This window comes from Hyalella azteca, unplaced genomic scaffold (assembly GCF_000764305.2).
Source record: "Hyalella azteca isolate HAZT.00-mixed unplaced genomic scaffold, Hazt_2.0.2 contig17497, whole genome shotgun sequence".
Taxonomy (NCBI): domain Eukaryota; kingdom Metazoa; phylum Arthropoda; class Malacostraca; order Amphipoda; family Hyalellidae; genus Hyalella; species Hyalella azteca.
Window position 1 is genome coordinate 116,184 of NW_025947279.1, and position 72,089 is coordinate 188,272.

At 37.0% G+C, this 72,089-nt stretch overlaps 2 protein-coding genes across 8 annotated transcripts in view; both read left to right on the forward strand.

The window, feature by feature from the left end:
- The window catches only part of LOC108664872 (pro-resilin), a 22,595-nt gene extending 19,153 nt beyond the window's left edge, over positions 1 to 3,442 (forward strand). For all 3 annotated transcript variants that reach the window (XM_018151563.2, XM_018151562.2, XM_018151564.2), the window contains exon 7: positions 2,317 to 3,442. In XM_018151563.2, the coding sequence (XP_018007052.1) occupies positions 2,317 to 2,333 (17 nt within the window). In that variant the 3' untranslated portion in view covers positions 2,334 to 3,442. The remainder of the gene's footprint in view (positions 1 to 2,316) is intronic.
- A 4,056-nt stretch (positions 3,443 to 7,498) lies between these two features.
- LOC108664873 (ral guanine nucleotide dissociation stimulator) lies at positions 7,499 to 56,615 on the forward strand. Of its 5 annotated transcripts, none has more exons than XM_047885301.1 (14): positions 7,499 to 7,811; positions 47,701 to 47,805; positions 48,782 to 49,056; positions 49,615 to 49,796; positions 50,171 to 50,334; positions 50,948 to 51,175; positions 51,662 to 51,772; positions 52,370 to 52,534; positions 52,781 to 52,921; positions 53,448 to 53,641; positions 53,991 to 54,126; positions 54,284 to 54,788; positions 55,141 to 55,275; positions 56,023 to 56,615. In XM_047885301.1, exons 1-14 carry the CDS (start codon positions 7,716 to 7,718, stop codon positions 56,178 to 56,180), a joined length of 2,595 nt encoding a protein of 864 aa, XP_047741257.1. In that variant the 5' UTR covers positions 7,499 to 7,715; the 3' UTR covers positions 56,181 to 56,615. The 5 variants fall into 5 exon arrangements, with proteins under 5 accessions (XP_047741257.1, XP_018007056.1, XP_018007055.1 ...); XM_018151567.2 differs by lacking the exon at positions 7,499 to 7,811 and adding an exon at positions 9,129 to 9,311; XM_018151566.2 differs by lacking the exon at positions 7,499 to 7,811 and adding an exon at positions 21,081 to 21,190.
- The last annotated feature ends 15,474 nt before the right edge of the window (positions 56,616 to 72,089 follow it).

The window sequence follows — 72,089 nt, forward strand, 5'->3', positions numbered from 1 at the left end:
CTGAGTCGGTCCAGGGTTCTGAAAGTAGTTGAAGCTCCAGATCTGTCGAACGTTCCCACTGGCCAGGCATTCCCAAATGGGGTCAATGCTATTTTGACGAGAGATATTGTTGATAAATCCCGAGCAATTCCAGAAATAGTGGTAATAAAATCAGTATCTATTCCGTCCTTCTTCGCTGAGAATAACATGCTCAATAGTTCATCAGTTACCGTGAAAGACTCCCTTCGCTTTGGGACTGACTTGGTGCATGAGGCCAGTGAACTTTTCGTTAGACGAGATGACGCCTTCAAGTCTTCGAACTCTCCAAAAGCAGCTCGGTTATTAAGTGAGGGAAATTTTGCAGATGATGTTCTCATGAGTGTTTCTTCGATATTGAAAAGTAATTTCATCGCTAAAAACTCGAGTTTTGCGGAAGAATATTTTCCCGATTCGAAAAGAAATGACTCGCTACCAGTAATAACAAATAATTCTACAATTGATGAATTGGGATATTTTTCGACAGAACCTCCTCCATTCCTTAATATAACTAGTTTATTCGAGCCCGTAAGTTTTAATTTAACTCAAAGCTGATTCATAGATGTACATTGGAATAAACCTTAGCGAGTGAATGAAATAAATTTTTATATATGTGAATGCAGTATAATCATTAAGTTCTAGTATAATAAAAAGTGTGTTATTTTATGGTCCGTGACGATCACATATTCCGACTAACTCATTTTTCTACCGTGGAACTCTGCTCTCCCCTGGACTCGAGTTTGACTCCGTGACTTAGGTAATTTGTATACGAAAGTTCCAAGCACATTAACGTAAATGTATCGCACCGACAAACTTCGTTACCTTTAATGTATTAAAGAGATTACTGAGATTTTTAACAAGAAATTGTATTTAATTTGACGCGATCTTGATTACATTTTTGCAATACCAATATCTTGAGATCTTGCAATATCAATATAATACAATAATATCTTGAACGCTTTTTGCAATACCACGCAGCCGACTGCACAGTGTATATCATTTTATCGTCACTTGCACTGAATTGTTCACATTGTATTTATGAACTGAAAATTTCTCGTGCTTTTTATGAAATGCTCACTAGCGTTTGCACTCAAAACTGTAGATTACTCATGTAAATTTTTTTCATCATCGTCATTTTCGCAATCAGAAAATCATTATTCCCGACACAATATCTATGACGAAATTTATCATGCTATATCAATTGTACAATGACTGCTTGACATGAACGTAACTACGCATAATCTTAGTTCGTCAAGATGAGTTTTCAGCAAATTTTTATGCTTCACTGTTTGATTTGGATTGAGAGTTTTCAGGATCATTTCTCCTCGCTATTTAGAACTGTACTGCGCCTCGGATAGCTCATCTAAACTGAAGCCACCTCACTGAGTTGCAACATCCACCCTGATAAGAGATAGTCTATTAATTTCACCCTGGGAGTCAATGGTACATAACGTTGGTCGCTTAGCGACCCTAGAATAACTCCATCACTATGGTTGTAATTTGATGTGCATGTAAATCTTCCTCTTCTCTTTATTTTCATTAAAGTAGATTTAGTACGGTATTGTTGTATATATGTTGAATTTTTTGCTAAGTTTAGTGAACATCTGAAACGTCGAATTCCATATGGGGAAATTCAAGTTTCAGTATAAATGATAGCGGGCCCTTGCATTGGGGTGCATATAGAAGTGCATGATTAGCATATACATAAGTATATTTGCTGTAGTGCAAAATTATGCTGGCTGGTAAGTTCTTTAGTCATTTTTCAGTAAGTAAACAACAAACTTCTCATGGTGTTGTCGGTGCTGTATATTTCGGCTGATTATCCTTGTTTGGGAATGTAAAATAGATTTTTCGATTAGGTTTTGTCAAAATTTCTCTTGATCTGCATCGATGGGTATTCCTGAAGTTCTATCAATATAATTTGATCAACCAACAAAGTTTAATCAAAAATTGCATTTGGAATATTTGTTTACAAATTTTATAACGAACTCTCCAACGACAGTATTTATTCTATTCAGAAACGGGTTAAATTTTCACAATATATTATTTTCATATGCACTTTCATCTTGTACCTTTAGAAATTCAAGCATAATCTATCCTTCATGCTTTAATTTGAAGTTCATTATTTTTTCGACCCTGAGTATATTGGCCGTATGATAAATATGAGCATTACTTCATTCACCCATAATTCGGTTCATTTTATCGGCATTTGTCTTTCAAGTTTAAACAACTTTTGGGACTAGTAGTACAAAACTCCTTGTTATTAAATTACAATTTAACGATTTTTCTTTCCTCCTACAGGCAATTATCGAACTTAAGACCCTCCCTCCGTCGACACACAAGTCGCATTTATGCGACGAGTTTGATTGTCCCAGTCGATGCAGGTTACGGGAAGTCCCTCAGCTAATGAGTGAAGCGTGAACAATTAATTGTTAATGTTGATGTTTGTATGGTATAAGTGATTCTACTGCAACCAGGTGTTTATTTTCGTTTGTGGATGTTGCAAAGTTACCATTGTTGATTGTTTTAAAAAAAGAATCATTAGGTAGAATAATTGTTGAAAGTAATTGAGCAATTTGTGAGATTCTTTTGCGGTAATTACAATGTGACGCTCGCATTCAAAATGAAAATGTTATAGACGAGATTAAGATAGTTAAAATTTTACAATATCGTCTTTTACAAATCATATCCCAATTTATATACTGCTATACTTGAATATTCATACTTGCCTACTGCGTTGAAATTTATGTTGAATTTACCGGTATACTTTTTTTATCTAGATTTTATGTTCGAATCGAGATTGGCATTTTTAATTTTGAAAATTTCAGAATAATAATTATATTAAAGGTCAATTTTCACGGTGATGAAATTTAACGATCTTCATTGATCGATGCTTATTTTCATTGATCACGGCTGACTTGTAACTTAACAAACTTACGCTCCAACTACAATAATAATATACGAATAAAATTAAGTAATGATAATATTGGCATCTATAATTCTAATTAAAAGAAAAATGAAGTGGGAAATGTCAGACGTAGGAGCTAAATGATCCTATGTTATAATGTTCTTAGAATAGTTTTCTAGGAATATTTTAACGTAACATTTGATGTTAGAGGTTGCAATGTAAATATATTACTTACCAGATCGAAGAGTTTGATGAAAAGTGTTCCATCTTTATGAGATTCTCCCTCTGTTTAGGCGTCAAAAATGTAAAAGCATTTTCCGTTTTTAAATTTCAATTTTCTGAATTTTATTATTAATTCTTTGGTAGTTGGATTTTTCAAATGATGTACTTCATATTCGTCCATGTTTTTTAAGAAGTTCAATGCAAATTTTTGTGTAATTATTCATTTTTTCCTCAATTTCCAAGCAGTCGGTATGAAATGAGCCCTATGAATCGTCAGTAAACTCGTTTTTAAATTAATTTGTGTTTTATTCGCGTGTCTCGACTGACGACTTTAATTAAACCTCTGGCAAGAAAGTCTTCTTATAAAAAACAGTACAGTGGAAGACCTCCCTCTCCTTCCAGCGTCTTCGCTAAGATGTCGTTACCAAACATCTATTATCCCTATGTAAAATTATATCATTCGTCACTTATTCTATACAATTATATCATTCGTCTCATACCAATCATTCGTCACTGAAAGTCACTTCTGAGAATAATGAGAGCATTTGATGAAAGGTAGTATAGCCTGGCACAAAATTTATGCTAATTCAGATAATTTTTTCTTTATTTATTTATTTTTTTTATGGTACAGTTATCGATATATCTCTGAGCAATATACAGTAAGTAGCGTGAAACATAATAAACATTGCAGTAGGTCTCTCTTAAATTATCGTAATAAATTTTATACAATTTAAATTATTTTGAAGAACATGAAGTGAAGAGAAAACATAATTTGTAACATCATGAAAGAACAAAGTCAACAGAGAAGTTCACAAATGAATCTATTGCAGACTTATTACTATTTTGTTCTGGCCGTGAAAATGAATTATTTAGTCATATCCGTTAGCGAGAACGAAATTTTTATAACAGTTACAGAGACTTCAATAAATATTATTGTTGAGATTTGAGAGGAAAAATTGGTTTATCTGAATTGGAGTTTTCCATCAGGATAAACTGGGTTCGCAAATACGAAATGCCTGACTTATATTTTTTGAATTAGTGGTAAATATTACGCGTATATTACGTTTCTTAAAACTTTCGGGGTTGAAAATTGGTCTATGAATGTAATAATCGCAAAGTAGATAGAGATGGTACACGACTTTCTGCGCTTTAATTGGTTTTGTAGCTGTAATTTAATTTGTATATAATTTTTTTAATTGCGGAGGACTGTTATTAGCACAAAGAGGTAGGAGGCAGCCTTGATCAAACATATTTTCAGAAATATACATGAGCTGAATAAACCTAGACATAACGACACGGGACACCAACACGTAGCGTTCCGAGACGCTCAATCCGAGACTCAATCCGAGTCTCGGATTCCGAGACGCGCAATCCGAGTCTCACACCATCAGTATCCACTATCTAGCTCGATAGACTCCAATTTATCTGTTCGACAAATAGTTCAGCTTAACTGAAATAAACATTTCTTGGGGGAAACCAAAGAATGCTTTAATAGTTATTCAGCGAATTCATTTCGATGCGAATGGAAATGGTTGAATTGTTGACCCGGAGCCTCAGTTTGATTTAGTCATGCCACAAATTTAAATTTTTTCTATTCATCAAGAATGAAAATGTATTTGCAGTGACATTAGTAAAACTATGGCTCACACGATAATCGGTATACATTCTATATTAATAATTCATAATTTTGTGGCTTCAACGTTAATTAGGCCGTAGGCCTTTCGCCGATTCTCATTATCTCAGAATGTTCACAGCTTGTTGGGGTCACAAACGCACTGCTCCAATTTTCTTTGCTTTGCCTCCTCGCCGATTCTGGCCAGAAACTGGTACACAGAGCTGGGGTCGAACCATGGGGGAGCGCAGCCGTGCACCACCAATTTTGTACACCACTAAGCCCTGAATCGAACGCCTTGGCTCTCTCCGGACCTACACCAATCAGCCGTGCACCACTCGGCTCTGTCCTCTTCTTGACCACCACCTGCCGTGCGCCACCAGGCCGCAGATCGAATATGACTTCCGGGCATCGTTAAATTACGTAATTTTACGTTCACCGCATCTAAGGTTAGGTTTCACGTAGCATAGTTCTGTTGAAAAATTTATCCTCCTTCGACAAGTGGCCGTTCGACCGATGGCTGGTTCGACACACGGCCTAGATACGGACGGCTTGAAGTGTTGAAGGCTACGTTCCGGAAGGCAGGAATCATGATGGTCCATTACATCCAGGGCAGTGGTGGTCTTCGGCAGGCGACCCGAACCATGGTTGAATAGTATAAGGTTGACCCATCAGAAGCCCATTTTTGCGGATGTAGTTCGATGTTCGCCTGTGACGTCACTGATCTCAGTGACGTCACGGGCATTAACCAATCACCGAAATGCGATCAAACCAGTCAATCAATCCGTCATGGGAATGACGGGTTTATTTACGTTTCTCGATCTACGTGACGTAACAAGAAAGCTGAACTGAAAGACGGAACTTCTCGCGGGTCAACCTTATAGGGTCGAACACGCACCTCTTTTCAAACTAATTACTCGGAACTGTAACCACTGGGCCACCCTGCCCCAACCAAATTCTCAAATGGACGGTTTAGGTTCGAGCCAATATGCTAAAGTTGAGTAGGTTAAAATTATTTAAATTGGAAAACGTAAGCCATTGTCTGCTAAATTTGTCTTCACAAATAGCCGCAGGCCAAAATCACGAACCTGAATTTTAATTAATTTAATTATACAGTCATTCCCTTCTTATTGCATTGAAATTTACCATTGAATTTTTTTTATATAATGCTCCAAGTTTCCAATTCGAGCTTGAATCCATGTAATAGTCAGCAGCAACTAATTTGCGCTCATTTTTGTGGACGATGACGGTGCTGCTGTGGAAATAAAGCTGTTTTTCAGATCACAGCATCATGATTAGAAAGAGTGCTTGCGTTAATAACAGGTTTCAAACAGTTATTTTGCTCGGAATTCTTGAGGAATGTCCATTAATTGAGGAAATTGAAGTTTCAATGTTCGACATCTTTGTCTACTGTACAAATCAGACTGATCAAAGTAAGCCAGCAGAAATCTTAAACGTGAGCCAACTTGAATGTCCAACGCAAGCTGTTCCAAACTCAGTGCGAGCCAAAATCCACTTATGATTCATGGGCTATGAATTTTGTATGGTCATAAATTTTCTCCCACTAGTCGTAAGATGCGAAAAGAGAAATCACGAAGAACCCCGTTAATGCAGAATTTGTAACATACTAGGCTCCGGACACGAATTAACCATGCGGAACCCTATTGACGTTCAGTAAAATTTTCAACATTAGTTCAGTGTTGAATTAGGCACGTGATCAGCATAGTCGGAACTCGGAAGTGTGTGTGCTATATATCCGGGAGGCACCTTCAATATTAGAAGCCTGATTTCCAATATCCAAGTTGTCAATGGAGAAAAAAAATGTCGTCATTGTTGACTCACAAACAAATTGTTTAGTGATTATTAACCGAATTCGTGTTTGTCCGCTTATATAAATGATGACCTATTGACCTATACCATCAGTGTGAAGTCAATCAGCTGAATAACCTTAAGATAAGAGCTCGTATTTGAAGTCTAGTTTAGTAATTACTTAATGATTAGTAACCCGATTATTAGGGTGATTATAATGGAAATAATAAGGGAGCCGTTGTACAACTACTACCGTCAATGACATATTGGCCGCCATGCAGATACTACACTTACTTCTCCGCCCATTACTAAAAATCGTATAATGCTAGTCACAACCAATATTTGTAGGGTTTGATAACTACATGACGACTACGAAGCTGTTTCGCTCGCGCTAGAAAGATTAGGTTCAGTTTTGTTATAAAATAGATCGTTACGATTAATTCTGTTGCTGGCCGGCGACTTGAGTGTTGTGATAAGGTTATCGGCATTGCCGGTAGTACATTCTTGGTTTGGATTAGATTTCCGGTGGAAGAGCACTGCCACATTGTTCTGGAAACATGAAAAGTGTGTTGCCGAAGTGAATAGAGTAGCATGTTGCCTTAGAAATTAGGTATCCAAGCAATATTTAACCTGTTTTCGTTCTACGCGGTAACAACTTTAAAATGTCTTCGTTTAAATGAAACGGTATCATTATGTGTATCACCTACGCGCATAAAATTTAAAACTATTTTAGGTTCTGTTATAATTATTCGAGTTATGCCCTATGTTCAAAAGAGATTTTTCGTACCTGAAAATTCACCTCAAGGCTCAAACGGCCGGGGATTAACCAAACATTCCTCATGATTTTTTTTAAAGGGCCCGCTGTAAATAAATTCTGTTGCAGCAAACTACATCAGAATAATTTTGTGTTCATTTTATTTCTTCCAGACATCGCTTCACCTGCAGTTTATTTAAAGGGTTAAATTTTTAACGAAGAATATGATTAATTTTGACATATATAAATTTGTGATGATAATATATTGAAAAGCTCGTAGTGAGTGTAGGATCTGGATGGATCAATGTGTGTCTCTTGTCTAGTAACTTCTTTGTTAATACGAATAGAAAAAAGATTCCTTGATCAATCCAGAAAAATGGTATAATTTGGTGCAGATGAGGATGTCTTTCTATAAAAGTAGCAGTAAGCTCAACAAATACGCAAGCCCGCCGTATACTAGGGATTGTGCGCCTTTCAGCCCACCCCTAAAGGTGAGTCCAAAACTTCAATGTCTTTTCATCAAAAATTTTTAAAACCCTATTCGAATCGTCGAAGCGTGCTTGAAAATTACATAGTACAGTCCTTAATATTTGTTGTTGTAATTGCACCCTTCTATTCTGATCAGACATGTTTTACGTAGCACTCATCATCTGCCGTAAATATTGCGTCGACATAATTATTCTGGAACACCACGTCTGGCTCCCACATCGCCATAGCGGGTAACCACTTCGCTCACGAGCCGCACTGCACCTGTCGCTGAAAATGAGTTGCCAGTAGTCGCAAGACCAAATTTCAGGAATCAGTTCATAAAAAAACGACAATTTTCCTATATGTAACACTTGGAGTTAGATAATTCGAGACAGAAGATAAGGTTTAGTATCTGAAATTTTAAGAATATGCGTAGAAAATTATTGAGCAAGTTTTCTTCAGTTCCGTTTTGTAATTAAATTATCTCTAATTGTTGATGACGCTCTTTAGACGAATTAAGAATGTAATATTGCCCCGATTAATTAACTCAGATTTCACAGTTGAACACAAATGAAAATTGATGTGGAATCTTATATATAGTGAAAGATTACTGTTCCTTATAGCCTAAAGGCATTTCAAAGGGAAAATGAATTATTAATGCAGTCATGAAGTCATGAACTTCGCTTGGGATAGATTAACTATATTCCGGTATTAATGGTCCATGCTCAACGAGTGTGAAGTTCTAACTGTTTGCTAAGTTGATCATTGATGCAACGCAATGCATCAATTAGTTTTCTCGACGTGTGTACAGACCTTTATAAAATCACCGCTGCTAATTTTTGAGAAACCTCATCATCGCTATAGACTCGATTCATACGGATGAAGTCTAATAGCATAAGCCATATTATTATTTGCATGCGCGGAATAATTTTTCCCTCATAATTTTGGAGTGATGAAAACGACGATGTGTTTAATACTCAAATCGCTTTCTTTCTACGAAGCTCTTTCATTTTGAACGTTTACCGCAGAACACTGGAAAACCCACCGCCAGATGTCCCCTAGCTACTACACAAGTGTAGTTTCTTCGCCAGGTGATTTTCCACTAATCCCATCCTTTAAGAGAAGAGTAACAGTGCAGTATGGAATCCTTTAAAACATTGAGATGTAAATTTAATTTCAGGTTCTCCTTACAAACACGCAGCTGTTGCGAACGCATAGCACCATAGGTTCACAGAGTGTAGGTGGAGCTTCGGTGTTGCCTGGAACGCGTTGGATGGAGTGTTCAGTGTTGCGGACTTGCGGTGGAGAACTAGTGTCACTGGAACCACAGGTCGGTGTGGTGTGTACGTTGTGGTGGTGTCGTGTTGTGATGTAGAGTGCGTTGTGAGCTGAAGTGCTTTCAAGAATTTATCTGTAGTCATTTATTGCTGCAAGATCCCAATGATATTCAAGTGAATGAGAAACTTATCAAGTATGATGGATATAAATTTTTACTTACGCCAGAGCGGAACATGAGTAAAGAGGTGAGTACGGGAGAAGTTGAAATGCATTGCACCAGCTCTGTATTCTTCCTCCTATCTCTGCCTGAGATCCTTTGAGTTTGTGGCTCCCAGGAATGCGTTTACGGGAGAATGATCATCGTTTGTAGTTTCGTTGGAGCCTTGTTCTCTGAAGAGTTAACGCTTCTCATTATCTGTTGTTCTAAGCGTTAGCTGTGGAGCTGTAGAGAGAAATCCTCACGCGGAAGTGAAAGGCAGTTTAACTTAATCTTTGGAAAGTTATTGCGGAATAAGGAAAAGAACTTTCCGATTAAAGAATTGAAATCTTGCCCAGTCATTACATTTCTAATTTGTGTCACAGAAAGTAAATTTGTTTTAAAGTTTGGAGAGGAGGCTGTCACAACAGGTTTCGTGAAGGTTAAAATTTGACCTACTCTTTCCTGAATATTTTGCGAATCCTTCGTGTCTATAGAACCTTTCATGAAATAAAATAATACAAATTTTGATTGAAAATTCCTATGTTGTTCAGGTTCATTGTCACTTTCGATGTCAAATTGCTGCCTTTACTAATGATTCAAGTCAATTCACTCCTACATTCTAACGTATCTAGATTTACAAATTACAAGTAAGCATATTTGCTGGATTTAATTTAACCGCTCATTATACATTTATTTTGTATTTTTGTGTACTTTAAATTTTGTTTCTAGATTGGTGTCTCAAATGTGTTCTAACCTTAAATCTCCTACCCCATCATTCATATCGAGACACTGCAAATTCATTGATGCATTGTCTTTTGGCCGCTGCATCTAAGACACATTGGCCAAGTTCAATTGCAATAAAACGTTGTAAAATTGATAAAAGTATATCCCGTAGAAATTGGTGTGCAAAAATCGTTTCATTGAAATCAGATGGATACGACATCTCTTCCCATCTTCGACGTCAACGTGACGTGACCATTCATGCTTCACATTCAACGTTAACATGACTTGACCATTCATGCTTCACATCCAACGTTAACGTGACGTTACCGTTCATTCTTCACATTTGACGTAAACATGACTTGACCATTCAAGCTTCGCATTCGACGTAAACATGACTTGACCATTTATGCTTCACATTCGACGTAAACATGACTTGACCATTCATGCTTCACATTCGACGTAGACATGACTTGACCATTCGTGCTTCACATCCAACGTTAACGTGACGTTACCGTTCATTCTTCATATTCGACGTCAACGTGACGTGACCGTTCATGCTTCACATTCGACGTTAACATGACGTGACCATTCATGCCTCACATTCGACGTAAACATGACGTGACAATTCGTGCTTCACATTCGACGTTACATGACGTGACCATTCATGCTTCACATTCGACGTAAACATGACATGACCATTCATGCCTCACATTCGACGTAAACATGACATGACCATTCATGCCTCACATTCGACGTTAACATGACTTGACCATTCATGCTTCACATTCGGCGTCAACATGACGTGACCATTCATTCTTCACATTCGACGTTAACATGACATGACCATTCATGCTTCACATTCGACGTAAACATGACGTGAACATTCATGCTTCACATTCGACGTTAACATGACATGACCATTCATGCTTCACATTCGACGTAAACATGACGTGAACATTCATGCTTCACATTCGACGTTAACATGACATGACCATTCATGCTTCACATTCGACGTAAACATGACGTGAACATTCATGCTTCACATTCGACGTTAACATGACATGACCANGAAAAAATATTTCACTTCATGTCGTTACATGCGCTCAAATTGACGCCAAAAAATAGGTAAACAAAATTACGCAAATATGTTGCACATGCGCTCAAATTGACGCCAAAAAATAGGTAAACAAAATTACGCAATTATGTTGCTAGGAACTAACCTTTATTATTATTATTGTCTATAATGCATTTGTTTATATAGGTAGTCTTTAATGTATTTGCCTATATAGTCTATAATGTATTTATATTTATTTGGTATTTGTCAAGGTTTGTGTATTTGTTTACGTGAAGCGTTACACAGGAAATGTAGCTATATAGGGGCTGGATCCTCGATTCTTATCGTAGCGTATATCATCATTTAATTGGTAACGTTGAAATCGTGATACTCCGAAAAATAAGGGAGGGTAAGGGACGGTCAGAGCCTGATTCCAAAATTGAAGTGTAATTTTGCTTGGGTATGTTATTTCCTGTTCTAAAATGAAAATTTGGGCTTACTTTAAATTTAAGTGACCTTAGTAGGAGCTATTTAGAGTTTCATACAAAATTCAGGTTGGAACGAGACTTCCTTTTATTAGCTTTTATTTTTTTACAATACTTTTGAAGCTATTGAGTGGATTCGGGAAGACGGGATTTGGTATGCTGGGATTAGCCAAGTTGATATTCGCTATGACATGTTATGAAATGACAGGTTTTGGTATCATGGGTTTCGGGATGTTGGACTTCGTAATAATCATACTCTCTGACTGCATTGCTCGGGCAACGCCGGTCGAACCTTCGAGTGAATGCAAATAAGTCAACAATTATATGCTTTCATGCTTTTGCTTGGAATATGGAATTTGATATTCTAGAATGTGAACTAGAATGAATTCAACTTCCAACTTTATCTCCCATGCAATGATAAACTCTCACATATATACAAAAGATTTTGGTAGAATTCTGGTAAAAATGGCTGGGAGGAGTTAGGTTAGCAGCGGATGCGTGAATCAACAAGCCCTGATCGTCGGTTGTTGTGGCGTCGTAAGCTGTCAGTTGCACTTCTAAAGGTTCTGTGTAAACACGCTGCTAATTATCTTTCCGGTCATTTCTTTATTGAACTGCGTAACGGATCATAGCTTTCATATGAAGTAGATTGTAACTACTGAACGCATATCGAAGTAAGAGCATTAATGCGCGTTAAAAGCCTCTTCAAATTGAAATTATTTTCCAAAATGAAAAGCTATGTTAGTCAAGAGGCACTAATGGATTCCGAAACTCATGAAAAGCGCTTACAAATTCCCGAATTGGTGTTCACTGACACGAGCAACGTACGATGCACGAGTGAAGTGATCAAGCTCCTGATGCATCGCTATGGAAGTCGCTTCGACATCTCAAAAGTTCATCTCGGTCGTGACCACTACAGTGCACATCACGCTATCAGTGATATCACTAGCATGCTCATAGGTTACAATGTCTGCACACTCAATTCTGGACGAAAAAAGAGTGATCCTATAACTCTGCCCGATGGAATAGATCCCGAAGAACTTGAGGGATATTTATCCATCAAAACAAGTTCACACACCCCACCGCTGCCCAAGTCTACTTGGTATGTCTTCGAAAACTTGGTGCGTAAATTGTTAAAATTTTCGTTATACTGTAGTACTGCGTTTATGTTTGTTTCAATCCAAGATTGAGTTATCAACTACAGAAATAATTTCAGTTTGCTTTTAGTTAACATGCCACGAATAGTACAGTTTTTTCAGGTTGTCAGAAGCAGCACGCTTTGGAAAACGCGATATAAAAATCCAATTTCCATGCTTTATATCAATTATGACGTACACTTCAGTATTTCATTAACATTAAGCTAATAATCAACGAAAAATATCTGCATGTACGTATATAAGGTCTTCTCCATAACCGGGCATTTTCGTTAATTTTGAATCTCTTTCAAGGAACTGATATAAAATTTATCATAGGTTCTCATTCCATTTTATTGATTTAACGTCGATTTAGGATGTAGCCATAAAAACAGAAAGGACGTCTCCGCTGAAATCCATAATGTAGAGAAAAATACTCTTTATGAATATTTAAAAAAAAGATGAAGTAAGCCTACGGTGATGTATGATTCCCGAAGTATAGCGGAATTTCTGTATTTTGTCATTTACTGTAACTTTCCTATATGACTGTTCATGCAAATAATACTGTTCAATGAAAAATAGTTATTAGCCAATCCCTAATATTTCAGTAGCTCATATTGGTATGAAATGCTTCGAGTTTCTGGTGGTCTTTCTATCTTCTCATTTTTCATATCACGATTACTAAGTTTCCTAAGTAATCACCACTTCTTCGTTTACACACTTTCACTAGGATTGACATTACCCACGGAGTCACGGAGTAATCTCCTCCAGTTTGTTCCTAATCGCGTCAGCCGCAGACATCGCGCAGTTTGAGCCAGTGACGCAGTGTCAATATGACGTCACTGAGTGAGGCAATAACATTGCTTGCATTAATTTCAGCTCACAGGAAATTGGGGACGTCGAACGAACGTCTCGTGGTTGTAGGCGAACGAGATTAATGGAGATTTTATCAAATGTTCGGATAGTTTAGTACATTTCAAACTGATATAGGGACGTCTGTTTTCTGTGATTACACTATGTTGAGTATTATCTTTACCGGCATTATTTGTCTTATTTAATATCCAATCAGGTTTGAAGGAGACATTTTGTATTGTAGAAAAATACCTAAAATTTTCGTGAACTAGTGTCTTTGTCATGAAATCAAGAAGTACGATGAAAATTACGTGCAGGTTTTGATATTAATGTTCGTTGAAAATCTCCAATTACTCGAGTTTCTACTCGAATTATAAATTTTCTACTTGAATTGCTCAAGTCACTACTCGAATTACACTTTGAATACTGCATCACAGTACTAAGTTTTTATAATTATTTTTTTATCGCCGGAATGCACCTGCATTGCGCGAAAAAGTCGCCCCTAGGCGTCACAGGCTCCATGCGTGACGCACGCTTGTTATAGTCTTTCCTGCCAGCGGTGCTCGGGCGTGCGCCCTCGTGACTCACATCACCAACAAAAACATGTTGTTTACATCGTCAAGTTCCATTGCTAAACTTTTCACTATGATTAACGTCAGATGACCTCTATTAAGGTCGTAGTTCATAAACAATTTGGAGAATTATTAAGTGTTGATTCTGAATGAGATTGACTTCAATTTTAAGCCGTGATTTAGAATTAGGTTTAATTATGATTATCGAAATTATTGACAAATCAATATCCTGCATTACTTTAGGCCATTTTTAAAACCATGCCATATTTGCTGTATGCGTTTTCTTGTGACGACTAATATTAAATGATAAAAAGATAATATCCGTTATAGACGTGTGTTGATAATCTAGCTTCCCTATGCTGAATCGTTATTTAAGCTTGGTAACAACTTCTCTCAGAAATTATTCCTTGTGGATAACATTTATCTAAGTTACGTTCTGTAGAAGACTCAACGCTCAAATTCATTCCTGTTCTAGTTACATTGTTGTTGATAGTGCGGATAGTTTGTGGCAAATCTAGTTGGTATATATGGGCCTATTTCTGCAGGCCTATTTCTTCAGTGCGGACACTTCTATTCTATATGCACTATAAGTCATCGTTTTCGCTGGGCAATGAATTGATCGTTGACGCAATTGAAAGTGCAATTGTACCGAAACAATGCAATAGCATCGCTCACTGTTTTAAGTGACGTAATCTTCTTACAAGCAATTAGCCGATCCGTACGAAGCTTACCGGTATCGAAGAAATTGCTAACTGGGACTTGTATGTATGTTTTAAATGTACTTAATTCGTAATTATTTTTATATTTATCACGATTATATTTGTAATGAGACTGATAAAGGTAAAAATGTCTTGAAATTATCGTATCTTTTTAATTTTAATTCGACCTTCTATTCTGTAAATTAAATTACGCCAGGCATTTATTCTTCGTACTACGCTGGTTAATTTGACAAAAATCTCTCTATAGCTTTATATGTTCTTAAGTAGGTATTAAGACGGCCAGCAGATATTAGTCATTTATTTCGATATAATTGTCATTTTTATATCGCATAAAAAGATGGATGCGCTTTGACCAGACGTGTCATGCAAGTAAGAACAATCGAGTTCACACGCTGTTTGCTACGAGACTGTATACCTGATATTAACTGTCTTTTGATGATTATTTTTTATCAAAATTCTTCTTTTTTCAAACAATTTCACGCTTTTAAAGTTGATTCCGCAATATTTTCAATATTTTATTGCATTCATTAAGAGAAGTTTTCAAATAATTTCATTTTCACTTTTCATAAACATTCATTTGGAAAAATGTCCCAATGATTTCAATTCTAGATGTTTCATTTTCTCTCTCTAAAAAAATGAATGTTTCCCATTAAACACTTCTGTTGAAGAAGCTCTTGCAACCCTGCCCGTTTTTCGCAGCACTGAACTCAATTTATTTGTCTAAAAAAATTTCATTCCATTCAGAAAACATTCATATCTATGTTTGATATTTTTTATAGTCAAATGGTCATAAAATGTACCTATAAAGTTTTCCAGTTTAACTGTTTATTTTACTAAATACTATCTATTTTAGGTGATATTGAGCGGTCGATGACACAATTCCTGAGGGCTCACTCATGATTAAACGAAATTATCAGTTTCGATAATAACAGAGAATGATATACAAAGTCTCGCTTCTCGAAACTTTCACTAAATAATAATAGTAACTCCCCCCACCCCACCCTTCCCCTCGACAACCCCCCCCCATCTCCCCTTACCCGCACCCCCGCTCCACATCCGATGTTGTAGCCACGCTACGCATCCTGTCCCACAGTCCGCAGTCACGCCACAGTCCCGCGACTCACTCCACCACATTTGTTACACGAGGCGTTATTGTAAAGCGTATTTAATATAACGAGGTAGCGTATTTACTTATTTATATTTGTTATTTAATATAACATATTTGCTATGTTTATTTACTATAACGCTAATCCCATTTACAAGAACTCTAGGGAAGCACGTGGTTCTTCAGTACAGAGTCAAACGAAAGCGTAAGCTTAATTTATAAAATTCTAAATCGGGATACAACTAAAACTGGAAATTTTCAGAAAGTCGGTCAGTTTAACAGTTTCAATATTTAATGAGATGGGATTTGAAATCAAATTATTTCAAAATTAATTTGATCCAAAAAAGAAAACTTCCACAATTAACATGATACTGAAGTTTACTTTATGTCTTCCTTAATTCTGGCACCAATCAACAAAGAAATCAACAAAGAAATGGCTAAAAACTAAAATCGTATGAACTAAAATTTGAGCTCCATCATCTGCTAATTACTATATTTTGTCCAATAAAGACTATGGGTTTTAATTAGCGGTAATCATTCTGATGAATTTTGCCGAGTTGTTGATTCAGGCAGTTGTTACTTTTACCTAATATTTTATCAAGTTATTTTTTCAAGTTCATTTAACTAACTGACGAACATTCTCACTGCGACTTATTTCTTATTAAAACGAACTTGCATGGGCTTCGTGGTTCAGGTGACGTTTGAAAATCGTAGGGTAACATCCCTCTAGCTCCCGCACGCAATGCCGAAACACTTCTTGGCATTTACTCTGGTGTGGAAAGCTGTCCTGCGTCACAACTTTTGGTCTTTCAGGTTCAAGATTACAATGCTTGCTATATTTTACTCCGAGTTACTTAAGTGAATTATTTGTAGTATTGACCTAACCAAACCAACCTTTCCGTTATATGCAATGGGGGAATTATTGATTTTGATCTATAGATGTATCACGGCACGTACCATATGTCGTACCATATCTACCACATGTACCATGTATAGGTCGAGTGCCTTCGAACGGGAGGTGAATAGTTTAAAAGTATTTCGCACTTAATTTCGAGTTCCAATAAAAAATGAACAGCCATAATTTGTCCGCTTTATTGATGGCACGATCTTCGTATTCACCAATTGATGTTGTAAGAACGACAAATCTTATTTTCTTCTGTTTTTCTTGCAGGTGAGTTGGACGGACGGAAAATTTTGGATGACTCGAGATTGTGAGTATGAATATGCAGTTCACTATTCAAAAAGTTTCTGTATATGTGGGAGAAAAAGTTTAACGCGCACCTAATAATTAGTTATGATACATTCCTTAATAATCAAGTTCATTTTATAATGCATTTGCGCCTTCTAAATTCGAGGTTGTCCAAATAAAAATGAATCAATCACTTAGCATAAAAATCGGAATGACGTGCTGTTGAAATCTTAAAAGGTAGCTTCGGTATGCTTCCATGAATATGTCCTAATAGACGCTTGAAGTTACAATAACGTTAATTAAAATTTATTTAAGTGAAATCAGCTCGTAATCAACATAATCTTTTACCTAATGCATGGCTGTTAAAGGAAAAGTATTGGAGCCATCAGATCCAGATATCTTTACGTCTCTTGGCTAGTATCATGACTTTCATTCTGTATTACGGGTTTGCGTCTGCTTTTCGTGTGCAAATAATTAGCAAAATATTGTTCAAGTTCGTAATGGCACATAATTTTCGAAATTTGTATTATGTGCCCCCACCCTCTAATTTATATGCTCAGTTCTTTGACGATGATATGTCTTTTGGTCGATGATATGTTGTCAATCAGCATACACGAACTGCATGATGCAAAAGTCGTGCATGTAAATTTTATAATTAATTCATTTGGGAACAATTTGGCATAATTATTGTCTGCCTATACTTTGAATTGTTATCAATGTTCGCACGATTGATTTCTTCAAAAGTTGTAAGACCGACAATGTCTAATCATGTTTGTGTACATTTTTATCTTGACAGCGAAGCAACGCCGGCCAGTGCTTGAGAAACTTTGGCTGTAAAACAGATTTTTAAATTCAATATACGTCAGAATTTGGGTTTGAGATACTTTTATAGGTGAATGGCTTGTGTATAAAATTATGTAAGGTGTAGCCTCGGAGAATTAAATTCTATGTTGTGTAGAATTTTAAAAATAATTGTCGGAATTCATTTTTATGCACGACTTGTATACTGCCCTTTATATAAGATGCTTTATAATCTGTTATATTTATTGGTTAATGGGAGCGAATACAATTTCCTACTTATTTTAGCTCGAAATTCAATTCACCATTGATAGGTCTACATTAATAGGTCTACACGTACAGGAGTACGTAGTTGAGTGTTACATAGGTTATTACTTTATCTACCAGGACAGTTCATATATGACTCGCTTCATGAGCATCGCGCTGGCTGGACTGTCAGCATATGTCGTCCAGATATGACTTGATCAAGTCATAAAATCTCGTATATGAACATATAATTTTTGCTTGCCTTTAACATAAGAAACTTTGCTTACCTTTCACAGAAACACGTGTCTGAAGAGTGCTTACAATTAATGAACCTACAAATTTCGTTGTACTTGCTCGGTGTGGCATGCTTATGTAGTTGGTGATTCTTCTGTTTATTAAAACATGATCCCTGCGAAGCATGTGCGGAGGAATGAAGCAGGAATGTCGGCACTTGAGATTTTGTGTTTACAGCTTTCATTAGAACGTTTTTTCGATTGATGTTTTTCTCATGTATTGAATTAAGATTACATTTCAGTATTATTTCACATCTGGCAATATTGCGTAATACTATATTATATAGAAGTCTAATTATAAGAGTAATTAATTATAATTTCACTGCACTTGATATCATGTTATTCTTAAAAAATGATGTCATTCGAATATAATTTTCCTTGAAATTGAGTAGTGTTGCCATACCGGTGGGCGGAACCGTTGATTGACATCTAATGTAATAGAAACGCTGCTCGATCACTTGCCTATAATATGTTACGAAATGTTCACTTTCGTGTAGTTATAACTTTTATGTTTATGACTGAATAAAAATAGCTTTCATTAACGAATCAATAGGCAACAGTCACGCAAAACAATTTATTTTAGAATCAGTAATTAATTATAATCTATTTTTTATTGTTTTAACTGTTGAAATGGTGTATATATATAATATTTATAATAAGCAAATAAGGAGACATTATTAGTTAAGTTAGTTCAGTGATTTCCGTAGCATATACCTTGGTCACTTAGTAATAAGAATTACAATGGAAATGAGATCGTAGTAAATCATATTGAAACATATTTCAACTGAGTTTATCTTTACTTGGCAGCAATATTAGATGAAAAATCCTCCTAACATCGCGTTGTTTTTTTATGTAGAAATATTGCTTATTAAGCTTGCTTGCGTGTCGAACCTGACTAATCAGTAGAATGAACATAACCATTAATTTACTATTTACTGCCTGTGCTGTCAACTTCGGGTACCTAATGCAACGTCAGAGAATGAAAGTTTGTGCTATAGTAGCTTACTGTTTTGTGCGGGAGCAATGTATCTTGATAATGATGAGCTTATATAGTGGGAAAATGGGATTATTTGGAATGAGTGTTGTTTGTGTGATGGGGCTGTGAAGGGAAGTGAGAAGCAGCTGAAAGGGGTAAAGTAAGATGTCTGAGAAAAAAAGTTATTGTAGAGATGATTCTAGGACAGGTAGGTTTGCGAGGAATGAAGAGAGTATGAGAAAACAGGTGATGAGTGGATTGTGGCTATGATTGGGAGTGCAAACAGATGTTGGGACAGCTTGTGGAGACTGTGAGTGAGGATGCGAGGATGACACAAATAGTTTTGAAGATTGGTGAAAAAACATGATTTAATTCATTAGATAAAAAAATCGAAGTCACTTTAGGTGTGTTAACTTGATTCAATTTGTCTATTCTATTATTTTATATGTAGATTTTAGTAATGTATTTTTTAAATTTAAGAAAAAAGGAGCTATTATAAGGAGGCAAGATTATCACACTTTCTCAAAATCCGCTTTTTAGTGATAATTAAAATAACACAATCATTGCCTCGCTCTACCACTGTCTTTAAAACAAACTTTTCATTTATAACTGCAAGGTTTGAGACGAATCACTTTGTAATGCCTATTAATATGCATAAAACCGCGTAAAAAATTCATCCACTTGAGTAAGAAATTTTTAACGTGCTCAATATTTCATTTAGTACAGTTGAACGAACTTTATACAGAAGGATAAGCTGCCTTCGTCAGCTATCAACATGAAAGTTTAATACAAACTAAAGCTCACTATATGTATGTATTGTGTTTTTATTCTTATTTTGTTATTGTTTTTAGCAATAAACGGAGCACTCTGCCCAACCATTGGAGAACAACAATATTGGAGCGACGTGTCATTAATTAGAGCAGAGAGGATAAATATAGACAATATCGCTGAATGATGCGAATAAGACGCGAGACAACGTCACCATCACGATGCCAGCTGTCCGGTCACAACGTCACCATCACGATGCCAGCTGTCCGGTCACAACGTCACCATCACGATGCCAGCTGTACGGTCACAACGTCACCATCATGATGCCAGCTGTCCGGTCACAAACCGCCCTGGCATCCAGTTCCTGGAAGTCACTTGGCTGGCACTGGCAGTGTGGCTCCAGTGTTGGTGCGAGTGCCATGTGTGCCGCCGCGCTCGTGATGACCAGAAGAGAAAACGTTGCTTGTGGCTTCAGTGAAACTCGGCAGGTGATGATTTTGCGGACGGACCGCAGAGCGGATAAGCCTGTGGTTGCACTTGGGTGTTTTAACGACGGATGAGCAGTGCGAACACGGATGTTGGGATGAGATAGTGTGGAAAATCTCTTTATTCAGTTGATCTATTATTGACGGAAATCCCTTACTTCTACATGAAATAATACAATACTGATTTACCTCAATTAACATAGTTCATGATTTTTCTACCATTTTTTGATCATTCATCGACTTTTTGAATGTAATCTATATACAAAATCGTTTTAAACATCATGTGTAAACTTTTGTGTTATTTGTGAAAGTGTTATTTCGGTGCACTTTAATGCATCCAATTTTCTAGCATTTTCCAGTGTATAATTTGTTTCAAAGTGTTATCTACTATCGAAGAGTCTAATCTATCTCCCTTTTATTTTTCACTATTGTGATTGTGAGAATTTCATGCTCGAGTGTCCAAGTGTGGCATTGATCGCTCGATGTGAGGCTGCAAGCATGACATCGATAACATGATTCGTGGCGAGGTGAGTGAAGCGGCGCACGCATCGTGAAGCCTACGCATGTTTTCCCTGCACGATGCTTTCCGCTTCGTGGAAACTGAAAGTTTATATGTTATTGGCACGAGGTGCATGCTCTTCAACCTACGGGACTAAAATAACGGGAGTTTTACAAATTAATTTAAAACGTGGAGATTCGTTTATTAACAATGTAAGCGGTAGAAGAAATGGATTCTCTGTTTCATATTGCCGAACTATGAATGTTTATTTCAGCTTAGTAGATACCAATTTATTAATTAAGAAATTAGTATTGCGCACTCGAATTAAAAACTAAGGCGCGTGGTATGACCGCCAACAAACCCTGTAGAATTTTCCTCTGAACGAAGATTTTAATGCTGGAAACGGGATTTTCTCTAAATATATTGTACGTTAAGAGTAAAAGGTTACAACAATTTTTTAAGGCTCTCTAGGCTTGAAAGGATTCTTCTCTAAACATTCGTCAAGGATAAGGTTAGAACAATTTTGTTTCGACGTTCTAGGCTTGAAAATCGTTGTGTGTCACTTACAACTATTAGTTGCATGAATTTATTCAAATGAGCCTGCAAATTTTTCATTTTCTTCTGAGTTATAGTTAGAAAGTAATGCTTGAAAACAATTGCTGGGGAAACTGCCTACTGTTCGTTTAATAGAGATAGATTAGTATGTACTATATTATAATTTCATCAATGCGAATGATAAGGAACTTGTTGATTAACAAGAACTATATAAAGTGAACAACGAGCTGTTTTCTGTCCTGTAAATTAAAATCAATAACTTATATTCCAGTTAACAATGCGTGAGGCTTTCTTTCTCATAAAAAACTAGTCATATATTCGGTTGAAATAAATTTGCCATCATCTCTTCTTTAATGAATCCGAAAATTTTAAAATATGGAATCTTCTTTCCTTAGTACAATCTTTTTATCAAACCATAACCAATGAGTAATTTTTCACTTTTTTAAACTATGAAATGAATTTCTAATTCCTGAAATGGGCACGTTTTTCTGAGAAATTTTGCAGAACATAATTTTTCCTTATTTCCTTTAAATTAATTCCTTCACTTCTCCTTTGTCTGATTAACGATAAGCTCCTGGTGGCATCCTCTTGTCATTTAGTGTTTAATTGAGTGGCCGACCTTCTGCTGCATCACTGCAGGTGCCCTTTGCCCTACACCCGTCGCGCCGCAATTGCGGACTTGTAAAAACAGCTCCGACTTTATAATTTTGAACTAAACTTTATAATTCTCTTAACTTCTGAATAGAACCAAAGACTGAATTTACAAAGAATTAAAAATGGAATCATGACTTTGAAGTCGATTTAACAAGCAAATATGAATTATGGAGTGTTCGGCATCTGAAAAAATCGAAGGTGGCCTTATTTATGACGGCTAAAATAATTTATTCGTCGGAAAATTTCTGGTCTAATTATTCTGGAAACTCTCTTTCATTCCTCTTGTCTGTTTGATGGGTGTTAGTGGGATTTATATTCGGGAAAGCAAGTTAAAAAATGCCGAATAAACAAACCCATCGTCCCTAGAAATTCTATTTAAAAAACGAATTCAATTGTTTAGACTCAGCCAGCTTTCTCCAGGTCTATGACTTGACACCTTTCCCTGCCGCACTAAGCGCATGACGTTCACTGAGCGTGGCATGCAGTTTGCCCCAGAGCTATAAGGTCACGAGCTCTGTGTTCGCCTAACGCACGTTACTGTTGTCGTGATAACAATGTGAACTTCACGGCGTGCACAACACCTGCGAGGTAATCTTCTCTTGCTCTTGATTGTCTCAATATCAATTATTGTTAGAATATGTTCAGTATTACTCGGATGCACGGCTTAATGGAACGCTTTGACGCGACGATGTGGTTTTGAAATTTGGAGTTAATTATTTATTCTTTGTTTTGAGTGAGGATAAGCACAATTTCTAATCATAAATTTTCATTGAATGCTTGAAATTTTTTGTGCAAGTTAGATGTAAGTCAACGTAGCATTATACGGTGCACCTCACATTGCCTGAGTTGCAATGTGTTGTGAGAAATTTTCGGTGATCTGTAATTAACGAAAGCCGTTTTGAAGCCTGATGTATGTTGAAACTTTAGTTACATCAATCAGAATATTTGTACTGTGTATTTTGTACCGGTATAATTTAAATCACAATATAATTTTTGGATGCGTAATTGGTTATATATTTGAATTTTTGTTCAACACATAGAGCGAAAACATGGATACGTATTTGTATTTGTTCGTATTTTGGCTTTCATTGTCGAACATTATTTTTTAAAATTGAGTTTATCCTCCCAATTTCTGGGTCAATTAACCAGAAATCTAGAGTAAGAATACGAAGCCTAGATTTATTTATTTAATTTATTGTATACAAACTGTACATACACTGTAGTAAAATAACGTTGTCTGCTTCAGCATTCCTCGGATTGCCAGCGTGAGCGGAATAGTCGTTGCTATTCACTGATTAATAGCAATTTGATTGCGACTTTATTGCTTGAGTTGTTATTGATGTATAATGAATTAAAATATAGCTGCGCCAGATGAGAAGTAACTGAACTTCTGCGCTCAGCTAAAACTTCAAACGAGTTATTGGCGAGAACGTATTTATGCGATTCTGCCTAAGGTAATATACCCGCAAACAAAACAAGCAAAATGTTTCGTTTGAAAATATAGAGGTTCTGTTTATAATTTCCTCCTTGCGATGGTGGCGGCTCTGGTGTTCGCGTAACTGCTCATTCTTGAGCAAGCTAGGAAGTGCGAGGCTCTCAACGCGCAACGGCGCTCACGATGGCGCAACCCTCGCCGTCTACTGGCTATGCACACCGCGGCGACTGTAGCACCAGCATAGCCATGCCTATGGTCATCGGCGTTGTAGAATAGGCTGAGTTGGCCTGTCGCCGATTCTTAAAATGCTCTTGAATTGTCTATTGGGGACCTGGGGACTGGCCTTCTCACCAGAACTATCCAAAACTGAAGTTGAAGCTAAGTGGCTGCTGAACATCCAATAATTTGTGAGGTGGAAGGCACTTCTAGTCGGAACGTATACATCCGCATCACTCTAAATAGTCTGAATTTGAACGCGTTCAGATTTGGAGCTTCAACGATGACAGCAGGAAGTCTGGTAGATCAGTGGGAAAAACGGTGGGTCACTTGAAAATATTAATCAATTATGTAATTGTTTTACATTATTAACAAGTGTTTCTCTCTAACTTGTGTTTCTTCCAGTTTCAGTATTATTTTTAATCTTAAAGTGAACGGTCTAGTAATATGTGCTGCTGGTCGATTGGTGTGCACTATTACAACAGTTCGAAGAAAGTACATCAAATAACATAAAAGATAAATTCAAAACTCGTTTAGGTACAAAAAATTAAATTACCATGTAATTTCCATCATTTTTATAACTTTCATTCACTCTTGTAAGTTTTCAAATTATCAGATGCTGGGCATCGTAGCGCGCACTTTGGTTGATTATTTAGTTCTCACATTTTCTATCTCACGGATTCTCATCTGCGAAGTCTAAGTTGCCAACGACCAGTGGCAGCTTTCTTTGGAAAGCGCACAACTAAAGCCTACGTACGAGATCCGCTACGGGTCTTAGATAAGCGTACAACCTAAGCCAGCAAGACCTGCTGCATGTTTTTGGAAGGCGTAAACAACTTAAACCGAAATCCGTTGCCTGTCTTTGTAAGGCGCATAATCTATACTATAGGACCATAAAAATGCGCCACGTGGCTTAAATTCGTAAAGCGTACAACATAAACCAACACCATCCGTTACTTGTCTTGGAAAGGGCACTACCAAAGCCAAGAAGATCCCCTCCGTGTCTTGGAAGGCGTGCAACCTAAGCCAAAAGATTGCTACGTATCTTTCTAAAGCGTGCAACCTAAGCCAAAAGATTGCTACGTATCTTTCTAAATCGTACAATCTAATTGCCAAAAAGATTGCCACGCATTTTTCTATAGCGTATAACCTAAGCCAACTAATACCCGCGATGTGTCTTCGGAGAGATAGAAACCTAAGCCAACAAGATCCGCTAAGCGTCAATCCGGTTTACTATCAAGAAGCATGTCTCTTCATCTCTCCTAGATCCCATCAAGTTATTAGAAACTTGTACCTGGAAAGATATTCCGTTTTAATGTTGAATATTTCCTTGTTGTTTAATTCAGGTTTTATTCTTGTCTCGGATCGTCATTTGCTGCTGGTAACGAGCTCGGAAAATGTCATTATTGCAAATTTTTTTTTAAATGATGGGATGAGAACTCCTTGCAAAATGTTGCTGAAAAAAGATAGAACTGATTCCCTTCAACTCGAGTTCACAGTTTTTGCAGAAATTACGAAAAGCACATCTCACATTAAAAAACCCGACTGATTGTAGCACCTAATAGGGAAATCAAATTTTATCTGTATTCTAAATTCCATTGTGCAACGTCAAGGGTTCATGCACATTCTATATAAATTACCTAACCTGATTACAGTATTATTTGGATTTTCCTTAAAGCTTGACTAAATATGCACTTTCCAAGTCAATCTTGTATTTCCATTGTTCAAACGCGTTGAAAATGTATAGTTTTAATTAAGTTATCAAGAAAGGGCCATACTACTTAACCCTCTACCACCGTATGTCACTCTCCGGGAACATAACTTTCAAGTTAAATTATACGTAAAATATTGACTATAGCAACCTGAGGACGTTTGTCAGCAACAGAGAACATTTTTAATTTGTACGTGGTGGCAACCTTCAGTGCAAGTCATTTTTCGCTCACTAGCAACGCATCCTTTTAGGGAAGGCTTTTGTGATAATATTGCTCGGCTTACTCGTGTCAGGCGGTAGAGGGTTAATGTTCATTTTACCCTAAATTCGGTCAATCCGCATAAATATTGTTTGCTGCTCAACAGTCCATGCAACGCAACCAGTTATATATTTATTAGCATGCTGGAGCCCACAGATTCCAGGATCTTTTGCTAGGTTACTGGGTCAAGGCGAGTCAATGTAGACTCGTCAGCTAGCAATGCTGTTCTCATAACATGAGCCGTGATATGACCTACTCGACTGAGTTGTTCTGAAAGCATCGACGATATATATATCGATATTTGCGTAGAAGTTTAAATTGATTCCCCATATATACATATATATATTCGTTCAATTATAAGTCTAATGAAGTTCATAAAACCTTTATAGTTTTAACTCTGAACGTGCACCTTTCACAAGAGATTTTTCCGTCGATTCACCGGTCTCGGAAAAGAATTTCCACGTGCTTGGTGCCTTGAAAACGAATGTTAAATTGAGTAGCAAACTGCATTATTATCTATTACGAAAGAAACGTACTCGTTATACAGTGGCTCACAGCTTTGTTGAGTGAAAGATATGACATTCTAATCCGTAAGAACTGTATATGCGTGCACATATATTCATAGCACCCGAATTGGCTAAATTTATACCAGTGAAAGTTACCACGAATAATTCATATGTGAATACTTTATCACGTATGTATCTCGTGTATAAATTTTCTGCAATGCTATCCTCTATTTACAATGGGACTTCCCTACTTATTTGTTCGCTGCAATATTATCCCGATGTTTGGGCAAGCCAAATAAAAAGAGAAAGAATAGAAAGTACGGTATAATAAATATATCATTCTAATGTTAGTTGATATTACTCCGTTCTTATTTGCTCATTCTTCTATATTCAATGAATACAGTTCCGATGTCCATTATTAGGTGGTTAGCCATTATTATATGCTGTGCAATCCACGCAATCCTTTAGAAAACTATCTCATGACCCACAACCCGCATACTAATCCAATTTTCACACTCATGGCTACAGTCTTCTTTGTCTATGGGTATCACTCTTTTTGCCGCCATCTCCAGCACCTCTCTCGACTAAATGGCTCGCATCTCACATGGCTGTATTGCCCATGTTTTGTTTCCATGATTAGTCCCTCTCTTTGCATCTATAGATATCACTTCCTTCTGCCTGTATGTGTATCACCTCGACCATGTAGTTTTAAACCTATTTTCGCTTCAATGTCTAGCCATGCTCCTCAAGGAACATTAAGCTCATTGTCATCTCTACCCTCACCTGTACACCACAGCTATAGGTCGTTGAGCAGACGAAGAATCTATCACGTTGTTCATTTCTGCATGCTATTGTAGAACAATTAATTACCACTATCAACTTTGCCAAATTAATAGTCAAATCGTTTTTTTGACGTTTCTCACTTGATCCCTGGCACGACGGCGAATATTTTCACCGGCCACTCAAGTGCTCGGCATGTGTAGCGGCACCTGTACAGCTAGAAGTATAAAGTAGACCAGCGGCAATGGCTGGACGAGAAGCTCCGGTGCATCGCTCTCTCGCTACCAAGCACGTAACTGTTGCGTTGTGCTGGCCTCAATCAAAATGAGAACCGTACAAGAAAAAGTCCGCTTTGTGTGTCGGCCGGCAATTTTTAATTGGAGTACAGCGTATGTCTGCTTCGCTGGGTGCCAACAATAAGTACCTATGTTTGTATTGGCTCAAAATCGTTTTCGTTAAGAGGATGAGTGAAAAAATATGAATAGAAAAGGTACATATGTAGAAGTTTTCTATATGTTTTGTTCAGAAGAGTAGTTTTTCTGTACAGAAATTAATCGAATCATTTAACCATTTTTTGTTACCTTCAGGCTGGCTGCGCTCTTCAGAATAAATTTTTGAGGTACGAATTTTTCCCGAGTAAACTCGTTCAAATTCAAACAATGTTTACCGTGACACACTTTGAGGCATGACATACTAATAGCCCTGTGCTTCTGCTATGTGGTCGGCCTGGCGTGCCAGTATTCTTAGGAAAAGAAGTCACTTGAACTAAAACAAGTTATTTGAACCTCATGTTTCTACGATTCTGTCGGATCGATTGCTGTGATCGTCGACTGGTTATTTCCGCTTCATCGGACGACATTCATTGTACGTGATGGTCATTTGGAGGCATTGTTGTCTTTACTTTTTGTAGCATGTAACAATTGTTCTAGATGAATTTCCTTGAAGTGTTCCACTGGCAGGTAATGATGACTCCTTGATTGACATTCCAAAAGTATTTCATGGTGTAAAAAATATCTATCTCTGATGCATCTAATGTTTATATTTAGTCTCAGTTTAAATGAGGTTCAGAATAGATGAGCTTGAATTTAAACCGCATCCACACAACGGATGTTTGTAAACATTGCATGGCGTGACGCGCTGAGATCGATACTCCCGCAAGCTGCGACTCAAGACACGCTACAGTCCGCTGTCTGTCCTGTGCTCAAGGCATATCTAGGACACGATACTTTTATGGGAACGTCGGTCGCAGATTTGGCGTGAAGACGACTCGAGACTTGCTTTTTTTTATTATTAGGCCTACATATTTCCATCCTTTAACTTGACATACTAGCGCGCTGGATTTGAATCATTCTACTAGTAAACAAAAAATTATTTTATTAATTATTATATATCTGGCATGATCTATTTGCTTTGGCAATTATTTGTTAAAAGCTGGAATCGTTTCTAGAATATTAACAGCAACCATAGCAACAGTTCTCATATCGGTTTGGAACTTTTGTGTGCATCTCCATTGCCCTTGTTTTGATTGGATTAATTTTCAAAACTTTTCTTCGAGCTAGAAGGCGTTTTTTCTAGGATGGTCTAAATTTGTCAAGAAAATTTTATAGAACATTTGCCAAGTAGCCGCGAGCAAATTGAAATTGAATTCATGCTTCGATCACGCAAGAATTTAAATCTTCGTCTTTATTGCTGGAGACCAAACGTTCTATTGCAATTTTGTTGATCACGTAATGGCTGGCCATGAACTTGTCTATTAACTCCTGACGTGGAACATGGCTCGCTGCTGCATTCAGCCTTTTAAATGCAATGCTTGTCTCCGAAAAAAGGTAAAATAAAAAATTTCCGTCATATAGCTTCATTTATCTTGGTCTTTCCGCTTCAATTGAAATAATTCTTGCACGACGACACATTTTTTATACCTTGCTAAAATTTTCGTCCTCTCTGTATAATTTGTTTTGCTTTCTTTTTTTCTTCCGTTCCGTGGTGCTCTAACGGCTAATTCTGAAATTCAAGTTTATCTTTACCGAGCTCTTAAGTATTCGTTGTTTCCAAGTAAAGCAAGTGTTCTAAATGTTCCTGAAACTAAAAAGAACTTCGTTATCTTTGATTATAAAAAAGTAACTCGTCCCAATTTGCTGGTTGAATTTGACATTGAAAAGCTCAAATTGCGCGGGGAAGAAAACAGAAATTATTCATCTATCATATTTTTTCCTCTTAAATCTGCTTGAAATAAAACTCATAAATCGCCGGTTAGCTCCCAGATTAATAAGCAATACAAGAATTTTTATTGCATATTTTATTACGGAAATGTTAGCACTTATTTGTTGCAATGTTGTAACTTCTGCATTCGGGTGAATTTTTTATGATACAAGAGTGACTGCATGGGCACCATAGTACTGCCATCTTATCAATATAAGATAAACAACATGATGCTATATGCAGCTAAAGCACTATCACTAATAATTGATTAATATCATAGCCTGCATCACGCAACTCGTCTCGCTCAGAGCTCCCAAAACCTGAGTTGCAATGTCACGGCCTGGGAGCCGTTTGTGGGCCTGGTAGAGAGAGTTCTTATTTGGTCATTAACGATTTCTAAATTTTCGCTTGTACGCTGGTGAGGAAACTTTCATAGCAATTCAAATTTGTCAAATTGAACAGTTGCGCGTTTGTAAACAAATTCAGCAAGGTTCAGAAACGTAGTGTGAAAAAAAGTTCAATTTTATTCCTTCTGAAATTAGGATCGCCATATATTATTTTCTGCAACTAAATAGGTTACTTAAGGATTTACAAATTTAATGCTGGTTCGTCACTAAAATCGCACAATGCTTCATTGCAATGTGTTGTTAGGAATGGAGAAATGTTTGGAGAAGAATGTTTTTCATTATTAGAGCTCAAATATATAATTATTTTCAACTTTTACATTTTTACATTGCTTCCAACATTATTTCAACATGCTTCTCTTCAGAGCCTTCTTTCTTCAGAACGCTTAAATATCAAATTATTTGTGAATTTTTCCACTCGGAGGTGAAAAATGTGTAATTTTCTTACCATAAAAAAATTTCTTCTCATGTGATGAAAACCAGGAAATATTGCAATGCATGCAATGAACGCTGTGCGTCAAGTTTATTTGTACGATGACCCAATTCACTGCAGCTGCGCACGGACATCTTACATGACATGCGATCACAACTAAGTTGGTTGCGTGCAGGTCAATGATGTCCTGGCTGGGCTGTCCTTGGGACACCCAAGGATAGGCCGGGAAGTCCTATTATCCTATATACTCCCGAGCCAAGCGAATTATCCTTGGCACGAGGCTCCATTGATCGGCAGGACCTCCTTGCTTGCATGTAGTCCGATGAGCAGCTTCGCAAACCTTGAATTTCTTGAAGTCGAAAGTTTCATGCTAATGAATTTTCATCCGTGACAAATAAAGTTTCTGTATTCATGCAAAGTGCATTGATTAGTTTTTGTTACTAATTTAGTTAGTTTTTAGTAACTAATGCATTGATTAGTTTTAAGCTGGTGTCAATTGGTGGATTTGTTTTTTACATTCTGTTCCTACATCCTACTTTTAATTAGTACGAGATGTGCTTACAAATTTAATGATGCGGATGTTCTCATTTAGCATTCAATTAAACTATTAATTGCGCAACAGTCGTTTTGAACTCACTTATATACAAGGTCAACCACGTTATTTCTGTAACTTTCACCATTGTTGAAGCATCTTGAATTTTTTCCTTTAAACTCGTTTCTTTCCTTGTATTTCTTTCCTTGTATGAGTCACAATCTTTTCGTTTCGATCGACTGACTATTCAATATTCATTGCCGTTCTTTCAGGAACTAATAACATCAATAACATCTGTTCACTATATGGTTGTAGGATATGGAGTGTCGCCTTGAACGTTCCGCCCACGTGATATGCTTAAGATTGGTCCTCACTGGAAAGGGAAAGGGCGTCTAAGATCCTCGCACTCGTCCCTAAATGGAGGATACTTTAGTGAAATTATGCTGTTGTTCACTTCTTTTTGGGGCCACTGTGTAGTTTGAATAAGCGGCATGTTGGCCAGGCAAATAGGTTTTTTCATCATTCAAATAATCCGTAAAATTGTGTTCCGTTCTTCACGGGAGTTATAGTTTTCATCAATTATCCACATGAATTTCACTTTTAATTCATTATGAAATAGTTAAACTTGTACAAATTAAAAAAAAACATATACCTATATAATCTGTCTAAGAAATATATATCTTATTCAAAACTGTATAAGTTATTTTTAAAAAATATATTATGATATTAAATTACCGTTTATGCGAAAAATGTATAATTAATGACCAGCAACAGCTTGCGGTTAGTGTTGAGCCGACGTATCTGAGTAAAACAATGTTTAAATGTGCCAAATAATCGTTGGGTGCACTGAAGTTTAGGCACGTGAACTTGTGTCAATGTCAACGCATGCAGCGCGTGTTCGTAAGCGCATGTCCTGCCATGTACAGCGTTCACGATAACGACCATTGTTCTCGCTTCCTCCGTGTCCGGCAAAATTATTTGCTAAAAATATCTTTGTTATTCTCGTAAAAGAAAGAACTATGTGCACTTTTAGTCTGTGAAAATGTCTTGTTATTGTTGTAAAAGGAATTACAAGCTGCGCACTTGAAAATCTTTCCTTAGCATCGTGCTTCAGGACATTAATATGAACTGAGAATGGTGAATTGAAATTTCAAGGTGGTTATTGAAAGACTTGGGTATTCAGTGAATTTTCAATGAACATATTTGCCCACCTAGGTTTTTCTTAAGTTCAAATAGGATAATCTCCAGCGATAATTGAAACTGTACTATTTTTTAGCGCATGTTCTCTTTTATGGAAAAAAAGGTACCTATTGTGCTCGTCATGCCCGTCTGTCCGTCCGTCTGTCCGTGACTTCACGTTTTCGTCGACGAGAAAATGCGCTCTCTGCCAGTTACTGCAGTTATATTTTTTTAGCTTTCGTGTCGACTATAAATAGCTCTAGCCCACTTTACTATATGTATACTGCCTCCAGCTCTCCCGCGCAACAGTAAATATCTCCTGAGGGTCACTGTGCCAAGTGAAGGTCGGAATTCGACATAAAAACGGAGCGGACTTCCCTGTTCCGGCCAGCTGGAGAGTGCCGTTCATTCCGACTCCGCCAAATAGACGGCGGTGGCCTTACAGCGCGTGGGCTTCTGGCTACGGCGTGACCGCTCCTGCATGCCGACTATGATGCATATTGAGTATTGATTAATATCATATTTACAATCGTTGTGCGTTATGTGGGCCGATTGACCGCGGCTGAATGGTTAAAATTTATAATCGCTGTACGTTCTGTGGACCGATTAACTGCGTGCTGAGCGGTTAAACTTTACAATCGTTACCAATGCGTTCTGTGTCCGCTGAGACGCTGCGTTATGGACCGAAGACACCCGATGGCCTTCGGAGACCGTTACGCGTAGCTCGTTTCCCGTGCCATCTTCGGAGCGTCTGCGCGCGCAGCTGCTAATTTGATGCGCCTGAGTTTTCAAACTACGAGGTAGTTTGCGCGAAAAAAAATAAGGGAAGAAATGTATTTTTAAATTAAATGAATGGGTGTTAAATCTGGCTAAAAAACAAATTCCCACAGCAAACGTTCATTTTATAAATATTTCAATTTTGATCGTATTTGAATTTTTCAGAGCCATGAACGACTTCAAAATTTACATGGAATTAATATCTACCTAATTAATGAGCTTTTAATTATAAGCTATTCACATTATTAGTTGCATAGATTTTTCGTATCTGCATATGAAAATGATGTGTAAAAATATGCATTACACATCTACCGTGCACTGTGCACCAACTGTGTCCATATAATGGACTATGTGTACCTGCAGAAGCAAAATTTATAAACTACACCGGCCTCTTGGAGAGCTGCTTTTTTTGCAGGGTCCTTTGTTGCGTATAGTACGGAGTTTGACGTTGTCTAAACATTGACTATATGTACCTGCAGTGTCCATCATGGACTATTTGTACCTGCAGTAAACAGGCTCAGTGGAACCCGTGAAAACTCCAGACTCTATGCAGCAACGACCACTGCAGGAAAGGATTTCTCCATAAGGCCGGTTTAGTCTATATCTTTTGCTTCAACGAAGGTTGTAGACATCTTCACCTTTAATGCATTGGAGTAATTGGAACTAACAACTGAGATATTGAGTATTACAAGCAAGCAACTTCATCTCAAGATCATTGATGAATTTAAAAAGCTTGGTGACACTTTTGAAAACAACGTCAAACTCCGGACTATACACAACAAAGGACCTTGCAAAAAAGCGGGAACTCTCCAAGAGGCCGGTGTAGTTTATAAATTTTGCTTCAAAGAAGGTTGTAGACTTCTTCCTCTTATGAATTACATTGGAGGAATTGGACTAACAACTGTGAAATTGAGTGCTACAAACAAGTAACTTCATCTCAAGATCATTGATGAATTCAATATGCTTGGCGGCACCCTTGACGACAACGTCAAACTCCGGACTACAATATACCAAACAATGGCCCCTGCCAAAGGCGGACGTTCTCCAAGAGGCCAGTGTAGTTTATCAATTTTGCTGCAAAGAAGGTTGTAGACTTCTTCATAATTTGGACTACATTGGAGTAATTGGACTAACAGCCACGACATTGAGACCGTCTCACCTGCCATCTGCAACCTGGAGGGCAGAGAAACCTGAGAAAAACTCACAAGCCCATAGCACGCACCGTGCTGGTGGAACCCACCAACATCGTCAGGCAGAGGTGCACAACATTAACCGACCAACGATTGCTGGAACCCTCTTAATTTTGAATTGGACCCAGCTATTTATTTTTAAACTAACGGATTTTTTCTTAAAAATTTTGAGATTGTTTGCGGAGGTACTTTCTGTCTTGAATTTTTCAGTTGTATCCTGTTTACGTGTATTATGTACTTATGTCCAACAAAATCGCGCTATTCAATGCTTCTCTTAACTTGAAAATGAATGTTGCTACATTCGAAACGTCGTTAATATGTTATTATTATTTGCTAAATTTTGCTTTTTGACCTACCATCGTCATCTGAAGAATTGTTCGACTCCTTGAAAATTATAATGCATTATCTGGCTATTAATTGTACGCATATAAATCATGGACTATGTGTACCTGCAGTGTCCATCATGGACTATGTGCATCTGCAGTGTCCAACATGGACTATACATGCACCTTCCGTATCCATCATGGACTATGCAGCAGCACTGTTCAGTGCAGCACAGACGAAGTGCAAAGCTCGCCCTGACCGCTGCCGGCGTTACTGACCGGTCTCGCGTTACTGTCTGGCGCCACGGTTTGTTTTGATCTCATTTATCAGACGGGAGTTTAACGTGCCTAATTTCAATTACGTTAATCACGTTAAACCAGTTACGTAAATTGTTATCAAAATTTGATAATAGAAATAATGTTATCAAAATTATTTCTTTGTACAAAATAATTGTGCTACTTGGCAACTTCAATAATGACAATTATTCAAGTTAGAGGTTGTGCTTTCTTGGAATTATTCTGGACAAATTTAACTCAAAAGTGTTAAAACGTTTCCGTAAAAAATGCATCGAATTTAATAACATGGTAGTTATCAAGTAGTTATTGTTAAACTATCACAAATTGATTATTATTCTGTTTACTGAGTTGCTATCAAAGCACCCAAACTCGCTCATGTTGGCCGTTATAGAGCGATGTGATGAACCAAATTATTTAATGATAACCAAATTATATAATGATAACAAAATTATTTTATGATAACCAAATTACTTAATGATAACAAAAATAATTTTATGATAACCAAATTATTTATTGATAACCAAAATATTTAATGATAACAAAATTATTTAATGATTACCAAATTATTTATTGATTACCAAATTATTTAATGATTACCAAATTATTTAATGATTACCAAATCATTTAATGATAACCAAATTATTTTATGATAGAATACTGGAGCATTGTTTTCGAAAACTAAGTTTACTAAATTAATCAATGTTCGGTGAATCAAACAACACAAGAAAAAATTGGAGTAAACTCATGAAAATTTCACAGTATAATGCTGAAAACAATGAAATAAATTACTAATAAAATAGTAATAATAATATGCTAAATAATAAATTGAGATAATGTTGAACTTACTTTTACCCAAAAATTTTCATTAAACTCATCATTGCTGAAGACAGCTGTTCCTATAAGAATTAAGCACATCAATATGCGCACATGCATGTGCTGGTAAACGCCCCCGACGCGCGTACACGCGAGACTATATACGTATACGCACATGAGCTCTGATAGCCGTTAGTGTAACTACTGCCACCCTCTGCTGCGTGACCATTGCTGTGAGCTTCAGTCACTTCTCTTATAAAGTTGAATGAGCATTCAAAATTCAGTCGTGATATAGTGAAAATGTTGTCGCATTAAGATATAATTTATGCACTTAATGTCTCCTAAAATTATCATGATCCTGTTTAACCGCTAAAAAGACGATTATGAGCTTATGATGTTTCTTAGAATTGGGTTCGGGGAAATATCGTGCATATTTTTACGCTGTATGATCTATAAACCATAGACCATACTAAATCATAAACCATAAGTCTATCTCGTTTTTCTCGCATAAAATTTCGAACTCGTTGAGTAAAATATTCTTTCTACATATTATTGAATTTTCTTTCGTTTCCATTCTTAGGATATAGATGTATTTCATGTTTCTTTACTCGGAAGTCAGTACGTTATAGAAGAGTAATCAAGATATAAGTGACAAAATGTCTTGACAAGAAATTAATTTATTGGGCCTGAGTTTCTTTTTCCGTAACTGTGATGATGTTTTCCAACCAAGATGTGATCAACACTCATATCGAAGAATTTCTTATTTAACTACAAAATGATCATAAATGTGAGTATGTTTCTTGCGATTGTTGTTCAACACGAACTGAGTGAAGTTAAAATTTTATCATCCTCTGATTTGTATGTCAAACAGATCGTTAACCGTTAGATTAATCTGGATTAATTAATTAAAGTACTATTCTGTGTACTATGGATTTGTATACTAATGTAATTATTGAATATTTAGGCTTATCGTTTGATCATCATTTTCATGAATATTCGAATAGCGTTAGGTTTCCTTTCTGTTAACGTTCGACGTCACTTAATGTGTTGTCTTTGAGTTCTATATTTTCTCTTAAAAAATATGCATTTAATTTTTGCAATTTTCAAACAGAATTATCACTAACATTAGTTACCAGTCTCATCAAGCTGGGGCAAAAAAAATTCTACAAATTTTCGACATGCTGTTCAATTTAATTCAAATGAAGGAAGTACGAATCAATAAAATAATGATATTGCCAGGAAGTATCAATGCATGATTACCGTGCCTTCAAGTAGCGTTTTTCAGTGAACGTTTTTAGAACGTCATGCTCTCTGCGTCTTGGCTTCAGAATTTCTCCTCTTGTTGGGCTCATAACCATACGATGGAATTGCAGGGCATATTCTAGCAATGTCTATCGAAGAATGTCCGGAGAAGAATAATTGCGTTAATCAATTAATATTAAATAATATATTACATTTATGTGAGTATATAATATAATAATCAGTTATTGGTCAACTAATGCGCTAGCATTTATTTATATTCCATCATATATTTTTATTCGCAAAATTTTACAGCTCATATTGGCCAACAATATTATTCAAAAATGTTCAAAAACTGATACTATTATACATATATGTCCTGGTTTGAAACTATAATTCTATCTCGTTTCCGAACTGTTTATCTCTAAAATATTTTTATATTTGTCCTTTCAGGTAAGTGCCTAGCTCCGAAGCCCTGATAACATACACGGTAATATATTCAATTTCCTTTACTTAAGAAAGACGATAGCCTTTCATAATATATTTTGTGTGCATATATACATATCGTATTAAATTTCGAACACCTTAATTTATAGAGTTCTAACGTCCGAACGTATAGAAGTATTAAATATTGTGTTTGGAGTTTCCACGTCGTTTTCACTTTAATACGAGAAAATTAAGTTTAAATTATAAATGAAAATCTTATCCTTTTAATTCATTGCCAATACAATTGATTAGGAAACCCGGTAAAACGGACAAAACGATTTTTTTAGATCGGAAAATTAAACAGTTTATGTGTCATAACTAATACGTTTAAGTTTTAACTAGACAAAAACTACATATAACGACTAAAACTATTAAGGATATCTCTCATGTTGTATATCGTTCATATTAATTATACATACATTAATGGAAGAATTATCTACGGCTGTGCCACTACCAAACGTCGTGCGGTTTGTGTAAGTTATACGATAATGCCTGCACGTCTATCGCTGACCATGTTTATCTATCATTGACGATTTCATTGTTTACCTTGCGATAAAATACGATGATAAATAACTCACTGTAGCAAACATGCCATGTATCTGAATTCCGGTTAGCGGTATTTACACACGCTAATGCGTTCGGCGAGACTTCAATGGACGGATTGTCTTGGGCTCAGTATAGGCAGGAAACGGCGCTCAAGTGCAGTGAGATGCGGACTCTGGCTTAGGCTACCGTGTGATGCTCGTAGTTGTCTCAAGCTTATGCTGGTAATGTGTCGGCGAACGGTGCTGCTTTTTAAGTGTTGAGTACTATAATGAATACGGCGCCTTTATGTGAAATTACGGTATGGAGGAGGAAAGTGAGGAAAATTCTTGGAAGATACAAGTGAATAGTTGAAGAATTTCTGAAATGCTTTTATTAAAGTGTTGCTTTGAGTACTATAATACTGTGCCGTTATGTGGTGCCTGAAATTTAGGCATGCAGGTCATGCAAAAATGAGGAAAGTCTTAATAAGATACAAGTGAATTGTTGAAGAATTACTCCTCCAATTTCTATTTCTCAACGCTAAATATATATAGGTACAAGGAGCATGGAACTAATGCAACGAACGTTAAGATATTTCATTAAATAAATACTAACAATTGAAAATATTTTCGACAAGTAACGGTTGATCGGTCGTTTTAACGTATCAATGTATTTGGCATAAAATTTAAAGTGTGTGATGTACGTAGTCTAACGCTATAATTAGTTGTGTATTTTTTATAAAGTAACGAATATTGAGAAACCATTGAACCCTCCCATTCGTTTTTTCTTATGAAAGACGCAGGTTCGACGAGAGTTAACATGGATGCACTGTCCATTTTAATGCTTTACTATTAACCTGTTTTGCTTGTTCGTAATGCGGTTATGAAGCTTTCAAATTTTGTTCACATTCGCGTGAGTAATAAACACTATTTTTAGTCCTCTTATGAACGCCGCAAATCCTTCTCTGAAATTCGTCCTTGCCGGCAGGAAAATTCTCCAAGTCTTAACAGTAATTGCTCAAGTTGGTCGATCCATTTAATTCACATGGGTGTCCTGATTATCGTATCTGAAGTTGACGACAAACTGATCGAATAACCACGAACTGTTTAATTTCCGATAATTATGGCTACCACACCATGTGTCTAAACGATGGTTACAGGAATTTCTAGTTCTTACGCATCTTTTTAATCCTAATTTTAATATTCAATTCTTGAATTAGATAGAATGTCTAATGTTCACTATTTCTGGAATTTCATACTCTAAAATAAGAAGGCCATTGCCTCCATTGAAACACAACCAATTAATGAATTGAGCTAAAGTGCAATGAAATAGAATTGTTTTTACAGTTCGTATATTTAATATTCGAACGTCAGTCGTGCCCTAGATGGTGAAGGCGACAGATTAAAATATTATTTCACCTGCAGTGCTATTATATATTCGCTTGCATTTGATATTTATTTACTGCGTACCAATGCATTCCACTTATGACAGCGCAGTCCTCAATGCCTTGCTCGATGTCTCATCATGCTCTTCAAATGTGAATAATAAATTATAATCAAGGCCTTCACCAATACCGATGACTCAGCAGAAACCAGCCAGCTCAACCATCATTCAATTTGATCGATACCCTTACCTTGGGATCATCCTGATGAGCCTTTTATTACCAGCCGTGAAGCTTGTACGTTTACTTTTTGTTTCCATCAACAACATTATTCTGCAAGGAAATTTTTTTTGCTTACTGAATAAGTATTGGAAGTACCGCTATGATATTTCACACACTTTTCATGACACGACTTCTGATGGAAAACGATATCGCCTTTTGCAATTTTAATGTTTGTGCTGAGCAACAATATTATAAATGTTTTCATTAGTATTCCAGTTGTTAAGGTCTAATTATAATGCAGGTGTATTCACTTGCTGCGTAGACATATTGTGGCATCGTCGAACTTTTTTCCCTGTATGTCGGCACAAAGAAATTCGCTGACGCGAATATCGCTCTAATCTAAAAAAAAAAATACTGTGCCTCATTGTACGTGGACTCTTAAACCATTAACCGTGCATTTCATTGCTGAATAAATTTTGCTAAAAATGGCCGGTTCAAATTCGTCCTGTGGCTTAATAATATATACCGAAATTGCGCTACGAAAAACGTCTCAGCTTTTCTAGTAATACGAGTACAAAAATATTATCAACTTTTTATTTGAGAAGAAAATGCGTGCATCTAGTTGGCAAAATATTATTGATTATCCTAGCATGAATTTTCGTACATTTTTAAAACACACTAGACGAACATAATTTGAGCATTCAATAATATCTTTACTTGCGCACTCAAGACATGAGAACGCGCTTTTCTTCACATTCAAAAGTTATCTTTAAGGAAATTATCCAAGAAATTAGTTGACTTGTATCTTGTCTACCGAATTGAGTGCTGATAATCCTTAACATGTCCACGATGGATGTTGGCAAAGATTAATTTCCATTAACTTAATCTCATATGTATTTGTGAAGGTTTGTTTATATATGTTTGTGTGTTCGTGCATTTAATTAAAGTCTGACATCGTGAATAGTGAAATAGGAGTTCTATTAAACATGGGTTTGAACAGATTTTCCTTAGCGTTTCTTTATCTTAATCAGTGGGACTCGGGATAACGAGATTCAGATATTGCAACGACTATCGATCCTATAGTTATAACGCTGGGGGCTAACCGTTAGTTCTCTAGTTAAATAACCAAAAACTATGCGAATGAAGGAGAAAATTTTATTCATTCAAGTTTATTGGTTATCAACATGATCATTGTTTTTATGTTCGTGTTAGAACATTATGTTTAGGAATCCTGTTAATTTAAAAGATTACCGTACGTAGTCAGAAGAACAAAAACATGGCTTTAAAATCACCATGTAATTTCCGAACGAGAGATTCAGAGTTACGACAATAAATTTTCATGGGGAAAATCGAATTTACTGAGTGGGTTTATAGAGAAGCGGAATTTCAATATTTACTCACTTCAGTCGAATTAATTTTACATTTTATATTTTCGCGCGCATTGCACATCATGTGACTACCCGTCCCAGCATCACATGGTGAGCTTGGCACAGACGATGTAAACGCTGCCAGGGAACGTGTTGGTTGCCTGCATTTTCTAACTTTTATAAAAAAAAGCTTCTCGTGACAGGAACTTGGTTGGTCTCCGCAATTTTTGATGATACTATAGATAAATGCGTTTGATTAAATTCGTTTAGCTAGGAAGTGAACATTCCCAAATAGATTTTAAATTCTCAAGTAATATAATAATTTTTGGGTTACTTGACGAGCACTTGCGAGTGGATGCTTGTTTTTCTTTCTTCAACATGTGAATTTAAGAAGTGAAAATGAAGACGTCCCTAAATTACTGATGTTTTTTTCTAAAATTTTTTCCTTATCACTAAAAAATTTAATAAGTTTATTATGGAAATCTGCTCACCCTCAAAAATTGAACAAAATTCTGACAAAAACATGCTTAGCTTCATGACTTGCCATTACAATTCAAAAGAATCGTATTGTTAAACTTCGATCTAAGTATAATTTACCAGATTTCCTCACCGAGTCCGTTTATAAATTAGCATGATTTCAAAATCAGACAACTTCCCTCAGTTCACGGATGGACATTGCTGCCCGTGTGTGTCGTGTGCAGTGCAAGCAACCTCGCACTGCAGCGGCCCAAGCCCCGCGTCTCGAGCAGCAACAGTCGACGGTTGCTCGTTCTTGTAGATGCCGCTCGCTCCTGCCTTGTGCAACAAAGATCTTGATAGACGCTTGAGAAGCGTTCAGAATTTTTGCGAAAAGATTTGGAAGCTATCAGGTGGTGAAGTGACTGTATGTTTTCAAGAGTTTTGAGAATTTATTTTTATGGGTGATAGAATAAAAAGAGGAATAAGTATAAATAGAAAGCATCGTTAACAGTATGTTACCTAAGAAAGTTGTTACACAAACAAACTGTTGGGCTGTTTGTTAATAGTAACTAACCAATTAATTTCGTTCTTGCGCGTAAATAATCTTAATCATTCTCTTCATTTCAATAGTTTTCTGTATGTACGCGATCTATCGGCGAAAGTCAATGTTTTTTTGTCTAATTTTTTACAGAGGGTTACTTTGCTCTGAAATTTTTGAGAGCACGTGAAGAGCTCAATAATTCTATTTGCATAAATACTTCTAGTACTGGAAGAAATGAAAACTTTAGTAGACAATTTTATCTGCTTTCTTCAGCATGGGAAAGCGAATACATTTCAGCCCACACACGTTAGCGCTAATCATGAAGCGCAAGAGCACGTAGAAAAATCTGACGAAAACAAAATCTATCGCGGGGCAGATGCGATGTTCGAAAATTACTTGCCGGCTGCTCTACGAGAAAATGTAAGAGACAATGTAACAAATCTAAAAAAATCGACAGATTTGAACAAGTCTGTTGATTTCACAGTTTTTTTAAGAAATAAATCGTCGCAATTATTGCGGAAGATATCGTGGCGACATTCGCTACAATTCAGTTTCCCCGACAAACCAGAGACCGTAGCTCAAGAATATGAACATGCGTTATTTAACGATGGGAAAGTTGCTGACGCGAAGTCACAAATGAATGGAACAACTCGAGTAAATCAAGAAATTTTTCCTGGACAGGAAACGACGAAAAACTGCATAGCGTCTTCAGAATTCAATGTCGTCAGCGGTCGCGATGCCTTGGCATTGACAGAAAGAAGACTTGGCACCTCCCTCGCTTGCTCGTGCCTGCCAAACATGAGGCGGGTTTTCGACATCTCTGATTGCAGAGACACCTCAAGCTCAAGAGTTCGAGGCACTCATGCATGGTCATCTTTTGGCCATGGCGGCTCGTTTTATGGTGAAATAATTAGCGACAAGGCCTCTAGTCCCAACCTTATGGACGCCGCTGTCTTGGCGACCTCTGCTGCTGATGCAGAGCTGGTGGATGCCCCCCAAAACGAGCTTCGGTTACCGAATACTCTGCACCGATGTGGCACTTCTTTATGTTTATCAGAATTGGGAACTTATCCGCCTCTAGCGTCATGTAACTTCGAACAGGAAGACGCAGATAGAATTTCTCGGGCATCTGACTCCGTAAGGCGGTCAGATCCGATGCCAATCACTTCTGTGCGGAATAACGGATCCTATCCGCATGAACCCATAGTTCTTGATTCAACGGGTAGTATGGATGAAGATTATAATGATCCTATTCCTGGTGCAAATGAACTTCACACTTCAAGCCCAGTTCAACATTTTTCTCCAATTGAGACTTGGCAATCACCCACTATACAAGAGTACGATGTATGTGGGTTCGAAATTAAATACGAATTCGATGCAGTAGTCGGCTGCTTCCAGAATCCAACTCAAGAGAATGACAAAAGATCTGAGAATAAACCAATCGCTGAAGTTAGAAGAGAGTGGTCTGTTGACAAAACCTCCGCCCAGGAGCATTATTCAACTGACGAAAATAATACACTTCATCACAGCCTAACTGCTGTTGAAACTCCCACTGTGTGGGTTACTAGAGTCACTGACTCTCGAGAATGTTTCCACGAAAGAGAAAACGATAATAACAGTATTAAATTTTCTCCTAAATGTTACATCGGATCCCAAAGTGACCTAAGGGATGACAAAGATCAAACAGAAACGGAACAGATTTCCATTTCACCCGATGACGATAAACTCGCTCCTCATTGGGTAGCAAAGCGATCCCAATCTCTAAAATTAAGTTTGTCCGGCAGCAAATCTGAGAGCCGACTCAAAACTTTGTTTAGTCCGCGTTATTCATTTTCTCTTGATAGAAAGAGTAGACAGAAGAATTATTGTCACTCGCGAAGTTTTTCTGGAACCCTTAGCAGACTGGGAAGTTTTGGACCCAGCAATCTTAGTCTTAGTTCTTTTTTCACCGATGCAGAGGCTGACGATAGTAAGTCAGATGACAGCATTCAAATGGACACCGTTGAGTCAGGCCTTTTCGACGTCTTGGAAGAGGAAGTTTCTCTTTCAAAAAGTTTACCAGATGATTCTTGCTATTTGTTTGCGAGGGACTATATTCCTACGAATACCAGTTTTTACGAAAATTTGAGAAGTAGTTTTCGTTCCCGAGCAAGGGGCCGTCGTTGTCGGTCTCAAAGGAAAAGGAGAAATATCTTCAATAAGAAATCATGTTTTAAACCGTATCCAGATTCTTCGCCATTCTTCACTGGAGGACGGATAGGTTTTCATAATCATAAAAGTGAGGTGAGTTGCATTGGTGGCAGAAGTGTTAATAGTCCAAATAACGACTATCATCACATCAAGTACGGTAATGAAGTTTTTTCTCTTCATTTAATTACATCTGATAGTCATCAAAAACTTGCTCCATTTTCCCATGAGATCTGATAAGTAAATAATTTGAATATTTAGGCAATTGATGAAATCTTTTACTTAACCTGTCTTTTATATAATTTTAGCATATTATTTATAACCTTTTGTTTGTAGAGTGTGATCATTGATGTTAATGGTAATCGAGATTAATTTGAAAGGAGAAAATTATTCATCAAATTGTTAGAACACTTTCATACAACTTGAGTTTTTAATCAGATCTTGGATCTTCCTAAATTTTACTTTTAGTTCTTCAACTACTGGAAAGCGATAAAATTTCTCCTTTTTTCCTGCATCATGTTGCTTACTGAACATTATTTCGGTGACAACTTGTATGTACAGTGGGGAAAATAAATATTCGTACACTTGGAAAATCGTATTTTAATGTATGTAAGTACACAAACTTAACAGGAAAAGTGATTTAAATTATGTATAGAGACGAATAGTATTCAAAAATACTATCAAAAGAAATTAAATCTCAATGCAACAAAAAACAATGCAACATGTTCACTTTTCATTAAAATACGATTTTTCAAGTGTACGAATATTTATTTCCCCCCACTGTATGTATTTCTCCCTATTTGTTGGTTTCCGTGGCGCGATGAGGCTGGACGAGAGCCAACTTTCGAACAGTTGCTCACTGTATACCTGCATTTCACGGCCCTCAGCTCTGTTCAAATATATTCAGCTTGCTTTGGTGACTAATTCATTTATATTTGTTATGAATCGCTAGAATATTCTTAACTGAAATTTAGTCTCGCGCTTCACACCGTCGCGGGAATATTAATACTCAGGAAAAAATTATTTCTTCCTTTACAGGGAATCTTCACTCATCTTTCTGACGCTTTTTTTTTAAAACACGTGGATCAACTCGTGCACAATTAGCATCTGGTCCACCATGTGCAGAATATTATAAACTAAAAAATATTTCTAATTTTTGTAATTAACTGTTATAGCGGTTTTAATGGACTTTTTGCGCTAAACATAGAAACTACGTATAAACAATAGCAAAAATATCCTGAGTTTGCTCGAGTTCTTGCCGCGTGTGTGATTTCGAATTGGTGTTACATTGTATTTAGTTGAGCTAGTTTTGAAAGAATTCCGCGCCATCGTCATAGCAAGTAAACACTCGACCAGTTTATTTTTGCACCCATGCTACGCATGTTCTGGCAACCCCGCGAGAGCTTGGCGCCACGAGCTGCATCGCTAGCCCACCGGACTAGTCGGAATATTTAGCTGCTTTTTCAAGCAATTGTTGAGCGAATTATTTTTATATTATTATATTGTTATTATATTGAGCGCAAAAATTTATCTCTCACTTGGTCAATCATAATTCTTGAAAAGTGATTAGATTTCTCCTATATTATCATGACTAAGGAATGTGGCTATATATGCAGCAGATTGGCACACTACAAACCACAAAAAAGATCGCCCATTTTTATGCATGATTTATTCTCAGGAAGTCAATGCGCTTCATCATATAATCAGAGATCATTTTAATGAGATTTTACTAAAGGTTATCAGTAGAGTACCCTAGAATTGCGCTAGCCTTGTTTGTTGAAGCATGTACGGTTATGCCAATATATAGCTTCATTTTATGAAATATATGGTTGGAGCTTTGACTGATCAGTCGCAATCTTGCCACATTCAAATTTATACAATTATGCCTGCGATTAAATATTGTTTTTTTTTATATTTTTCCGATATACGATAGATAAATGCAGTTCTTTTCTTGTTAACTTGTAATCGATAGCGCGCGTCTTCTATAAGAAATCGAGCGCGGCTTGTAAAAAAATCGAGCTCTGTTCGCGAAATTGATATATCAATATAAGAAGTATCTCTGTTAAAAAGCAACTTTGCATCAGTTCTGTCACTAATTCTAGAATGGAATAAAATGCCTCTTTTTATGGTTCAAATTAATCGAAGTATGCAACTCATTTCATAAGTAGAAACTAAGTAGCAAATAAAATTTCACAAAAATTCATACTTCATAAAAAAGTTTCAAATTCCATCTTCGTCGTCACTTCGAAAATTATAGTACACAGATAAATCAGCAATTAGTACAGTCAAGACTACAAAAAATTTCACCTGGCGCACTGATATCACGCAGGTGCCTTAATGCTCTGGGTCAGGGAACAAACGGGGCAGCGCTCCGACACCTGACCGCTGCTTTTATTAGGACTCGTGACTTGTCGATGGGGATAGAAATGAACTCGGTCGTGTCGTACTCTATAGAGCCATCAGCTGGCCTACATATTATTATTCGGTGTGGCGCCTTGGGGCGATCTGCTAACGAGCGTTTTGGGTCGTGTAAACAAATATAACATTGCGGTCAAGTCAACAAGAAACGTTGCGATCCTGTAAACTTATGACATTTCAGTTATTTTAACCAGGAACATGGCGGTCTCGTAAACACGTTAAAATGTGGTCAAGTCAACAATCAACATTGTGATCCTGTAAACTTGTAATATTCCAGTTTTGTTAAACAGAAACATGGTGGTCTCGTAAACATTTTAAAATGTGGTCTTGTAAGCATGAAGCAAACCTTAACGGCCTATTGCCGGACAATCTTCGGTGAAACGTACATTCCTAATAAAGAGACTCCAGCAAATTGAACATATTTAATGCATTTTCTATAGAACAACCTCATCATTTATCGATTTTCTGATAAGTTATATAAATTTTATTAGTAATGTCCTTGTACGGTCGAAATAGATCGAAAATTTCGTAGCAGAAACTTATATCCTTCATCTAGCATATCATGTTGGAGATTGACTTGAAGGAGGATTGTTAAAAAATGATTAGTATCATTAATTTGCTAATTATTGCCTAAAGCGGTCATTGTTTTACCGCGATCGTTAAAAAGTCAATATAATTGTTCTAGACTGCCTAATTTTCCGTATAAATTATAAAAATAACCAGACTGTAACTTTTATACCTATACATGACTTGCCACTGTACTATGAAAAATATATTAATTTGAATTAATACTGTGAGGAAACAGTCAAAATTTGTGTGATAGGTACTAAATTTGATGACAGAATTTGTCGTCATATTAGCGCCGTCTCAGATTCGATGACAGAATCTTTTGTCAGGGTGTCAGATTTGCGGCCGCGATAACCGCGATAACAAACGCGCGTATTTCTCTCCGAACAGAAAATTTATCGACATCGAAGTTTTATTTAATTGGGTTGAATCAAGTAGTAACTTCTGTTTCAAAAAATGCCATTGGATCAATTATAAATGTAGAATTTTTCGATCATAGTTTCCTTTGATGTTAGTACAAAAATTTTTCTTGGGGCTTCATTGAGTAGATTTTGATTACCCGATGTCTTGGTCATAATTGTACTATTTATGAGTCCGATATGCTGTAAGGCTTTAATTTTTTATACATAATGGACGATAAACAATTTTTGTGTTTTCATCTTCAGTTTACAGCAATTGCTCGATTTTTAAAGTTTTTGGTTTACCTCGTCAATATCTCCTCAACAACCTGCGATATGTTGAAATGTTAAAATTTAAATTGATATGTTGTAAGCATAATATTAAAATCAACATTCACATATATTTTTTAGTTTACATAGGGCCATAACGTGTGTATGTAGTGTATATTGTTTAAGGATGTACTAAAACAAAGTTGTATTACCAGGCCCCAAGCTGGCGACTGTGGGGAGAAGAGAGGGTCGATGGCGCCATATACACGGTCTACCTCAAGAAAGTTCGATATCATCATCCCTCGCGGTCCATCACTCAGGTGCGGTTCTCCTGTCAACCCCATTTTATTTTACACTTCTAATTTACATCTACATCGATTTTAATTCAAGCCTTAATTCAGTATTAATTCGATTTAAATTTAAGCTTAAATTCAGTAATATTTCGATTTAAATTTTAACACAATTCAATTGTTAGCTCTATTCCAGTATTGGCTCGATTTCAATTTTATCATTCTGTGCTGATTGAATAGAAGCTTAAAATTTTTACAATTTTCGAGTCCATGCAAACGTGAAGCTCCGCGATGTATATTTCGTACAATCGAATTTATTATCATGTTAATACTATTTCATATTTCAAGAGAACTGATCATACCATATTGTTTATGAAGTGTAAATTACGTATAGGTATATTTGAGCTTCAGGAAAATTTATAACAACGGGGTTTAATATTCCCTCGACGTTTCAAGAAGATGACTAAATCTGGCGACAAGCCAAGATATTAATCACAAAGAATTCGACAATAACATTTAACTGTATGTTTCATAGAAGTCTAAAAATAACGACTTTTTTGTGAATGAAATGTTGAGTTTTCACCTCATGAATTTAGCAGGTATAACTTTGAAGAATTCGTGAAGAACTGTGTCCAGTATTGAGAAAAAATCAAACATTACATATTAATGTAGTGAATGTTGTATTTGCCTCGCAACAATAGCGTTGGCATAACCACGAACGTTGTTCAGTGGACAGAAGATGACCTCGCACAGTGAACAAAATATTGGGTTTACCCCTAATGCTTGATATATCGCTACTATATTCTTGAACTGCTCTCTATACACTGTGTTCAGGAATAAAAATATAGCAATATTTGCATAGTAATGGCAGTGAATTTTTAGTAAGCCACGCAATAATAGCATGAAGGTAACAATTAACATTGTACAGGAGACAGAAGATGAATGTCAATGAATTTTTAGTAAGCCGCGCAATAAAAGCATGAAGGTAACAATTAACATTGTACAGGAGACAGAAGATGACGATATCTCGCACCTGGAGTGGGAGACGGTGCGAGTTTGGTTCCTCAAAGCGGGCACTCTTGAGAAGCTCATCGAGAGTCTCGCGTCCACTGAGACTGGTGAGCTCGAGAGCACCTTCGTCAACGTCTTCCTGGCCACCTTCAGGACGTTCTCGACGGTGCCCCAAGTGCTCGACCTCATCCTCGAACGCTACCTCGCTCTCATGGACCCTCTCAATGAAGAGGTCAATGTTCCTGAACATCTCAGAGAGGAACATAAGAAGTGAGTTGCAGATAGCGGTCAGGTTGGCTAGAAATTTCAGCTGAAGTATTGTTCATATTTAAATATCTTGCACAATCAAATTTCTATGCTTAATTTTAAAAGAAGAGAGCCTAAAATATTAGCATAAAAAAACGTATGACATGGTAGAGAATTACGAAAAAGCATTCAATTTGTGTTCTTATATATTTATCTATATGATACTATGAACACCGTCTGAAACTATTAAACAACACTTCATTCGATCAAATTACTTGCCTGGAATCCACGTGAAGTTACGTAAAAATACAGGAGAAAACGTTACGTTTACGTTAAACTTTTCGTTATAACGTTACGTTAAAACCTTTCGCTTAAGGCGAAAGGTTATTCTTATGACGAATTCCTAATTGAATTAATAATCGTCAAATATGCCCATATTTTTGTGAATAAATCATGAATTTTTCCTTGCCAGGGCATTGCGACTCACGCTGCAAGTGTGGCTGGACATGTACTAATTTGATTAATATTCGTCATATATGTGCCCATTTTTCTCTGAATTTATTATGATTTTTCCAATGCCAGAGCCCTGCGACTCACGCTGCAGGTGTGGCTGGACATGTACCCTGAAGACTTCAACTCGCCGCCAGACTACGCATGTCTGCGTAAACTCAAGCTCTTCACGGAGCAACATCTCAGGGACTCTGACCTGCATGTCAAAGCTCAGTACAAACTCGAGAAGATGATACGCGAACAACAAGAAAGTGGTGGGCTCTTATAATTATCTTTCATAATACGAATTGTTTACCACTTGCGTTTTGAACTCATGGGTGTAGTTTGTGAATGGAAAACCTGAATTATATTTATCTTTCATAATACGAATTGTTTACCACTTGCGTTTTGAAATCGTGGGTGTAGTTTTTGAATTGAAAACTTGAATTATATTTATAATGTATTCCCTATATCAGAATGCATCGGGTCATCAATCGTTTTTAAAAATCGAGGGATATAACTCAGATGTAAATGAAGAATCGACAATAAATTCACTATACTTTAAAAAATATGTCGTCTATGTAGTATAACCATTAACAAATAATTCATTTTGAGTTTTATAATCGTCGTAATATTTTCTCCACGCCAGAATCTAGTCTATCAGGAGTGGTGTCATGTGATGACGTCATCCTGCACTGCGGGAGGGCCAATGGAGGTCTCATCCACCTCTCCTCCCCCGTGCCGCCCCCCTACTCCTCCTTCACTGATATTCCCGTTACAGTCTTCGCTAATCAGCTCACCAGGATGGACATGGTGAGGAAAAACCTCTTCAAATTATTACTTTTCTTGTTTCATTATTTGCATAAAATAATTAACTCGGCCTTTTCAAGTTAGAAAGAATAAAGCGTTACTGTTGCCTAACAAGTTTTACTCGTCAAATATATCAAATGTCCACACTGCAATACCCCTAATAACACTTATACGTTATACCTATACGTCTTATTCATATAATTTCAGCATTTACTATTCCCCGTGTCAATAATTGTGCTTCGCAAACTACATCATTGAAGAAATTGAAGCGATGCCCTTTCATTTTCAAGTAATACTCCTTAAACTCATCAAGTATCCAGCTACAATTCACTTCACTAACCATATTTATCTGCATTTCACTCTAATTTAACATCAACATTAGCAATTATTATCCGCTTACGTTTTCATTGGCTTGCAGATATTATTCTTCAAGTATCCAGCTACAATTCACTTCAATAACCTCATTTATCCGTATATCATTTTCATTTATCCTCAACATTTGCATATATCCGCTTACGTCTTCGCTGGCTTGCAGATATTATTCCGGAACGTGTATTTCACTTTCATTTAACATCAACATCTGCAATTATCCGCTTACGTTTTCTTCCTCTTGCAGATATTATTCCGGAACGTAATCGCCCACCAGTGCCTGGGCAGTATCTGGGGGCGCCGCGACAAGCACAGCAAAGGCACGGGGCGCGGCGGCGAGGCGGCCACCGTCACCGCCACCGTCGACCAGTTCAACGCTGTCAGCTTCCGCGTCCAGTCCACCGTGCTGCTTAATACTGAACTCCGGGCCACAGACAGGGCCAAGTTACTAGTCAAGTGGATCGATATAGCGCAGGTGAACCTTCAGGGGCATATAATACTAGTCAAGTGGATCGATATAGCTCAGGTGAACCTTCAGGGACGTACCTATTACACTAATCGAGTGGATCGATATTGCTTATGTATATTCTCCGTGTGAACTATAATCTAGTGTATCAATGTAGTTCAGGTGAATGATTCACGACCTACGAGGCTGCATCAATCTCGTATTCTGATAAATTATTAGATTTTTTACGCGTTAATGAAGCAACTCTGGTAAATTATTTTCATAACTTAATCATCGCTGCACTATCTCGGGTAAATTATGCATCATTAATCGAGCTCCTGTATATGTTTCAGGAAATTTACGCTTCATTGATTGAACGCGTATGAAATACCTGTATTTTAAAACTCTTAGTGGAATAGTCTGGCGTAGGCAAATAGCCTGACGACACACTTTACAATAGGGAGAATAACTAAGTACAGTGGTTCTATAGCACTAAATTTAAATTTCTATTTTCAGGAGTTACGTATTTTAAAGAACTTCTCTTCGTTGAAGGCCATCATAGCCGGCCTGCAATCTAATCCAATCTACCGACTCAAGAAAGTCTGGGCTTGTGTACCTAAAGAAAAGGTGAGGCAGACAGGCAGACTTTTATATGTGCGACACATCCCAGAGCTTCAAGTATTCATTACGAGAGTCAGAAATGTTTGATGAAGATTTTTTCCCTGCAAAATCTCTTGAATTAAATGTGCGTTTATATGATGACCATAGGAGCTGAAACTGAGGATCTGTAGAGATACAGGATACAATGCCACGAATAATATCGGATGAATTATTGCAATGAAACGAAATACTTTATGTTCGTGGTTATTATGACATTTTAAGCCAGTACAGGTTTTATTGGGAAAAGTGTGTAACTCGTTCGAAAATCGGAAGATAACCAAAGAATGTCATTATTGACCCTTTATAGAAACAAAAAACTGTTCGTCCTTTTGTATAATTTTTTGTTTCTTTTGATGAAACAAGTTCAAGTCCAGAAAGTCCAGAATAAAATTTTCAGCATTCCGTTATTTATGTACGAGTAACAGTCAAGATTGAAAAACAATCCACATCTTACATGTGTTGGCACATAATTCTCACACCTTCACCTTGTTTATTCATTTTATCGTAAATATTATGCTCGGCTCTTGGTAGTTGAAGTTACAAAATGTTCACCTGTTGTTGCAGTGTGAAGTATACGAGGAGCTAGCACGCATATTTAGTGAAGAAAACAACAGACTAAACCAAAGAGAGCTTCTGATGCGCGAGGGCACAGCTAAGCATGCGCAGACGGCGCACGCCAACGACAGACATCTGCCCAAAGCGATCGAGAAGCACGCTAACAACCCTCTCGTAAGTCAACGCATATCATTAACGAGGTAATAAGATATTATGTCATCGAATCGGTAATATCTTAGCATAACAGACTCTTCAAAAAGCACGTGTATGAGCTGATGTCACGGATGTCGTCTCAAACTGGTAAAAATTCTGCCTATGATAAGTTCTAGATAATCGCCAGTTTTTTTGGACGAATGATTGATAGTTGGTTATAATGATCTGTAAGAAAAATTATTGAACGTGAGTCATGGTAACTTGCAGGCTGTGAACCACGGCACCATTCCGTACCTGGGGACATTCCTCACCGATCTCATGATGATAGACACGGCCATCCCCGACACCGTGCACGACGGTCTCATCAACTTCGATAAGAAGAGAAAAGAATTCGAAGTGCTGGCCCAGGTAAGAACCTCTCTGTGACTCAACTGCTACGAAGCAGAACTAGTTAATGTAGATTTAATTCTGGTTTTTATTGTGTGAAATATATTATAAATTTGTACTATCTTGAAATTGAAATATGAATTCAGTAGGGTAGCTGTCATGCTCTTGGGTTAGTAGTCGTGGTATATCTAATTAGTATTCTCGTAAGATCTTTCGTAACTTTTCTGCGAATTGAAATGATTTAGTTAAAGTTGATACTGTTACTAATCCTAGACTTTGAGTTAAACTTAATTAATCTTTACCATCAATACGTAAACCATGAATTATTCATCAGCGAAACTCAAACGAAATATTTTTGTTATCATCACACAATCTAAACGAAAATATTTAATTTACTAGAAAGGTTTAATTTATTTAGATCATTCTCATGATGTCTCGGTATTTATTTTTTTCTTTGAAAATAATTCAATAAGATAAGTTAGCAACCAAATATGTTTAAATATTTTACCTTTGCGAAGCTAATAACAGAAATGATAAATTTGCACAGATCCGGCTGCTGCAAGGCGCGGCGGCCGCGTACCAGCTGGAGCCCGACGTGCAGTTCGACCAGTGGTGGGACTCTGCGCTCGTGCTGGACGACAAAGAGTCGTGGCGTCTGAGCTGCGACATCGAGCCTTATGAGCCAGCCAACCAGACGGCTAATGCTGCCAGGGAAAACAGGATCAAAAAACGAGCTGCCCAGTGAGAAATCTGTTACATTAATTTGCTGTATTATTATCAGTTGAATCTTGATTATTTTGACCTTGGAAGAATACCAGGGGCAATTTTAGAAAAAGGCTCTGGAATAGAGGATTTTTAGGAGTCTTGATGGTGGAAAGGCAATGTTAGACGAGTTGGTTCGCACTGTGGAATATTGTCCTGGAATTGTGAAAAATAGCTGCGTCGTTGATAGAAGTAATAGTTCAGTTCCTCGAGATCATCAGCATCATCTTATTAAAAAATCAAAAACTTAGGTGGGTAATTAAGGAATTATGAGCTAATTGAGGACCAACCTTTTTATCGGTACGGTATATCATGTTTCTAATTGCAGGCTGGGTCACAAAAAGAACGATAGCATCGCTAGCACGTCGAGCGGGTCCTCGAACAGCCAGTTCTTCCTGGACACAGACTCTACCAACAACACAACTCCCGCCCAGGACTCGAACGCCTCTCGTGTTCTCAGGAAGGTTGGACTTTTGTTTTAGATTTGCATTTTTAATGGCATTTTTAACGTGTTGGTTCAAGTCAAGTGGATGATAACGAATATTTATGTTACGTTGCATCTGTAGTAACTAATCGTATGCATTGAATATTGACGAAAACCTTTTGCCCCCACCCCCCTAGATGTCCACTAGCTCCACCAACTCCTCGCAACCTTCTCTAGACGCGTCTCTACATTCCAACGCCACAACGGCGTCCGTGAACAACGTTCACGATATCACAGCCAATACAAGGGATCCTCAAATTAGCCCTGTAGAGGCACCTGATTTAGGCAATCTTATAAATGCATCTCAAGAGCACGCGGGAGAAGCGGAAGATCACGCACATGCACCTACAGCTGTCATGTCTAGCTGTTCTACCCATAACTCTCTTTCCAATACCTCGATGACTTCTAATACGTCTTTGTCCAACGCATCGACGTCTTTGTCGAACGTAATGCAGAACAGCTTTAGTAACTCAAGTGGTCAAGTTTCTCTCAATGCAACCATGTCCTCGGCTAAGAGCTCTTCTAGTGCAGGAGGAAACACTGCATTGGATAAAAGCAACAATGTGCCTGTGAATCCGTACATCACTCCTGACTTCTATATAATTAAAGTGTCTCTGGAAAACAATGCCCAGGAATCGGATGGTCAGTGAGCTTGAAAATTCTTAATTCTATTCTGTTCGTTACCGATTTTTTTCAGAATGCACTTAGTAATTCCGATTTGAAATTGTGAGATTTTTGGAAACTACCGGTATTGCCTTTAACATCATCAAAGGGTGCAAGTGTGTTCAATATATATTGATATGCGCTAAAGATTGATGAAAATATTAACTACGGTATCTCATTTAATTAACATTGCATTACCTTTGTTTCACCAGCTAAAGCCAATTCTGTTTTTGATTTGTTTCCTGCAATTACGTTGATCGATTTCCGCACTGATGATCTTTCTCAGCACCCATTCCATGATGATCAAAACTGACTGCGTTCCTCTTGCCAGGAGTGAACCTGTACAAAAGTGTCATGGTGACGAACAACGAGCGCACAGCCAGCGTCGTGAAGGCGGCCATGGAGAAGCACGGCATTGACGAGCCTCCTGACGACTACACGCTGGCGCAGCTCCTGCCCCATGGAGGTGAGCCGTCATGTTCTCAGGCTTGGTTCTAAACGCCATCCACCGCCACGCTGGCGCAGCTCCTGCCCCATGGAGGTGAGCCGTCAGGTCCTCAGGCTTGGTTCTAAACGGAACTGTCCACCGCCACGCTGGAGCAGCTCCTGCCCCATGGAGGTGAACGAGTACATTTATCATGTATAGTTGTGGGTGGTTACATCCATGGAAATGTTGGTGCAGCCCCTTTACCGTCCATCGACCCGGCAGCCACTGACGGGGAAAAGCGTCTGTTCTAACTAGGCATGGGGGCGATGAATTGTTTTTGAAATGAGAAACTGTTGAGCGTTACTTGTTTGAACAAAATATTTACCAAATGGTGGAAGGTGTGAGCTAATTGCGCGTGATGTTTGAATGCACAGGAGTTGCTGGGATAATGACCACAAATAGTTTCTGGGAAATTGTGACTACTGAGATCAAATTTGCCAATCGTAATTGTGCTATTTAAAATAATGAATATGTATCATAAAGTACCAGTAAATACGAATATCCAATTCTATACTCATATTATTCCATAGAAATTACTTGTGTTATCAGAGTTTCCACTCTGCTCATATGCTGTGTCAATTCATATTTTTTTAATTGTTAAATTTTCATTTAGTTAAGCGGAACAATATCGCTCGATGGTTTGAAATTCGCTTAATTCTTGCAAAACTTGTAGTATTCCATTCCCCTGCATTATTTTCACTACGAGTTTTGTCTCTTGTTCCACAGAAATGATCTTGCCATCATCAGCTAACGTATACTACGCCATCAGCACCGTGCACGACCTGAACTTCGTCTTACGCAGACGGCGACACGGCGACGAGAACACAGTCATACGACGACACGCTGACAAGGAGAGTAAAACTCGCAAGAAATTACCTCTATGAGGACTTCTTCTCCATAGCGTCTTCTATATAATAACTTAGTGCAAATAGACTTTATAATTTTTCTACTCAATCGTCCAATGCACCCGAATTGATGCTGGTGTTCCATGTTGTCAGTGGGTTACAGTAATATATAATTACTGAGAGGAGCTTTTTGAAGATATCGTGTTTTTTTCAAGCATTATTACGTATATCTTGAAATATCTTCGTCCAATACAAAATGCGTCCGCCTGCCTTATGTAGTAACTGAAGTAAATAGTTTAGTAGCGTGTATATTTAAAGTTATAATAGGTGACGCATGATGAGTAACTTTAATAACGATTCTTTGACTGACTTTCAGCATTGATGTTTGTTGGATTAATTATTTAACTTTCTTTCGATAGGTTTTCTTGAATCCTGTGTTCTCTTCCACATTGTATTTGCGTTGATTATTTGCCACATGTGTGGCTGGGCTAGCCGTTGCTGTATTAAAACAAGTGTGAAGATACCGGCTTTATTTCGCAATGGAACAAATGCTTACATGTTATAATAATCTCACAAAAGTTTTATGTAAGGTCGTAGTTTCATTCTCATTTTTTGTATAACATAAGCTTAATAGAGTAGTTTATCTCCCCATTCGACAAAAATTAATACTATTCCTCTTTTGATTGTCATTTTCTATGAGAATATTTTAATCAATTGACGACAAACCTTCAGTACTTTTAATCAATTGGCAATCAAGTACTGAAGGTGTTATTTTCTTCCTATTGGTTTTCTTATGAATTGAATATAATTCTAGCAAACGAATTAGGAGTGTGATTAATTCTTAACATTTTTCCATGCGATTCTTAATCTCTTACAAATATATTTGATTATGCTAAGTTCGAAAGGATCTCCCGACATCGCCAGCAACCGTTCACGAACATGTATCCAAATTTTACAATGCGTCATTGACGTAGAAACTAAAAAGGACGTTAATAGTTTGGGTGAAAATTTCTCGAATTTCTGTACCATACTGAAAAATGGGCAGAGAAAAAACCTCCAGAAAGCGATGTATTCATTTAACTTGAATAGCTCATGTATTCTTGATCTCCACTCACCAAAGCATGGTTAGCTGCATAAAAAACAGTACGTAATTTATTTACATTTTGTTGAAACAAATTTCTCAGTTAGCTAAAATTTTACATTTTCCTTTTTTACAATGGCTGGAGTTTTCTCGAAGAGACATGGAAATTTGTACATTTTTTGCGTATCATTATGCATAGTGAATTGTGTATCATCGGACCTTCTAAAATCACAAATTTATGGTAAAATATAATTATTCGTAAAATTTCAACGTTTTCTAATCCTAGTCTGCCAAGCACTTTGATTTGTTTCTTTTCTGTCAATAATTGATTCAAACTTGATGTAAAACTACGTTTAAATTTTTCATTATTTCATAGTAATTTGCCAATAATAACGAGAACAGCTGTTAGTGCATGAATTCAAATGTTTTCAAAAAATTAGAAGCATCAAACGACCAAGTTTGGCTTGCTAGGAAATGATTAATGAAATTTTTTCGGATATTATTAACAAATTAATTAACTAATTCTCTGCGCGAATAACTCTCAAACTAAGCATTAATTTAATATTGTACAATATCTTATCTTGCTCAACCTCAACAATGCTCGTCTACTGCATTTAAAGTATGTCAGGAAACATGAGACTTGTGTTATGGCAAGTGGGTTTTAATTGTGCTAATAATAGGTGCAAATTCTGGGCTAATTAGTTATATGACAAGATTACATGTATTTCAATAGATCATCGGCAAAACCGTTCCTTAGGGTACGCACACAGTGAAAGCAGGTTGCCAGCGTGCTGGTTACCTGCTCAGGCTGGCGCCTGAAACCATAGAACACAGTAGCCTATTCGTACAGGTTTTCACTGTGAACACTTACATTATTATCCTATATATGTTCATTCTTGTGGCAGGTTGGAGCAGGTTGCCCGCGCGGGCAAACTTGCTTTCACTGTGTGCGTACCCTTAATTAGGCAGGATCTATGCGGTGCCGACGTATTTACGTCTAGATATCTGTAAGGATGACATGGACATCTCTACGCACTCCTAGATTTACTTAAATTGCAGGTTCTAACTTCTTTTTATTCCTAGACCACATGAATTACTGTTAGCTAAGTCCCGTCATGCCTCCGTTAACTGTCGCCGCGGAGGAAAATTGCTTTATACGATTATATAAAATGTAATATTTTCCATCACTCACGTCGATGCAGGAAGCAATAGCTATCAAAATAATTTGTCTGGGAGTCTTCACATATAGTACGCCATACACCGTATTAAAGTTGGCTGGTTATTGTTGTTTAGCTCATTGTGACTACACTCCACTCATTGTTCTTATGTTTGTGTTGTGATCAAATGAAAGGTGATACTAATGTTAATGTCTCATGCTGTAGAAATGATCTAAGCACCAATTGCTTCTCAGTGTTATGTTGTGTAAATATTTCCGCTACCTTCGCGGTGTGTATATAGTTTAATACGATGAAATAATAACAGCTATGACTACCCCAAATGCTTCTGGTCTTTATCCAATTACTTTAAGTTTATTTAACGTATTTTCTATCCCGGAGATATTATAAACATAAGGCCAGACTCAAATCTTGAAGAGATGTTTCAAGATTTATCGACTTGTGGATTACGAAACAAATTATGTTAAGTTTACAGTGCAAACAACTGGTTGAATTATGTACATTGAACAAGAATGAAAGTTGGTTGTACAATTATTAAATGTGTATACTCGTAAATTAACATAATTTTAAGATAGAAATTTGTAATACGTTTTGTCGAGGAAGTCATTTCCGTACTTAATGTGTTTTGTGCGCGATGGCAATTGTGATGTGAGCGTTAAATATCCGTAGACGAGCATACATGCGTTGTGCGACATCTTTGTGGCAATATCAGATGCCTTACATACGAATTGATACTAAGTTTCCACATTCGAGACCACGTATATAAAGATGAAAAAAGTCAAATTTAGGTCCACGGTTGTCGAACTGAATTATATGTATTTTTATTGGCTTTAGGATTTGACCTGATAAGCGGATATGGGAAATAAGTTCACTATTTTATTACATGCAGACATTGAATTTTATTCATGTGAGTGGCTAGAGCAACCGAACAAAACTGCAAAATTACAATACACTTGTATTCTCTCTGCGTGAATAGCAAGGTTTTGAGAACCCGTATTCTATATATAGGTGCCACATAAATCCACACATATAAGTACATTCTTCACTGGCCGCCCCTTTTCAGCTTAATGAATCTTTTAATCCATGTTGACTATTTCAAAGAACAATAGCTATTGCAATGATTCTTAGGCTCGCTTCATTCTTTAAATGAGCTTCGCTCTGATGTCATAATTATGACGCCGCAGCTTCTTGTATATGGGCATGAATATATATGGTCATGTTCGGACATTCCTCCTCAACACAGGTTTGAACTCTTACACGTGCGATAAATGTTCGAATATTCTTATATTTACGAGCAAGACCCGCATGATTTCAATTTATAACAAGTTATTCACGTCATAGTTGATGTCTTCCAGCGGCAGAAATTGCTCCTGGGAGAATAAACTGTTACAACAAAGTAGGTAAACTGGACAAATAAACTGTCTTGGTGCAGTGAAAGTGTAGACGTTTATTAAGTGAGTAGATGTTGGCCAGGCTGTTCACTTTAACGGAGTCGACCGTTGCCGTTCCGTGGCCGACTCACTGAATTTTAGAAGATGGCAGTTAACTTCCCGTGCGTCCTTTATAACTACTTAATACAGGAATTTTTATTTATACTTAATACAGGAACCTGCATTTCTTTGTGCGCATTAATAACAACGCTTCGTTTGTTGTCGATAATAATATTTAAGTAATATTATGCTGGGTTATTATGATCATGAGAACGAGCTGAATTAATCGAAGAGTTGGTTCTTTTTCGACTGAATGAAATATGTAGACTTTAATTTTAATGGATTGTATTTTCGTCTAATTCATTTGTATTTATGTAAAATAGTGACAAAATATTAATAATAATAATTTTAATGATGTTTGTACGTTTTCGTACTGTAAAACTGTTAATTTCTCTTGTTTCTTTGATCCATTGTTAATAGATAAAGATGAATAAAACCTATTTGCAAAAAAGATAATGACCCATCATTGACCTTCATTTTGCTTCTATTATAACCATGCATTACCCTATAGCAGAATATACCATGTATACGTCTCCGGTGCGGTCGTTCCTTAACGGTTCGGAATATGCAATCCGTTAACACGGCGCTGTTCCGTTAACACGGCGCTGTTCCGTTAACACGGTGCTGTTCCGTTAACACGGACCGTTAACACGGCGCTGTTCCGTTAACACGGCGCTGTTCCGTTAACACGGCGCTGTTCCGTTAACACGGCGCTGTTCCGATAACACGGTGCTGTCCCGTTAACACGGCGCTGTTCCGTACACGCGCTCCGTAAGGGACAGCATGAGGCGGTCAGCATTTCTATGATCAAAATTCTGAATCTGAAGTCTTTCTTCATCAGAGTCCAAGTAGAGAGTCTGTTTTTCCAGTACGAAATGTCTTTGTTTATTTGAAAAATGTTCATTTATTCGTCTATGTATTTCTCAGATAGCCTGACTTCTTCCTGTTCCTGGCCTGCCGAACTTTTTGCTACCCCGAAAGAAACTCGAAATAGTAGATATAGCGAATAACCTATAATTAATACCTGTTGTTTTCAGAGAACTTCCTGAATAGCACGAACTTGAATAATATCAGTTTCGTGTTATTTTGTATATGTAATAGTCGATAAAGATTCAATACATCGAAGTTGAAAAAAGTCACGTCAGAGGCAACCGATACCGTCGAGTGTTAGTAATTGAACTTCTGTAACACTGTGCTATCAATTACGCTTCACGAATTCACTCAAGAAACAAAGCTACTAACAAATAAACATTTATCAATGCATGGATTCGTAAAGAATATAATCGCAATTGCACCAAAATTGTCCGAGCCAAGAAAGTCTCGGCTAAAACTCTAAGTCAATGATATAGATTCCTTGCACGAAAAATTCATCATCTGTGTCATATCATTAGGGAAATTACTTTAAGTTTGCTCGGGCGTTTTTTATTCCTACAGTATGAACTTAATTATTTCTCTGGTCAACAAATGTTGAGCTCACACTTTCCATCCGCTGTCTAGTGGCACCAAATACCAATTGGCTGTTGGTAGAAAAAAAAATTCACCTAAGCTACATATTTTGTACACTGGCTAATCTATCTCCTGAATTAAGTGCATTCAATATTTTCTGAATATAATAAATTCTGAAGAGGCAGTGCATCCTGCTTGTTCAACAGTTTTGAAACTCAGAAAATTTTGAATGCAATTAATTCAGCAGCCACTTAATTTTCCGTTTCTCTAGATCCCCTTATTGGCAGGCAGAGATGATGTCATTGAAATATGATGCGTCTTGCATTGAGACAATGCGTTATTGCATAAAACGTAGCATATATTTTGCTAGGTCTCCTGGACTTATGGTCAAAGAGTATTCACCAATGTCCTCTTTCTACGGGGACAAATGCTCTACTGTAGTCATAATTAAGGATTTTGTCACAACTTTGGATTTTGGTCATGGCGTTTCCTGATCGCCCAAAAGGAAAATTTTGTTCTCAAGTTAACACGTTATAGCGATTCATTGCCTAAACTCACGTTGTTGCGTTTCTCATCTATAGAAAATCTTTTGCAATGAACATCATTTCCATAGAAAATCATTTGCGATGAACAACATTTCCATTAAAATCATTTGCAATGAATTACATTTCCCTAGAAAATCATTTGCAATGAACATTACTTCCATGGAAAATCAAATGCAATGAATTCTAGCTCATTTTAATAACCCAAGATGTGATTGGCGCGTGTGAATACGATCAAAAAGCTGATCGCTAGCTATTTCAGACTAATTTTGCAGGAATAATATCGCCGCAAGACAGCAATTTAGAAAAACCCCATAGCTAGTTGGCTCGACATACAAAATGAATAAGAAACCCAGTAACAAGATTTCATCAAACATTATTCTTTTTCTCCCTATTAGTTGTCATTCGTTCAGTAATGGGGTTGCACTCGGACAAGCAAAACCAGGATCCTCTTGCTATATGTGAGTGCGGTTCTATACCATCGGGCATGGCAAGATGAGGGAGGCGACTACGAATTATTAAAGTGTCTTCTCTAACTTTTGTTAACTTAACAAGGTCACTATGAGGATGGTGCCACCAACTAACTTCCTGTACTCCAGGTATCGCACTTCCACGTTAAAAGTTCAGGCGGAAAGTTGACAGTTCAAGTCGGGCATAACGGAAGTCAAAGGCTGTGGTAAAAAATTTATTCGAAATTGTATAAGTGCATGATCTGATAAAAAAACGACGTGGACTCACTATATGGCCTCAGATCACCTTGTTCAGACTTCAGATAATTTTTGATGCTGCATAAAATCAATGCAACGAATACAAAGTTTGTATTGCTAAAGGAAACATTCGGAGCTTCTGTCAAATTAAAATTTCACACAAAAAATATTCAATTAATTCGTATGTTCATGAGGCTGATGACATATCGGACTAAGTTCCAGAAATTTTTATTGTGCCATGACATGAAGTCAGCTAAATAAAATAAATGCCACAAGTCCATTATTGCTTTTACCATCATTATTAATTATAATCAAAAGTCCATCATAATCAAATCAATGATAACAAAAAACCTCCATGTGCGATATCCTGGGCAACTCGCCAGACACAAATTATTCCACAAGCAAAAAGTGCATGAAAGTTTCGGCATGAATAATTAACCGGGCGTATTATGGCACCCGGGAGCATATGCAATCAATTATCGCTCCAGACAATTATTCTATCCATCTGGCCCTGGCTCTCTGTCTGGGTAGGCCCTCCAGTTAGGTAAGGGTAACTAACATATGCATGTTACTAACCTTACTAACATAATTATGCAAGTTAGTAAGGGTAAATAACATGCATGTACATGCATGTTAGGAACCCTTACCTAACTGGAGGGCCTCCGTCCCCTCACTACTATCGCAGCTATCTATTCACCTCACAACTAACTTGCTTTTAAGTCTTCTTTTGAGTTATGATTATTAATTTAGTTAAGAATAGCACTAATTCCGGGGCCTAGTAGTTGAATGAACTAACAGAACAACTTCTCAGATCTACTAACTCACAGAGGCCTTTGCCCTCAGGTATGTCCGGCCATGCAACCCCTGCTGCCTGTCCGGACGTGGGGCGAGTGGTGAAGAACCAAGTCCTCAGAAGGCGGACAAAAGACGAACAATTATATCCACTTCCAAAAATTACCCTTGCAAATAGCACAATATCCTCAGTAACATAATATCCTAAGAAATGTTTCTACAATAACATAATATCCTAAGGAATTTTTCTACAATAACATAATATCATAAGGGATTTTTCTACAATAACATAATATCCTAAGGAATTTTTCTACAATAACATAATATCCTAAGGAATTTTTCTACAATAACATAATATCATAACTAGAATATCTTTTAAAACTTCTACTCTAAAATTAATGAAATACAATTTTTTAGCTTGCAGCATCAACGAAACACTGAATTATTTCATTAATTCCTAAGCCTATCATGAATTGGAGTAAATTCATAGACAATCAATATGGAAGCTGAAAGTTAAACAAAACCCGGAGATGATTTTATCCTAACAATCACTAAGAAAAATGCACTCAAAGCATAAAAATAAACGAATTTCTGCTCCGAATATATTCTTACAAGCGTTAGAATTTGACATCATGTTAACTAACTGAAAAACATAGTCATTACTCCCCGCAATATTGCTGATCTCAGTCGTAAAAAGTTTAAACTAGCAAAATCACGACTCATCCTCGGCTAAAATTCCCACGAGATATCAAGGAATATAAAATGCCCTCAGGAACTAATCTGGCATAACGCGTAATAGATAATTTTTAAAATTCAAACTTACCGTACCCCTTCGCACTGAAACTTTTTGATTTTGTTGAATACAAATTAGTTTCATAAAATTTTCAATTTCATCACTCTCAATTTTGCAGAATTTTACCATTAACAATTATGACCAAAAACTTATCAAACTTTAACTTGAGTTTATTGCTATTTAACACAGCAGCTTTTGATATCAGCTGCAATCCAGAAATTATTCAATTTATGTCCCATGGTTTTTATGTCTGACATATATTAGCTCTTATACTTTTCGAAGTCTATATTTATTCTACCTCATTTGATTAAGAACATTTCCTATCCTGTTTCTCGATCTAACCTTGTTTCAGTGAACGACTAGCAGGCACATGCCAGCAACGATTAATTTTTAATTGGTGAGTCCACCAACACAAACGAAGATGGACCACAAATTTTAAAAATAAAAAGATCAGTTGAGTTATTTAATGCAAGCAAACGACCGTCCCTAGTACACAGAAGTAGCAGACGCGCCAACATACAAGACAATAGAAATAATTGTATTCAATACTTGAGAAAATGTATTACAATTCTGATTATAATATTAGTGGTTATTAATTACAGTGGAATTCGAATGATCCCATAATTTCAACAGGTTATTCATTTTTAATAGCGTGAATAGAAACCGTCTACAACTAGTTTGGATATATTCACATTCAATCTAATGACTAGGTATTTGAATTTGTCCATTATCCTAGTTAGCTACAGTCCGAGTCATGGTGTCTAGCAGCAACAGCGAGCGGCTAGCAGATTTAATCGAGCCTTATCATAAGTCATCGTCTGGTCTCTGTATCATAAGTCTTCGTCGGGTCTCTGTATCATTAGACGTCGTCAGGTCTCTGTATCATAAGTCTTCGTCAGGTCTCTGTATCATTAGTCGTCGTCAGGTCTCTGTATCATAAGTCATCGTCAAATCTCTGTTTTCATAAGTCGTCGACAGGTCTCTGCATCATAAGCCATCGTCCGGTCTCTGTATCATAAGTCGTCGTCAGGTCTCTGGAGCGGTACCTGATAAACATACAAGAGACACCCTCCAAGTGCAAACACTTTGTCAAAAAACGTCTGATTTGACCTTTCAGGAAAACGGATCATCAATAAATGTCAACTTCACGAGTGACCTAAGGATGCTAGGCACTGAGGTATCAGAACAGTCAATAAAAGGCAGAATTATGTATAAGAAAAAGATTGTGAAGAACACAACCAGAAATGTTTGTTTAAAATTTCGAGCAGTGTAATTGATATGTTCTTCGAGATCTCCTATACATGTCAAGCAGGGATAAACATTGTAGTACTAATTTATTACTTATTTTACTCGTGTTTTCGAATGCATGTTTCAAAAAATTGGTCAAGGATTCAAGATATTGTCGTTTAAATGGAATACCTATTCATTGTGTTACAGTTTGCAATTTTATTTAAGCAGTCGTAGCTCAAATTCGAGTTTTAAACCATAGCGAATTCGTAATTTCTAGATTCATAAATACTCGTATTTTATTCAAGTTGCATGCATCATAGCAATTTTCTCTCAAATTTTCTAAATCACAATCCACGTCATACGTGGCGCATGCAAAGATGCAAATGTCTTTAAATAAGCTCTGTGAATCATCATTCTGACAGCACCATTAACGTATTGGTGTGCTGCAGGTGCTGATGGTGCTGATGGTGACGGTGCTGGCCATTTGTTCGGCAGCTGCTCAGCTCGTCACCACGCGACGCAAGTTCCCCGGACAGCGACGCCTAGGAACCACATTTTATAATGGCAAGAAGGGATATAAAAACACAAATGCAATTCAATGTGAGTCATAAGGACATAAACTTTGATTAATTCTTCGTATGAGTATTATCCAGAAATTCTGTTTCGTTAACAAATTAAATCGTCAACATTTAATCATTCCTGACGAGATTTGTGTCCGCTGAATGTTTCCATGGGCAACACATTCTAAAACTGCTTACAAGGTGAAAAAGCATGACACAAAATTAAATGTTAACATTTTTCCATGATGATGGGTTGTTGCTGTTAAGTGAATGTTGATGTGAAATGTCCAGATTCACTCTTATAACTTGTGTGACGGGAAAAGTTACAGTGAAATTCCTTAACAAATTCCAAACTATAACCCTGATCGAGTGAGCAAAGGAGTTGGTTGTCACGAACTACAAGACCAAAACGCCACCTTTTTATTTATTTATTTATTTATTTCTTGAGACGCATAAAACAATTAAGAAAATCAAGGATATTTGCAATATATACTCGACTTGATATATATGCTATATATGATTTGAATTGAAGATGAAACTAAATTGCATGCTTAACGAAAAATTTGCTCGCATTTTTCCAGTAAGAAAAACAGTGGTAATATACGGTAATCTAAACTTTGAGATTATTCAGGAATTCGTTCATGGAACCTTGGGGGGGGGGAGATTTTCCAATGAGTCGGAGAACTTCAGAGAACTTTCTTCATAAAAGAGAATTTCACAATGAAAGAGATCTTCCCATGTTGAAAATCCCTAGCAAAATTTAGAGCCGGGGGCGATTCTGAAATAGGGTACGCCTAGAACTCTGAGAGCACGTAAATCAGCTTCTCTATGTCCGCTTTTTGGTCAACATTCCAATCCCTGAGGTCGCACTTTCAAAACTCGTTTAAGTTTTCTCAAGTACATAAGCACTATTCTCTCGTCTGTGAGTGGTGAATTTTGCTTGAAAGGCCGTCAATGATTGGCTGATGGACTTACAACCCCCTAACTTTATTTTAAAGTATGCCCTCTGGTCAGGCAGCTACGAGAGTCTGGTCCCGACTCATGTGACTACTGGACGGTTCGCACGGGGATCGTTCCCGTATCCGGGCAGCTTAGCTGGCCTAGTCTGCCAATGTGATAAAAAATCGCCCATCTCTTCCCAGTTATAATTTACAGACGCGGCAGCTTCTGATTTGAGTTACCAGAAGCTGGGGGTACTCTAAATTTTGTTAGGGTTTCTCCGCAGTGAGACGTACGAAGGGCCGGGTGCTGAAGCATACTGAATTGACTGACGTAACTGAAATACTCAAATGCATTGACTGAATACAAAGCGAACACTTACACTCAGAATCGTGGGTAATAATTTGCTCGAAATAATGCACTGAAGAAATAATGTAAAAAGCTATCGATAATCAAGTAATGGTAAACCAACCAATATCATTGTTGCGTAGACTCAGAGTTGATATGAGATTAAATTTCACTTAGCTCAACTGCAATCCTGTGAGAGAATGCGTTTGAGGCATCGCGTGTGTGAAGTACAGTACGTGTGAAGCATCTCCTGCGTGCAGGACAATGCGAATGCATCATCTCCTGCGTGCAGTACAATGCGCACTGTGCTACAATGCGTGTCATTGCGTGCGTGCAGCACAATGCTTGCGCTGCATGGCGTGCGTGCAGCAAAATGCGTGTACAGCATTGCGTATGCAAACCCAAATGTTGCGTTAATTCAATGTGGGACTAAACTATTCTCGACTTAAAATATAAACAAAAAAAATGTCATTGGAAAACACGTAACTAATATTGTGGGTTGATCAATTAGAAGAAATAGAGAAAAGATAAAAAATCGCTTATATGGCAGAAACATTTAATCGAAATTTACTGCAGCAGGAACGATACTCATAATAATCTAAAAGCTTTCTGCACGTTAGTGTCGCTTTACACTCCACCATGCTAAATTGGCTCGCGGTAACGCCCGCTTTGGGAATTAAGGATGCTTACTATAATAAGTTCACCCATCCTGAAATTTAATCCTGTCTCTTAATAAATGACCGATGTCGGATATAGAGTGATGGATATAATAAACGATTTTGCTTGATTTTATACTAACGGGCGCGGACAACGTCTATAAGAAGACATATTTTAATATTTGTTGAGGATCATTGCGGAAAGAGCGTTAGAAGTGCAGTATAACACTCAATAAAAGAAAAGGAATTCATAAAAATAACTATAAGTTAATCATCATCATGTTTACTGCAAATAAAAAGAAAATAAATTGATGCGGCTCATCAAATAAACAAAACTTTAAAGTTTGTGCTCTTGATCAAGCTCCTCCTTCAAGTTACCGTAGCCAACCACACTTCAGGAAGGCTATTAAAATAAGCAGGTCTCTCTGCCCCACCCTGTATTATGGCGCTTGACCTCCCCTTCAACCATTGACGTCATTGCTGTTATCTATTCAATTTCTATTCAAACGTTCAGCCTTGCACGCCGTGCCTCGATAGGGTACATTGCAATTCTTTTCTTTGTTGTCACAACTCTAAGATGTATAGTATAGTATAGTATAGTATAGTATAGTATAGTATAGTATAGTATAGTATAGTATAGTATAGTATAGTATAGTATAGTATAGTATAGTATAGAAAACACTTAGCAAAACGTAAATCCGTACACTTCATCCCAGTGAAACTGTCGACCGGCGGTAGAGAACACGGACCAATATCTGCCATACTTAGCGAGAAACCCGCTATGGGCCCGTGACCCGCAGTGGGCTCGCTGCCCCATGTTACCCTATAGTATAGTATAGGATTGTCGGTATTGAAGAATAGGCCTGGTCAAAATCAATCGAGCATCTGAGTGCATGCAGGTTAAGATGGAATTTTCCCGAGATGCTCTCTTATTCACTTCAAATTATTCCCATGATGCATTCCGACCTTCAGTGGGTCTTAAATGTGTCACTTTCCGTGCGTGTGTTAGCGATCGATTTTCTAATAAAATAATAAAATTTACTTGAAGACATGACAATGCATTCAAGACTTTATTTGCGCTGACGCGTTAATAATAGGCATTAATGACACATTAAACCTCGTACCTCAAAGTGATTATGCAGTATTGACTGCGTGACAGACGCTTTTGAATAGTTGAATACGTACTGTATCGAAGTTAGGATTCATTCTTATGGAAGAGGGAATTTCCCTTCAGCAGCCTTGAGCCCCGTCGTCAGACATTCAGCCGCTCAAGTTCTATTGTTTTCTTTATCAATATTAACGTGAATTTTAGATGTAACCACTCCTTTATAATATAATATAATATTAAAAGACAAAATGTAGATTGTGATCCTGCTAATTAAAATAAAATGCATGATGCAAATGCAATAAAAAAGCACCTGCATTTCCTTAAACGAACCACTAGTGAAGAGGCACGTACAGGTCATCTCATAAAATGATAGTTTAAATTATATGTCACCTGTAAATCAGATGTCTCATTTGGAGCTTCGTTCAATTAATATTTACGAAATATTTTTCTGATACATTCCGTCAGTGTAGATTAACGTTGTTTACAAATTATAAATGATTCGCGTAGATATTGCACATGCACAGTTCTGATTGTAACCATATTGATCATCGGAAAATGTGCAAGTTAATACATTTTTTGAATAAACTAGTCATTTGAAATAATTTATGAAGAAAGTTGGGATCATGTAAAGAATAAGCACCCCAGACGTTACTGCATGAGGTGTATATTCTTAACAAGGTTATTTGATTGAATATTACAAACAAATTAGGTCTATTTAAACATTTTTGTGAGACTTATAATTAAATGTAAGAAATTCATTGTAAAACATTAAATCCCAAATGATAAGGCAGCGTACAGAACAGTACATGCAGTACAGTCATCTTAGTCAAAGTACTAACCCGCAATACGATCACATAAAGATTCAAAAGCATTTTTTGAGAAGCGATCTCGCCGCATGAATTCTTGAAAATAGGAATTTAAAAAAATTATTCTCTAAAGGATTATCCAGTAATGGGGTGCGTTTTATTAACAAGGTCATACTGGGGTGCTTATTCCTAACAAAAAACGAAAGATAATGTACTGCTTAATAATAATTTAATGTACTGCCTAATACAATAGTTAGCCTATTTGGAAGAGAGCCTTCCAGATGTTGTGTTTCTGATAACAGTTACAAAATTAACGTTATAAGTTGTTAACCCTTTAAGCAGCAAGCTTTTACGTTTTTAGTTTGTGCATATTTCTGTATTCACTTGTTATCATTTAGATTTATTAACATTGTCGAGAATTTCTTATGGCTGTCGGGATTTATTCTCCAACCTTGAATATTGAACGGCTAATGCATCTAGTTTTACCATAAGAGGTTATCAAATGCGAGGCATAAAAAGTGGGCATTCTGTGATGCAACAACGAAATTCTTCCTCTGTATACTCTAATTTTTCGATATTCGTTCATGGTTTGAATTATTTATCTGAACGGCGTTATATGTGAATTATATGGTAATCTAAATAACTGCAAGTATTCAGCCCTAACTGAACTATTTGCAAAAATTCTGTGATTTCACATAATTGTACATGTATATCAGCCCTGATTAATTCAGTACTTACGGGAATATTTGGGTCATTGTCAAAAAAACTAACAACTAAAAACACTTTTCCGTTTTAACGCTATTGCCGTGTATACTAAGAATGCAAATTTATTTATCCTAGTTATTGCCATTAAATCTTCATGTTTTGTTCAATATCTTTTCTTCCAGAGTACTTCCTATATCTGATGCAAAAATTCGTAACATTTACCTCGTCTCACGCTCAGTTAGGGTGATTATAAAATTCATAGGATGCTTGTACCACTCGGTAGAATATGTTCCTGTTCTCATGCACAGAACAAAACCAAAAGTAGATAGCGCAAAACTTTACCGAATTTTTGTTATTTCTGTAGTGTGTGATGAAAGGCATTTAAATTGTAGCGAGGTTTTTTATAGTGATGTTATATTTAATTTACGTTGATATCTGAGACGTAAGAATTTTCAGCCATTGCATTTTTACAGCATTGGCCACTTATCCCTCTTATTTTTGTTCATGGGATACTGACGTCATGAATGTCATTGCTCCTCATTTTGCCTCGAGCAGGAGAACGTTTATAAAATATCGACGGGATACAAGATACGTTGAAAAACTTAGAGAAGCGGGATAAGGGCCAGGAGTATGGAGCAGCCAGGAAAAAAGGGGCTTTAATATCGTGTTATAATCTTTTATAACTATCTACAGACCGCGTGACAACGTGATAAGAGTGGTGATAGACTTGACAGAGATAATATTATAAGCTATTTTGTCCCGGTATGAGGTGTGCATTAACATTGCTTTCACATTTTATGTAACCGCACATTGAGAATCAAAGTTAAATCCATTTAATATTTTAAACAATGAGCTTACAAGTAATCTCCGGTCAGCCCACACTGCGCGGCACAAGCTGCACAGAGCGCCATCAGCCCCATTAGGCACTAAAATTAAAGAAAATACTCGCTTGCACGTCCCACTCAATGTAAGGAACACGTTTATTTCAAAATTAAAATTTCAAAAATTTAAATTTCAAATTTTCAAAATTGAAACTGCTCTTAGAAACGACGGGTTGGGTATACGTTACGTGACTTGGCTTCAGTCCGAAAATAACGTCGCAATAAGATTAAATGTAATCTCGCACGTAACGTAAGAAATGAAGTCCGTAGCGTGCATAACCTGCACCGCGTACGAATGACGTGCATCACTTTTATCACGGAAAACTAACGTACTTCACGTACATCACAAATAACGACGTCACAAACATCAGCTACAACTAACGTGCATCGCGTACTTTACATACATTTCTGAAAAAAACGTACGTCATGTACAGCACTTCCAAATAACGTAGGTCACAGACGTCACGTACCTCACGAACAAGTAACGAACGTCATGTAAATCACGAGCAAATAACGAGTTTGGAATCTTTTTTCATTCTTAATTCATTTATAAAATATCCAAGCAAACCGCACTAACACTAATATCATAGCTTCCAAAACTAGCTAATTCAGCAGAGAGACATACTTGGGATTGAACAGCGTCTTCCAGTATAGAGTAACTTGGAAAATTCATTTATCGCCTCGTGTAA

Coding starts and splice junctions, on each gene's coding strand:
- LOC108664873 (XM_018151565.2), top strand. CDS start 41,880: ATGAAAACTTTAGTAGACAATTTTATCTGCTTTCTTCAGCATGGGAAA. Junction 47,806..48,781: donor CCTCGCGGTCCATCACTCAG/GTGCGGTTCTCC, acceptor AACATTGTACAG/GAGACAGAAGATGACGATAT. Junction 50,335..50,947: donor AGCTCACCAGGATGGACATG/GTGAGGAAAAAC, acceptor TTCCTCTTGCAG/ATATTATTCCGGAACGTAAT.